The sequence below is a fragment of the Cnephaeus nilssonii genome (assembly GCF_951640355.1).
Source record: "Cnephaeus nilssonii genome assembly, chromosome: 9".
NCBI lineage: Eukaryota > Metazoa > Chordata > Mammalia > Chiroptera > Vespertilionidae > Cnephaeus > Cnephaeus nilssonii.
The window spans coordinates 86269429-86338539 of record NC_137080.1 but is presented as its reverse complement, the minus strand read 5'-3'; the positions used below and the strand labels follow the sequence as shown (position 1 = coordinate 86338539).

At 57.8% G+C, this 69111-nt stretch overlaps 1 protein-coding gene across 6 annotated transcripts; it reads left to right on the top strand.

Annotated features, from left to right (window-relative positions):
• Positions 1-12082: 12082 nt before the first annotated feature.
• On the top strand, positions 12083-65946 carry FOXP4 (forkhead box P4). Of its 6 annotated transcripts, none has more exons than XM_079780589.1 (17): positions 12083-12547; positions 30380-30602; positions 45645-45740; positions 51745-51867; positions 52354-52440; positions 53923-54070; positions 54229-54424; positions 54651-54755; positions 55482-55569; positions 56597-56680; positions 56792-56999; positions 57080-57156; positions 57923-58024; positions 61464-61585; positions 63018-63084; positions 63627-63796; positions 64119-65946. In XM_079780589.1, exons 2-17 carry the CDS (start codon positions 30396-30398, stop codon positions 64264-64266), a joined length of 2028 nt encoding a protein of 675 aa, XP_079636715.1. In that variant the 5' UTR covers positions 12083-12547; positions 30380-30395; the 3' UTR covers positions 64267-65946. The 6 variants fall into 6 exon arrangements, with proteins under 6 accessions (XP_079636715.1, XP_079636714.1, XP_079636718.1 ...); XM_079780588.1 differs by having other exon boundaries at positions 54214-54424; XM_079780592.1 differs by having other exon boundaries at positions 12084-12547; positions 56828-56999.
• Positions 65947-69111: the final 3165 nt, after the last annotated feature.

The window sequence follows — 69111 nt, the reverse complement described above, 5'->3', positions numbered from 1 at the left end:
GGGTTTTAAGGGCAACAGCTGTTTGGTATAAGGTGTAAGAAAGTGGTTCAATTTTTTAATGACGGGTTTGGCAGAATAGTGCACATGGCTGGCTATCAGTCCACATATAGGGATTATGTATTTTTTTGTCTGCCAAGAGCATCTGTTGAAAAAGGCTTCCCCTCCCACCCCCATTTAAGCAATCCTATCCTATATAATCTATCTATACTACTAAAAGGGTAAATGCTAATTAGACCCGGTCGACCAGCCATCTTCCAGACGTCCAACTTCCTTCTGAACAAAGCCATGGTGGTGAGGGCCAAGGCAGAAGCAGTTAGGGGCAGTTAGGGGCGATCAGGCAGGCAGGCAGAGAGGTTAGGGGCAATCAGGCAGGCAGGCAGAGGCAGTTAGGGGCAGTCAGGCAGGCAGGCAGGTGAGCAGTTAGGAGCCAGCGGTCCCAGTTGCAAGAGGGATGTCCGATTGGAGAGGGTGCAGGCTGGCCTGAGGGAGCACCCCACCCCCCATGCACAAATTTTGTGCACCAGGCCACTAGTGTACTTTATAAGAATGGTGTCAGGATTAAGGGATCTGATGTGCATGAACTTGTCTTATAAAGAATTGCCTTACAAAATACCCCACAGCCCAACTCTGAATGGTGCATCACTAAGGTAGCCCTACACGGGAAGACCTAGGTATGACATCTCCACCATGGGAGTGGTCTGCTGTCTCCTTTTCCAGCTTCCCACAGTTTCTTCCCTTAGCTCTGTAACCGTTTGATTTCATCAGGGGTCTGAAAACTGTGGCCCCTGAGCCATGTCCGGCTGTTCTTGTATGCTCTGTGAGCTAAGAATGATTTTATAGATGAGCATATGCCATCAAGTTGATGAAGGGAGCATGAACTTTGGACCACAATTAAAAAATATATCCCCCCCACCCCACCCCCATCCAATTCTTCTCATTAGTAGACCAGTATTACAAACTGGACTCAGTTATTATTGTAACTGTAATGCCATCAATAAAAATTGGGGGGAATCTGTTTCCTCCCTTGTTATATAAGTCCCCACATAACATCCTCAATTTGGCCTTGGCTTACAGAGCCTAAAATGTTTACTTTTTGTCCCATTACAGGAAAAGCTGGCTGGTGTCTGCCTCCTTTGCAGTGCTGCCACTACAGAAACAAGCTGGCCATAGTTTGCCAACCCCAGAAGTAGAACACTCTAAGCCCTTGGCCATTTTGGTTGGTTTGGGGAAGGGCAAGTAAATCTCTCCTCAGGTCCCAACAAGCCAGCATTTGCTTGATCAGTTCAATGGACTGAACTAGGCAGAATGTGAGTGTGAAGCCGATGGGACTCCCTCCAAGGACTCCGAGAATGAGTCAAAGTGAGCAACGTGAGAGCCCAGCAGCAGCGAGGTAAGCCCCTGGATCACACAGCACCTGCAGCAAGCGCTGCCCCTGACTATTCAGTTACACAAGCCAGTCAAGTGCCTTTGTTGTTTAAGCCGCTGGAAGTGAATGTTCTAATACTTGCACAGAAAACAAAAGCATAAAACATGAGTGCCTAATCCAAATCTGGGCATCCCAGGAAAACTTCCAAGAGGAAGTGTCATCTAAGCTGAGTCTTGGAGTCAGCCCTGAAAGCAAGCAGAAGGGAAGGTATTCCAAGCAGATGATGGGAGAGGAGAGATCGCAGCACCCACCACTGGTTTAAAGAGGCAGAGCTGGCAATAGCCAGGGAAGGGATCAGAGGTTAACAAAGGACGCCTGGCCCTGCACGGGTGGCTCAGTTGGTTGGAGCATCATCCCATACAACAAAAGGTTTCAGGTTGGATTCCTACTCAGGGTTCATAAGGGAGGCAACCAATCTCTCTCTCTCTCTCTCTCTCTCTCTCTCTCTCTGGATGTTTCTCTCTCTCCCTTCCTCTCTCTCTAAAAATCAATAAAAACATATCCTCAGGTGAGGATTTAAAAAAAAAAAATCTATGAAGAAAGGACACCTTGTGCCTAAACACCAGGCCAAGGTACTTGAATTTGGCCCTGGGGGAACAGATCTTGAGCAAGGCATGACAAGTTCAGGTTGGCAATTTTTTTTTTAATTAAATAACATTTTTTGTCAATTATAGTTGACATTCAATATTATATTAGTTCCAGGTGTATGGCCTAGTAGTTATACATAAACTTACAGAGTGGTCCTCCCGATAAGTCTAGGACCCACCGAGCACCACACACAGTTATTACAGTATAATTGGCTATATTCCCTATGCTGTACTTCACATCCCTGTGACTGCTTTGTAATTGCCAATTTATACTTCTTAATCTCTTCACCTTTCCTCACCCAGGGCTCCATTCCTCTGCCATCTGGCAACCATCAGTTTGTTTTCTGTACCTATGAGTCTGTTTTGTTTGTTCATTTATATTATTTTTCAGATTCCACAGATAAGTGAAATCATCTGGCATTTGTTTGTCTTCCTCTGTCTGACTTATTTCACTTAGCATAATATCCTCTAGGTTCATCCATGCTGTCGCAAATGCTAAGATTTTATTTATTTTTTATAGCCAAGTAATATTCCACTGCGTATAAGTACAACCGCTTTTTTTATCCACTCATCTATTGATGGGTACTTGGGTTGCTTCCATATCTTGGTTATTGTAAATAACACTTCAATGACCATAGGGATGCATATATTCTTTTGAATTAGTGTTTTGGATTTCTTCACACAAATATACCGAAGTGGAATTGCTGGGTCATAAGGTAGTCCGACCTTTAATGTTTTGAGAAATCGCCACACTCTTTTCAGTAGTGGCTGCACCAATTCACAATCCCAACGTTGGCACTTTAGATAGCACTATTTGATCTCTGTGGAGGATGGGCTGGAGAAAGGTGTTAGGAGGGAGGTGTTAGGAGTAGATCAAGTTGGAAGAGGGCCAGCAGCTAAGGAGGCTACGGCAGTGGTCGGCAAACTGCGGCTCGCGAGCCACATGCGGCTCTTTGGCCCCTTGAGTTTTTAGCAAAGGCCAGCTTAGGAGTACCCTAATTAAGTTAATAACAATGTGCCTACCTATATTGTTTAAGTTTAAAACATTTTGGCTCTCAAAAGAAATTTCAACCGTTGTACTGTTGATATTTGGCTCTGTTGACTAATGAGTTTGCCGACCACTGGGCTAGGGGAATACCCGGGTAGAGATCAAGAGGGTCTAGAGTGGGAGTTGGGGTGGAGAGGAGGAAATGACTCTGAGAACTAGTTTGGAAACCACATCCACAGAGCTTGGTGACTGGATGTGAAGAGAAGGAATTGGGGGAACCAAAGGGTGAGTCCTAGTTTCTAAAGTGACCGGCTGGATCATGTACCAGGCCCACCTCCACACTCTTAAGAGACGCCACCCCTGGGGAGGAAATGCAGAGGTAGGGCCTGGGTGTGGATGCAGACGATGATGGGTCTGGGGTATGTTGATTAGGCCATCATTGGAGGTTCACAGACATGGGGGTGGGAGCAAGATCCAAGTCAGGGACAGGGCTTGGAGTCACCTACTCACAGATGATAGTTAAAACCACGAGAGTAGATGGAATTGTCCAAGAGCACATGTCGCTTTTGGGAGCAATGGGTCCAGGCTGAAGCCGTGGGAACACCAGGCATTTAAGAGGGGACATTGGGAAATGAGGCGAACCCGCAAAGGCGCATGGAAAGGGAAAGTCAAGGAGAAGAAGGGAAGGCCGAGGGTGGCAGGTGCTGGCGCCCTGCCCGTATCTCAGCACTTACCCCTAGAGGAGAAGGTTGCTTACTGCCAACACCTGCTCTTTGCCTGAGGGTTTTTTTCCTGGCCGCGACACACTCTTGTACCAGCTCCGGGCGAGCCGGAAGTGCTGGAGAGTTAACGTGCCTGGAAGCAGCCCTCTGCGTGTCTCGCACGTCTTCCGGAGCCCCGGCCGGACTGTGTCCCTCTTGCTCACGTGGTAGCATAACCTGCAAGAAGACACTCCCTGTGCTGGCTTCCTGCCCTTCCCTCGCACTTTCCCACTCCCCTACTGGTATTTCCTGGGACTGTTTCCCAAATAAACTACTTGCACTGGAATCCTCGTCTCCGAGTCTGCGTCTGGGAGAACCTGAACTAAGAAGCAGGTGTCAGGAAAACCAAACAAGTAGAAAACTGCGAGATCTTCTCTCCATGTAACTTTCGCCTTCGGGGCATCACGTCCACCCTGCCCCGTGCCCCATGCCCACCTCCACCGTCTTAAAGGAGGCAGGCCAATTCCTCCCCCACCTGGAGATTCTCAGCAGGGACTTTCCACATTCCCGGGCTGAGCACACCTCACTATCAATCCCTTCCTGCCCTGGCTGGTGTGGCTCCGTTGCTTGAGCGTCATCTGAGCATCATCGGGGCACTGTAAGGTCACCGGACTGTGCAGGAGGTAACTGATTGATGGATGTTTCTCTCTCTCTCCCTTTCTCTAAAAAAATTTTACAAAAACATACTTTTTAAAAAAGAAAGAAAGAAATCAGAGCATTGGCCTGCAGACTGAAAGGTCCCGGGTTCAATTACGGGCAAGGGCACGTACCTCGGTTGCAGACTCCTCCCCTGCCCAGGCCCTGGTCAGGGCACGTGCAGGAGGCAACCAATTGATGTGTTTCTCACACATGGATGTTTCTGTCTTTCCCTCTCTCTTCCACTCTCTCTAAAAATCAATGGGAAAATATCCTCGGGTGAGGAAATCCTTTCCTATTTGTCACCTTGGTTCCTCCTGCTTTTATAGGGGCTGCCGTGTCCCGGGAAGTCTGATCACGGTCCCTTGAATAACACAAAGTGTTGGAAAGATTGCTCAGCTCCGAGCCCGCCCACCCCTTGTACCCTGGCGTAGTCCTCTCCTTTGCCAGCACTCCAAATGGCTCCCACTTCTTTCCACTTGTTATATGCCCAGCCCTGGAGGTGTCCATCGCTCTCTTTCTGTCTGTGACCCAAGAGCTGGCTCTGTCTGCAGGCTGGTGACTCACAGGGGGGCAGGGAGGGCCTGGAGACACTCCCCTCTCCCAGTGAGTGATGCTGACCCACCCTGCTCCTCACCCCCAGCCTCTCAAGGCGACAAACCAGAGAGTGGGCCTGAGCCAGGCCTGGGGGGGGGGGGGGGAGCAGGGGCAGGGCCCGGGGGAAGCCACCTGGTAGAGCCATGTAGGGGAGTGGAGTGGCCCCTGGAGCACAGGCTCTGCCCTTCCCCTCTGTAATGGGACTGCGTGAGTTTCAACCTCTCGGAGCTGAGGACTTGTCATTTGTAAAATGAAGATAGTAACAGCCCCCACCTGACTTAGGCTGGGTTCCCCCAGAAGCAGCTCAGACCACAGGGTTGATGTAGGAAACCCCAGGAGAGAAGGGAGGGACTGAGACAAGGAGGGGAGGGAAGGCAATGGTGTGTTAGCCAGCCAGCTCCCTGAGTGGCTCAGTCTGGCGGGGGGGGGGGGGGGGGGACCCTAGGAGAGCCGGAGAATACACACCTGAGTTATGCCCGCAGAGGGCCCAGGGAGTGGGGTAGTTGTACGCCAGTTCCCAGCGTCCTGGGTGGGGGGCCTTCTGAAAGGCATTAATTCCCTGACACTTCTGGCCTCCCACGCAGGGGCAGAGTGGGCTCCAGAGCCCAGAGGCCGCCCTCGGGCAAGGCCAGGCAGGCACCGGGGAGCGGAAGCCTCAGAGGTGTAAGCGGCCAGGGTGAGGGCATATCAGCTCAGAGGGCAGCTGGAGGTGAAATGAGGTCACGCGTGAAGCGTGGCTAGCACAGTGCCTGGTGCACGGGGTTCTCTCTAATCAAGACCCAGCCTCTCGCCAGCCCTGAGGGGCGGGCTTAGGCACTTCCTGCCCTAAGGACCATGAAGGAGGTCTTGGGAGCTGGAGGGGTCAAGAGCAGAGCGAACTAGAGGAGAGAGGCCAGAAAGAAGAGAGGGTGCAGGAGAACCGGGAAGGAGGTGGGCCCGGGGCCCAGGCCAGGCAAGGAATGTGACTCGGATCCGTGTTTGGGCACCCCAGCAAAGAGTCTGAGCCCCACTCCACGGGCCCAGCCAGACGTCACGTGCCATCAGGAACTTAGACACACTCTTATCTCTCCGCACAGCCACACTACATCCATTGCCTCTGCCACCCGGGGCACTGCCTCCTCCCCAAACCATCACGGCAGCATCACCACATTGGGACCACCGTGGGAATCAGGGACACACACAGGAGTGTCTGGCATGTGCTCAGTTCGCGGGGGCTCTGTCCGGCGTGAGGCTTCCTCCGCTTTGACCTTCCTCCTTCACGCTGCACCTCACCCTGAGCGCTGGTTGGGGCTGTGAACCCCCGGCCTCAGGCGTCCATGCGGAAGGAACACTCCTCCGGCTAAAAGCTCTAAAGCATCCCCACAACAGGCGGCAAGGGAACAGGGAGGCGTGGGAAGAGTGGGGAGCATGGCCCTCTGGGAGGAGGAGAGGGCCCTAGGGAGGAAGGGTGCTGCCTTGTTCCATGTTCTATCCACATCCCCCCACTTTGACCTCCAACTCTTTCCCTCCAACCACTGAAGACACGGGCATTACATAAGGAAGTTTAAGACCCCCAGCTGATCCCTGCAGGACACCAACTTGTCCTGAGGTGTCACGATTTTTTTTCTTTTTTTTTAAATGTTGCTCTAGATGATCAAATCATAAAACAAACTCAGCATGCATTTACTGTGCACCTACTATGCAAACCACACGATGCTGGGTGCCACAGAAAGCCCCGAAGTGCATCAACCTGTGGGGCCCTGTCTCCGTTCATTATCTGGTCGGAGGGGTTAACAGTTAAACAATACAATGTATATAAAGTTAGGAGGTGCTTATTAAATAAAAGTCAGCTAACCAAACATTGTAGCGTCAATCTGTGTGCTAAAGGGGAGACGGAAAGAGGTGGGAGTGGGGGGAGGTCACCAAGAAAGAATGACAGCCGCTCTGACCTACCCAGCGCCTCTGCTGAGAACCCGCATGCGCCTTCCTCTTCCTCGCGGCCCCTGCCAGACCCTCATCTTTCTCCCCCTTCTGTAGTTGAAGAAACTGAGATTAAGCCCCTTGCTTCAGGATTGCAGGCTTGAGAGTGGCAGAATGGGGACTTAAATCCAAGCATCTTCACAAGGGAGGAAGGCGTGGGGTAACTCGCCAAGGAGGAAGACCTCTGGGAGGGCAGGAGGGTTCTTCCCTCTGAGCCTGCTCCATCCTTGGCCTCTCCCTGCCCCAGGCCGCCCCTTCCTCAGTGCACGGCTGGGCGCTGGGTCTGCTGTGTGTATCCTGCTCTCTCCCTGCACGGAAATCCCTCCACAGAGGGGGTCCTGTTTGACCCAAAGTGTTCTAATTAATGGAAAATTGTCCGCTGCTTGTCAGGTTATTGTTCATTTCCTGATCCTTAATGACTGATTTTCCACCAATCAGCCCTGAGTCCCGTGCCTACAGCCCTGAGGACAAGGTCTGGGCCCCTAAAAGTGACTCCAGAGGGGCGTGCAACCAGGGCTGGGGCACCGGGAAGGGCAGCTGGCCCATCCCCCAGTCCTGGTGCCCTCCCCTCCCCCGCCCCGTGGGACAGATCCCCCCACTGCGTGGTCCTCTACTCAGGGCAATGTGGTAAGCTGATAAGCCTTCCCCCCCACCAGGAGTATGAGCCCCCCTTAAAAAGGGGGAGTCTGGAGAGTGCCTTGAAGGTTCCTGGCACAGTTCATTAAGATATCAGCCCTTAATGAAATATTTCTTTGTCTAAGTCGTCATTTATCTTGGGGAACAGGGGCCTTGGTGGCAAAGGGAAAGGCTGCCCCTTTCTACCCCTCCCCCACCTCCCCCAGCACGGACCCTGGGTCTTTCTGAGTCAGAGAGATTGGGAAGCAGGGTGGGAGGAGCAGCTGGGAAATACGGGGAGGGGAGGAGATTCCAGAATGGGGGAACCACAGGAGAAAGGGGGGACAAGGACGGAGCAGGAGGCAGCAGAAAGCCCTGGAGCCCTCCCCTCAGGGAAACCCGCTGCAGTGTGGCCATAACGGACACACATCGGAAGCAACGCAACTGTCCATCACGGGAGGCCTGGCCAGGAGACCGGGCACACGGTGACCCGCGGAAGGCTCCAGAAGCCTTTTCAATGAACGCCCTGGGGATTCATGCAGCACCCCCGACTTCATCTCAGCAACCTGAAGCTGAGTACGAAACAACAAAAAGTAAAAGCAAGGAGCAGAGGGCCACCTTTCACTTCACGTTTCAAGATGCCCACGCAGTGCTCAAGGAGTATGCACCTTGGTTGGGAAGGCGAACTACCAACTTCAGGAAACAGGCTACCTTGGGCGGGGGAGGATGGAGAACGAGAGGGAGGGATGGGAAAGGACCTCAACCAGACCAGCAACCGTGCTTAAGCTTTTTATTTTTAGGCATAAAGGAAGATGTAGAAATCATAAGTGTACATACAGCCCAATTGATTTCCACAAAGTGTGCACACCCACGTAACCAAATTAAAAAGACACACAAGAACATTTCCAGACACCCAGGAAACCCCCCCCCCGTGCCCCTCCCCCACCCAGAGTAGCCACTCTCCTGAGTTGTAACACCATCAATTAGTCTGACTGATTTTTGCATTTCAGATAAATGGCATCATGCTGTGCATTTTCTCAGGCGTCTGGCTTTCACGCTCAGTGTACTGGTTGTGAGATTTCTCCATGTTGCTGCGTGTGGCCATCGCTTGCTCACTCTCATTGCCAAGCACTAGCTCATGTATGCGAATTCCAAGATTTATTCACTTCATTCCACTGTGGATGGCCACCGGTAAGAGTGCTGCTAAGCACATGCGAGTGGATGTCTTTCGGTGAGCACACACATGTGTGCGTTTCTGTTGCTGTGTACTTAGGAGTGGAGCTGCTATGCTATGCTGATAAAGTTTTATTCCTTAACAACTGAAAAAAGGCTTTGGCGGGGGAGAAAGGTAAGAGTCAAACAGTCAGATGGATGGAAACAAAATATCTGGGTGCAGATGTGTAGGGACTGTGGGAATGAGGAGATAAATGTTTCCGAATATGCACAGCCCTGAGTGCCAGGCCTGGTACGCTGAACGAGCTCACCCACTAGCCCACTTCCCCTGGCAAAGGGCATCTGCTTCAGAGAAGGAAGACCTGGGAACAAGAGGTGGTCTGCACCACCTCTTAGCTGTGTGACCCCGGGTGAGTTGCTTGACCTCTCTGAGCCTTAAGTTCCTCACCTATAAAATGAGCAGAACCACCATGCTGAGCAGCACATGAAGTGCCCGGCACACAGCAGGCATGTAATAAGTATAAACTCGCTATACGCATAATTTGAAGCTTTGTGAGGTCTACATTCCTCATTTAAGGTGAGGAAACGGGGCTCACAAAAGGGAGAATGAGCGTCTGGGGAGAGCACTTTGAGGTTACGGAGCTGGACCTTGCCCACACTTGTTCATGCGATCTTCCCGCCACTCTGGGCAGCACCCTCCCCATTTTTGTAGATGAGGAAACTGAGGCTCCGATGTCATGTAACTGGTCCAAGTCACACAGCTGGGAAGTGACAGAGGCGGAAGTCCAACCCCAGGCCGCCTCACTCTACCCTGTGCTCTTAACCCCGGCCTCCTAGCCGGGCCCCGGTTCCTGCCACAGCCCAAGCCCCTGGCCCTGGCCCCTCTGAAGGAACAAGGACAGAAAGGGACCCCTCCCCCCACCCCGCCTGTTCCCAGTCCCTCCGCCTGGGGAGCCAGGGGCTACGCTTTTGAACCCTCATACAGAGCTCCTGCACCAGAAGGAAGACCTTTGGACTGGCTGCTTTGATTTTGGGGTGTTTGTTCTGTACCTTTCTTTAGTGAGGCCTTGTTTTCTCACTAAAATGCCCTTTAGGTGAAGACAAGACAGGGTCTTTTGCCTCCCTTGGGCTCCCCCACCCCCACCCACTGTGACTCACTGGGTGCTGGGAAGTGAGCTGGCCTGGAGATGAGGGGTAGACGGAAATGAGAGCCAAAGAATTCCCAGGAAATCTCTTTGGGCAAGTAGGCCTACGTGTGAGGTAAGGGCGCTGCCGCAGGAAGAGGGTGGGAAAGGACTGGCCAGGAGAGCCAGCCAGAAAAGAGGTGGAGAAGCCCCGTGGAGGTCACCTACTTCCTCCCCCCCTGCAGAAACCCACCTCAAGCCTCTGCAGGAAGGATGGGGAGGGGGTCACACAAGGACCTGCCAACTCCAGGCCTGCCCTGCCCCCCCCCGCCCCCCCCACCCCAGTCCACACAAGCTGACTCCCATGGGAGCTGGCTCTCCATAGGAGATAAATCAGATCACATGACCAAGGACTTCCTTTCCCCCAAACTGTACTCCGAGGTAACCCCCAAGCAGGCTGTACTGCTTTAAAGACCAGGAGCTCTTTCCTGTCCTCACTGAAGTGGCTCTGGTGGGAGTCCTGCCTCGTCACTTACCAGCTGTGTAAGCCTGGGAACGTGGCTTCATCTTCTGTGCCTCAGTTTCTGCCTTTGTAAGTGGAGAGAATAGTCCTATCCACCTCGTAGAGTTATTGTGGGAATGAAATGAGTCCTATGCCTGTGCTATGACTCCAAAGTAAGATGTGTTATTTTGTTCTTATTGCGGCTGCTATTGCTACATGGGAAAGGACACTTTCCAATAACAGTATCCAAATAAATGGCCCTTAGAGTCCTCCCCACAACAATTTCACAGCGAGATACCTGAGAGGTTCCAGCAGGACCCTAGTGGGCTTGTGACATCCACCCAAGAGGACAAACACACAGGATCTGGGCCTGGACAGGTCTCACTAACATTGACAACTACTATCTGCACTCACAGAAAAGAAATGGAGTAAGTGATACAGAACAACCCACGAGGGAGGGAGCCTCCTCTCTGAAGACCCTTTTCTCCCAAGCCCCACCGGAAAGCCTTCTAGAACAAGAAATCTTCTCCCCGGGCCACAGCCCTGACACACGCTGAGCACCAATCCCTGAAGCACCCCCAGCTCACGGTCCCCAGAAGCAACAAGTGTCTGCCCATCCTCACCTGCCTCAGGTGATCAGGGCCAGGAGAGCCTTCGGGAGCCACTGCCTTCTGGCCTCCACCCACAGCAGGGTCCTCCCTTGGTCCTGGGCACTCCCCCACCATCCCTCACCTCTCCCCACCCCAACACACAGGGCCAGATGGGAAATGTTGGGGCGGTGGAGGGTGGGAGGGAGGACTTCAGACTGGCACGGGTCTCTGAGTGGGGCATCTGTTACCAGCGCAGCCCTCCCCCTGGGATCTTGGGCCTTTCCTCACCCGGACTTCCCCCTCCCAACCCAAACACACACCACTGCCACCACCTCGATCCCCTCAGCTCTCCGGGGCAAAACATTGAGTTTTGTTTACAGTCTAATATCTCCGAAGAATTGAGTCTACTTTGCATTTCTCTAGGCCGCGTGGATCCGGCGTGGGGCCCCTTCTTCCCCGGTTCGCAGAGCACTGTAAGGGAAATTCCCCTTCCGAAGAGGGAGGCAGCGATCGCGCAGGGTGGCCGTGCACAAAGCCCAGAAGAAGCCTCCCCACACCCCCGCCCGGGCTCAAAAACCCACCCCGACCCCCGCACAGTGGGGAACGGGAGCGAGGCGAGGAGGGGCGCAGACCGGACGCCGGCTCCGGCCCCGGCCACTCCCCGCGTCGAGCGCAGCCCGCCGGGAACCGGTGAACCGTGTGGGAGCAGGGCTTGCCGTACCTCCAGGCTCCAGAGAAGGGCTGGGGTTTGCAAAGCACGTCATACAATTCAAGAGGCCAGGTGAATTCCTGGGGTCTCTCCACCTCCCCCCCCCCGCCCTTTTCAGGTCCACAGTCCCACGTCTCATCCCGGTGTCCCCACTTTTCTTCCCCTAAAGTTTGGTCCACGTGGTCTTCTCTCGCTCCCGGCCGGCAGCCTGGCCTGGAGAAAGTTGCTGCACCTGCTTTAGGCGAATTATGGTAGCGCTAGAAGTTGGTCTCCCCTCCCTCCCTCCGCCGCCTGCTCGCTCGCTCCCTCCCTCCGCCCAGGCTCTCGGCGCGCTCCCTCCTTCCCCCTCCGCCCGCCTCCCCGCCTCCGCCCGCCCCGCCTGCGCACCGCCCGCTCGCAGCCACTCGCAGCCGGGCTCAGTCGCAGCCCCTCGGAGTCCGGAGCCGGTCGCCCCTGCGGACCGGACAGTGCGCCCGGCGGCCGGGACGGAGCCCCCATCCAGCGAGGAGGGCGCGGCGCAGGCGGCGGCGGCGCGGCGGGGAGGAGCCCGGGCCGGAACCAGGGCTGGGCCGGGGGCGGGGACGCCGGGGTCCCGGAGCCGCGGAGCCGGAGCAGCGAACCAGCGTCGCGGGAGGACCGGGAAGGAGGAGCGCCGCCGGAGCCAGCCGAGCTGCCCGCAAAGTGCGATGCCCCGGCGGGGCTAGGGCGCGCGGCGGCAGGCGCGGCGCGGAGGGAGGACGCTCCGGAGCTGCGCGGCGCTGGGCGGCGCGGAGGGGCAGCCCCAGCGGGCGGCGGCGGGCCCGGGCTGCGACCCGAGCGAGCCCCATGCCCCGCGCGGGCTGACGGGCCGGAGCCCGCACGGAGCGGCCGGGCCGGACAGGTAGGTGGCGGGCCGAGCCCGGGGACGAGGAGTGGGGGCTGGGCCGGCGACCAGACCAACTCCCGAGCTCGCGCACTCTCTCGCCCGCTCCCTGGCTCACTTTGTGTTTGCAAACTGCCCGCCGGAGCCGCGCCGGGAGGAGCCGGGCCCAGGCCGGCACACTTTGTTCCAGCCAGGGCCGGCTGCTGCGCCCTGACCCCGCGCGGCCGCGACACCCGCCCCGGGCCGGGCCCTCGCGGCCCCAAGCTGCGTGGGGAACAGGTGGGGGCTCCGGCGCGGCGGCGGCGGAGATGGGGGGGGGGCAGCCGGAGTCGGCCGGAGGGGGGGCTGGAAAGGCTACCGAGGCCCGCCCTTCCCCAAGAATCCGGGCTCCGCCCCCTCCCGGCCTGACCGCTGGGAATGGGGTGTAAGGGGGCGCGACACCCCCGCCCGCCCGGAGTCAGACAAAGAATACGTCCCGGCCCCGACTTTCCTGAGCTGGGGAGGGAAGTGGGGAAGTGAGTTCCCCCAACCTCATTCTGCCCAGGACTCCCCACGACTGGCCGAGGCAGATGGGGGGCCGCGGTCCCCCCCCCCTCCGCGTCGCCTCGGGTCTGGAGGGGGACTCGTGTTGCCGGGGTCGCACCTGGGAGGTTCCGGGGCCAGTCCGTCTCTCCCCACCCCCCGGTCAGCTCGGAGGTGGAGCGGAAAACTTCTGGGGACTTGAGTGCGCTTGGAGCGGGTCCTGTGATTTTGTGCGCTCGTGTGGAGCGGGAGCTGACCTGGCCCCATACCTTCATTCACCCCGTTCGAGGAGAGCTCTTGCCTGTGCGTGTGCGTGTGTGTGTGTCGGGGGGGGGGGGGCAGGGTTCGGAGGCCACCCGGAAATTGCCCCGATGCCAGCGGGACCCTCCCTCAGACTGGGGGGACCAGTGCCTCCTTTGGACGGCCCCCCACGGTCACCCCCGCTCCAGCCTTCCGCCCCCCATCAACGTCAAACAAACTTAACCCCCGGCAGAGCCTGTGACGCTGGGGCGCCCTGAGCGACACGGGGTCCCGGCCTCCCCTGCAAGGGACCGTGTGATTTCGTGGGACGCGGATTCTGAGGCCGCGGCCGTGAGGGCGGCACATTCCTTCCCTCCAACTGGGGGGCCCTCGTGAACACACCGGCACCCGCTCGGACTCTCTAGGTTGGGAGAAGAGGATGTGGGATCGCGGAAAACCCGAGCTCCTAGAGCACCTGGCTCGTCCCTCTGCACCCGGTCCCTCTGCACCCCATCCCTCTTCCAACCCCGCTTGGCCGACTTCCGCCCTCGCTGGGCGCCTGGGGTTTAAGGCGGCTGGAGATCGCCGTGTGCCTGGCACCCCAGCTCCCCGCAGCCCTGCAGGTTGACCTCGGAGCCTGGAGCTGGAGTTGGGGCGAGTGTGGAGGAGTGAGCCCGGGTCTGAAGCTGCCCTCCCCACGGTTCCCACAAAAGCCCAGGAGCGCTTTGGCCAATGCGGGTTTTTACTTGCACGTCAGCATCTTCATACCGCCGTTCAAAGCCCCACCTGGGTCGTCCCACAGTGAACTGTGTGGGGTCTGGGATTGAGGGCCATGGCCGTGAAGCTGGAGGGGCACGTAAGGTTGGAGCCTTTGGTTGGGCCCGCTGCCCGCCCCCACACAGAAAGAGACGCGGGGTGCTCTCTAAGGCCTGTAGCCTCGGGAGGGTCTAACCAACCCCACAGAACTCGGTAATGGAGACCACCACCCTGAGAATTTGAACCCAGAAACGCACTTTCTTTGGAGACTGGGGACTGAACCCTGTGGATGTTGGGCATTGCAAGCCCCTGACGTTCCTCTGGAGCCATCCAGTGGGATTAGGGGCCCCAAAGGGCAGAAAGCTGGGCTGTGTCGGCCCAGCTGGGGAAGGAGAGTCACTTGCCTCAGGCAATCCCTGCCCAACTCCTTCCCTGGGAAGGGGAAGTCTGCAGGCTGCTTGTTGTTTTTTGTTTGTTTGTTTTAAACTTGAGAAACTTTGTCTCGGCCTGGGTTCCGGGGCTCTTTGTCACCTGGCGGGCTGGAGGGAGAGCTGAGAACTGCTGTGAGCACCTGGCACCAGTAGATCTGAGCCTTCCAAAACCAGGCCTGTGCCTTGGGGGTAGGGGAGCCCCCATCTGGTGTGACTCCCGCTCTTGCCAGTGGGGCAGGGTGGCATGGGGAGGAAGTGGCACTGTGGGTGCCCCCCCCCACACACACACACACACTCAGGACCCCACCAAGATCTGACTCACTGCTTCTGGACCCTTCAATCACTACCTTACTCTGGCCCCAGCCTTGGCACTGAGTTGTGGGAGACCATGGGAACCTTCTGGCACTGAGTGCTGGGCCCCTGGGTGGGGTTTTCTGTCCTCCCGGTCCTGGGCAGGTTTCCCAGGAGTTATAGAGTTGGGGAACCCCTGAGCCCTGGGGAGAGAAAGGCCTGACAGCAATGCTGGGGAATGCCAGGGCAGGGCAGGCTGGGCCCAGCTTGCAAAAGGACCTGCCCCTGTTTTGTTTTGTTTTTCTGTGTAGGTGCCTTTCTTACACCTAGACACCCCCACCACCCCCTTCCCTCCGCCTCTGGCCAGAAACTTCCTTTCTGGCTGCTGGCAGGTAGGTCCCTTCTTGCCAGGAATGTGCATATCCTGCTGGGCCCCTACTCCAAACACACCTCTTCCTTAGGGGGGGAGGAAAGCAGGGAGACTTGGGGGGCTTCCTTTGATCCAGTAATTCCCCAAATGTTTGCTGAGCCCCTACTCTGTCTGGGCAGGTACCAGGCTGGGCACTGGAGTGCCCAAGCAGTGAAGGCTGGGGTTTGCTCTCTGACCTCACATTGCAGGGTGGGAGAGACAGATAAGATATCACCCAGGGAGAGGGGGGTGGGAGCCGGGTGTCTGCTTTAGAAGAGAGGTGTGAGGTGCGAGGGGAGGGGAGGTCTTCTCCCCAAGGCTTCCCTGCTCTGCCTCACCTGGAGCTGGACTTGCCTTACCTGCATCCTAACCCATCGCTGCCCCCACTGCCTTGGTGGCTTTTCTGTCTGTCCAGCCGGAATGCAAGCCCCTCCACTCTGTCCCCAAGCAGGCGCCATGTCTGCTCTTCTAATAGCCCAAACTGCAGAACAGGCATTTCTCCCATCCAAGGAGCTGGGCAGTTTCCCGTCACGATCTTACAACTCTCCCGGCTTCCCAGACCAAGGCAGGGCGGGTACCGTTTGTGACAGGGTTCCGGGGCTCCTTTGGCTGGAATGCTTTCCTGCCACTGGGTTCCAGAACTCAGTCAGGAACCCAGGGCAAGGAACTCGGCCTCCCAGGGCAGATCGTGGGTCGGAGTGAGAAAGGCTTGGGGACTTGCCGGTAGTGATGGGACTCGGGGGCGGGGGGGGGGGGGGGGAGACTTAATTAAGCTCTCGGAGCCTCAGTTTTCTTACGTCTAAAGTAGGTCAGTAATACCCATTTAGAGCCCTTTTGGGAGTTGAACGGGAGAGCAGATGTAAAGTACCTAGCACAGTGCCTGGCACATGGTAGCACTGACCAAGAGGTGGCTTTTCTTACTAGAGCCCCAGCAGTGCCAGGCCACACGATGGACCGAATACTGGAAATGCTCGCGTGCCACCCTCCATTTTATGGAGTGGGAAGAAGTAGTCCCGAGAGAAGCAGCAACCTGACCGAGGGTGCACAGCTAGTTAGCGTTAGGGCAGGGACTAAAATTTGGCACCTCTAACTCCCAGTGTAAGAGTGGGGGCTTGAGCCTCTGCTGTTGGGGGGAGGTGGGGGGGGGAGGAGAAGGGTATGGGAGCTAATTTCCCCCTCCCTCCTTCACAAGCTCAGGTGTGGGCCACCCCTCTGCCCTTGACCTTGGAATGTGCCGTTTTCTCCTTTCCCTGGCCTCCTAAGATGCTGGTGGAGACAAACAGGAATGGGAGGGAGAGTTCCCCAGAACACAGAGGAGGAAAAACAGCTGGTAGCATCACCTCTCCAAAAAGAGAGCCTTCGATGGTTTGAAACCCTAGCTTCATAGCCTCGCGGAATACACGTCTGGCAGCCAGTCTCAGATCCATTCGGTACCTACCCTTGGATGGATCATCTCGAAAAAGCAAAAAGAAACGTCCCTGGAGCCTGAAGTTGCTGGCTCTTTCAGCGTTGCCTTCCTGGATTCTCTGCAGAAAGGAAAATGCTCAGCTTCCCTACTGCCCGCCCCGTGCTGGGATCAGAGCAGGAAGCGTCTGTACTCCAAACCTGTGGCTTGCCGTGCGGTGGTGATGCAGTGGCTGGCGCTGAGCGGGCCCCGCCTGGAGCCTGGACTCAGGGCACACCTGAGCTGGAAATCCAGAGCTCTTAGCACAAAAGGTGCGCGTTTGGAAAGGGCCGCAGGGGCACGACCATGGAGTCAAAGCTTCGGTGCCTCCAGGGAGCCATCCCCGCCTGGGCCTGGCCGTGCCCTCCCGCCCCTTGCTCCGTATCCCAGGACTCCCACTGACCCTCTGTGGGGTTTTTGCCTTTGCTGGACTTCCCTCTCTCCAGTGCAGCCTTGCATCTTCCCTTCCCTAGCCCTGGCCATAGCCATTGCCACGTGACCTGTGCCCCCAATCCCAGCAGCTCTGCCCACCTTCCCAGGCCCCTTTGGAGCCTGCCACGCTGGGCCTGAGGGCGCGTGGGACCGTGGGTCATGCAGGACAGGCTGAGTGGTATTTCCTCTCCCACTTGGAGTTTCTCGTGGCACCTGGGCTGTCATGCAAAGGCAGGATGGAGGGGGGAGGGGGCGAGATGGTGTGTTTTCCTCAGACAGTAACCAAGTGGAGTGTGTAGAATAGTGGCCCTCTGGCATTTGTTCAAGGTAGGCAGGGTCACCCAGAATTCCCACCAGAGTGCGGGAGGGACAGGTGATGAGACTTGATGGCAGGGTGGCTCAGGGAATGGAGACGAGGACTCGGCTTCATCCCACAAACATTGTGGAGCTGAGTGTGTGCCGCGGCCCTGTGAGGGTGGCTGGCTTGAGCTTGGGGAGTTAGTTGGAAATGGATCGAGTGCCCCGGCACGCATCTTTCGGAGACGAGGCAGGCTCTGGTCCTGACACCCCACCCCACCCCACCCGGACAGGATGCCTGTGATGGCCCCTGGAGAGCCCTCCGGAGGGCTGGGCCGCGGGAAGGGACACTGGAGGAGGGGTGGGCGAGGGGGCTTCTGTTCTTGTTTCCTTCCCTGGCAGGTTCCCCAGCCAAGCCCACATTTCCAGGACACCCAGGCTGGAGAAGTTGGTCCAAAAGAGGGTAGCAGTGTACTTCCTTCAAGGGTTCCTGGGGCAGATGTTTATCTGCACCCTGGAAGGAAAGGGCGCTTTTGGCTAGGGCTGGGGGTGGGGGGGGGGTTGGGAGATGGGGATGTCGGCCTTCGCAGATTTGCAGGACGGGAGGGAGGGGCAGGTGGCGGCTGCTGTGAGCGCTTGGGGAGGGGCGTGGAGACCTCCCTAGCTTCCAGAGGCTGGCGCCTCTCTAGTTGGGAATCGCCGCAGGGTGGGAGTCGGAAGGTCGCGGAGGTGATGAGGACGCAGTCGGCCCACACGGGAGAATCCCTCCTTTCTGAAGCCTCTGGATTCCCGGACCTGTCCTCTCCAGCTGCGGGCACTGGCTCTGGGCTGCCAGCGGGCCAGCGTCTCCCTGCGCATCAGGGCGATTGGCAGGAGCTCCTGGATCTCTGACACCTGAGCCCCCGGCTGCCAGGAGGACGTGTCCTCGCAGGCAGACTCCGCCCAGTGCGGGGTCCAGGGCCGCTGGAAGAGGGGCGGCTGGGTGGGCCTGGCCTCTGCCTTGTAGCCACATGGAGGGTGCCCACCCGCGTGCTGCCCTCCGCGCTGCGGGGTAACTTCTCGGGGGTGTGGGTTTCGGGTCTGGGACTCACCGGTGAGGACCAGAGCGCTGGGTCCCAACTTCCTCATTCCCTCTGTGACCGGGGGGCATGACCGTCTTCTCTCGGGGCCTCGCTTTTCCTAGCTGTACAATCGGCGAGGGAGCCGCCGCTCACCCCGCCCTGGCCTCCCCTCCCGCAGCGAAGGTGGGGCTTCGGGCGAGGAGAGACCCGAAGTCTCGGCGCACTTCCCCTTTGTCTCACCGCGGCCGGAGCCCTCCCTCTGTCCCCAGAGGGCGCGGGTGCGTGACCCCAGGCCCACGCAAGTCTCCTCCTTCCCAATTAGGCAGCGCGGCCTGATTAAAGGGGCGCTACCCGACCCCTCCCTCCCGATCCCCATCGAAGAGATTTCCCTTCATCAGAATCTCACATCCTCCAGAAATTAATTTGATGCCTCTTGTTATCAATTAATTGAATCTCGTTGGGAGAGAGAGCTCAGCCAGGCGGCTTCGGCTCGGCCCTGGTGTGCCGCTGTTCGCCCTCCCCCTTGCAACCAGGACAGCCTAGCTTCGCCCCCTCCCCATTTCTCATTTTCTGCCTTGCTTTTAATTTTACATATTTCCTAATATAAGAGCCACTGCTGTGGGCCCCTTTTCCCGGTCGGCTTGGATGAAGACCTATGGACTGGGCACTGCCTTCCCTTCACCCTCTTCTGAGCGTGGGGGGCCCCTCCTGTCCCCTGGGCCTGTTCGATCCTTCCTTAAATCAACAAAGCCTCACCCTTTGGGAATGTGGCCCTGACCCTGACCCTGTGTGCTGCAGGGGGTGCTGGTGAGAAACCTGGAGAGCAGGATTGGGGGAGGCAAGTCTGGGGACAGACTCCAGAGCCTCCCCCCCCCCCCTTCACATAATACACCCCGGGACGGGGCACTGGAGGACAGGCTAGGGACCTGTCAGCCACCAGGATTTTTGTGAAAGTTCTGTCTTTTCTAAAGGAGACATTTAGGAGCTGTTGCCCCTACCAGGGCTGATCCGTTCAGTGTGTGGCGGGGGGGAGGGCGCAGGTGTGTGGTGCCTCCTAGCTACCTAGCAGCCAGCTCAGGCGTCTGCCGAAACAAGCCCTCAGCATTTCCAAGGCCTCTTGGGAACCTAGACTCTGCCTCCCGCATGGAAGATGGAGGAGGAAGGTTCTAGAAGACATTCCAATCTGGGAAGAGATGGTGGCAGGTACAGAGTAGATCTAGGTGGTCACCAGACCCTGAGTGAGGAACCGTGTCTTGCCAGTTCACATAGCTCCCAGTTCCAGTAGTGACACTGACTCTCATTTGACAGGTGAAGGAGCCAGGCCCAAAGAGGTGACCTGCCTTGTCCAGGGTCCCCCAGCCAACGGGAGCCCGTCCCTCTGGAATGCTGGCCATAAGGGCTGAGGTCACAGATTGACTGAGTTCACCCCTTGTGCGTTTACAACGGTGAATTTCACACAGATATCCCCGCTTGGCTCTCTTTTAAAAACCCAAACACTGCCAACACCGAGCCTACATTTCTGGGTGGTTAAGGGTAGACTGGGATGAGTGCCCCCACTTCTCCCGAGGCCTCCTAGATGACCAGCCTCGCCCCGTGGGCATTATGGCTAGCAACTCCGCCATGGAGATGTCGCCCGTCGAATGTGGGGTCTGTACAAGAGCTCGGAGGAGACCTTTAAGGATGTCCCTGGCCCAGTCTGTTTCTCACACAGCTTCTTAAGAACTGATGGCGTTCTACAGTTGTTTTTCCTGCTTTTTACCACGGAAAGAATTATAGGGCCTTGTGTCTCGAGGGGCCTTTCCAAGCTGAAACCAGCCCATCCCTGCCCAAGTGAACTCCTCTAGTCTGCCCCCAAACTTATGTACTTCTTGTTGGGGGCGAGGGAGACTTTGTTCTAAGGATAGAATCACAGGTTGGGACTGGGGAAGAACCGGGCAGAAGTCACCCTTCCAGAACTCAGCTTGGAACAGAGAGAGATGGGGAAGGATGCTGCCGCTTGCACATTCAGATGTGGATGCGTTTTGCATTCCCCTAAGTTGGTGCCCAGGATCCCTGTGAAAGCCACACCTAGGTATGTCATTTCGGAGACAAAGGGTTGGGCCCGAGCACCTCCTTTGGGCTGAGCAGAGCAGCCAGGGCCCCAGGGAGGGCCAGGCGGTGTGATCTGGCCCAGGCTGGCTGGAGCCCCTCCCGTGTCCACAGGAGCCCCCTGGTGCCAAGGGCACTATCAGAACCAGGCTCCAGATGGCCACTCAAGCCATGGGTGAGTAACCCCCGTCCCTTAACCAGCAGGCCCCCCACAAAAGACGTCACTATTTAATTAGCCATCTCTGATTAACCAAACTTGGCATTCGCCTCCTCTTGCCCTCATCTTTCCCAGCTCCGAATCAATGGCTTTGATATGCTAATTAGGGAGTAATTTAATTTCAAAAGGCCGCAATTAACAAGGGTGTTGTGGACATGCTGTAGTTAAGCGGAGTAATCTAATTTGCATTAGTAACAAGCAGGGACTAATTAGAAGCTTAATTAGACACTTAGATGGCTCTTATGTTTACTTTCTTAATGAGATGGAGTGGGATCTTTGGTTCTTTTTTTTTTTTTTCTTCTTATTGTTAATTTTCCCTTTTGGTCATTGTACTGGGAAGGAGTGTGAGGAAGGCCACCTTGCTAGGGCCTGGTAGGAGCGTTTTGGGGCTGGGGCCAGTGAAAAGTGAGCTGAGTGCCAGAGGTGGTGAGGAAAGGTTCAGATTCCAGGGAAATTCCAGAGTGACCCCCCTCGGGGCTTTGCCACCTCTGAGGGGTGAGGAGAGCACTGGTCTGGGAGTTGGAAGAGCGCAGGTTTCAGTTTGGCTCAGCCTCCTAGCAGCCAGGTGGCCTTGTCAAGACATCTTCAAGGTGTGGTTCCTTCTTCATCTGGGATGTGAGTTCCAGGATGTGTGGAGAGGCGAGGAGGGAAGGGACAGGGTATGGGAAAGGACTATCTAGGACTCTGAGTGGAATGATTATTATTAGGAATAACATATATTCACAAATTGTGTGCTCAGGCTTCACTTCCTAATGACAGCTCAGACGTCACCTCCTACAGGAAGCCTTCCCAGAGTATTCCCATTCCCTCTAGGCACCCATAGACCCCCAGTGTCTATTTAACGTAATATTTATGAAGTTTGTATGTTGTGTAGGGCAGGGGTTCTCAACCCTAGCTGCGCTTGAAGTTTAGGATTCTTGGAAAGCTTTTTAAATTGTCCACTCCTCGGTCCCAATCTCCAAACAGTCCAATTTAATTGACCCAGGTTGGAGCACAGGTATGGGTGTTTTTGTTAATGCTTTGTTTGCCTGTGTATCTCGCCCCTCCACCAAATTGTAAAGCCCCCCAAAGTAAGGGCTGGATTTTATTCACCTTTCTGTGCCCCAGGCCCCAGTACTCAGTATCAGTTGCAGGCAAAGCGCCCCCCCCACCCCCGCCACCCAGCTGTGTGCCTTGTAAACGCATCTAGATTTGACAGGGTTTGTAGTGTTAGCCTTTGAGTGCCTTACGCAGGATCTGAGAATCTTCTGAAGGAGATGAGAATGGAATTAAATCTCTAAAAAGCCGAGTGGCTCGTGAGTCTTCTGGGATGTGGCATATTGCTGAAGGGAGGGCAAAATTGGTACAAATTTTATGACATCAATTAGGGAATAACTGTATCAAGAGCCTTAACAATATGCAATTCTGCCTTTCAAACATATGCTAAGTAAATAGAAATGTAGTGTATTCTGTTCGCATAAGGGTGTTTATTGTAGAGTCATAGCAAAAACATAGGTAACGGTCTGGAGGTCCCACTCCAGGGGGGGGGGGGTGGCTAAGTAAGTTCTGGAACATGCGGCCCATTCGAGCAACTATGTGGCCACTAAAAACTGTTGCTTAAAATATTTGATGTCATGTGGAAATGGTTATGATAGTAAGTGGTGAGTGGAAAAATAGGAAAATTCAAACCACGTACCGATTCTGACCCCGGTTTCACTTTTTCAGTGTTTATATGCCAAGAGAGTGAGAGTGGACTGACTGGAAGGGGCGGGGCCACCGGGCTGGCTCCCTGGGTGGTGGAATTATGGGCACTAATTGTTTTTTTCTTTTATGCTTTTCTTCAAAAATTTCTAACAAGAGGCTTTTTACTTTTATGATTTAAAAACTAGTTGTTTGGAACTTGGGAGAGGACCCGGAACAGACCTCGCAGGATGTGGCCCACCTCCCATCGCCGCTTGTTGTAGCCTCTTGGAGAGGCTGCCCTCGCCCTGCCGCCCTGCCGCTCGCACTGAGCTCCGGGGCCCTGAGGTTTTGTGCTGAGAAGAGGCCTTAGATGGTCCCTAGGTCTGGGGCAGGTGGCTCCTAGGGGGTCATGTAGGGAGAATGACAGGCAGCAGTGGGAGTACAGAGGAAGCTTAGGGTGTGAGCCTCTGACCCGCCCCCACCCAAGGGAGCGTCCCAAAGTACCAAGGAGGGCAGGGGTTGGAGAGGGATGAAGCTTCTTGGGAACTCAGGGAGCCCCCTCTGTCTGGGGAGAGATGCCGCTGGCCTGGTCAGAGAGCGAGTAGTCCTGTGACTCATGACCCTGCTCTGGTTTGGGGTCCCATTTTGGAGCTGTAGAGACATTTTAACCTTTGGGGTCCTGCTTCATTTCCCTCGAGTGCTGAGCCAAGGGCTGGGGTCAGTTTTTACACCATAGCCCACTCAGAATTGGGTTGAACAGGATCTCCTGGGCCCCCGTAATTAGAGTGACTACCCTTCTCTGGACACCTTCACACGGTGTGTTTTATTGGACACCGCAGCGCCCCTGAAAGGAAGGTTTATTGGTATCAGCCCCATAATCCAACCGGTGACCTCACTGCTCAGCGCGCTCATCACAAAGGGAGTAAGAGACCAGAGAAGGGTCAGCAGGTAGGATGGCAAAGGAGTGGCTGGCTACGGAAGGCCACGGCCAAGAGGCTCCTGCCTGAGCCCTCCCCTCATCTGGCAGCCTGAAGCCAGTGGGCCTTTGGGCCTGAGCTGAGGAGCCGGGGGGGTGTGGGGGGGGGCGTGGAGAGAAGGGGTGTCTCTGGGCCTTTAGATGACTGATTGGGAGGCATCCTTCATTATTGGTCTGAAAAGCCCTCCGCTGTATGTCCCCTGACACAAGTAAGATCTGATCGCAGGCTAGTGAGAAAGAAAGGAAAAGAGAAAGAAAATGTATGGCAAATTCATGCTCTGTTCTCTGTGGTACCCACATGTGTGCCCTGAAAAAGTCTTGAAACTGGTGACCTCGTGTGAAAAAGAAGGGCGTTTGCATATGCTGTTTCCCCTGCGTTCAGTGGACTCTCTGCCTGGCCAATTCCTTCTTACCCTTTATTTCTAAGCGTAAATGCTATTTCCTCAAAAGAAGGCCTGTCCTGCTCCCCTCCCCCATTTAAATTAGAACCCTCTGTTTATTCTCTGTACTCATATTTGATACAATTTATTTTATTTGAGCTTATCTACTTACTGGTGTCCTTATTTGTCACCTGCCTCCTCCCCCCCCCCCCCCCCGCAACCCCCCGCATGGAAACGTAAGCTCCAGGACAGCAGGGCCTAGGTCCTGTTCTGTTCAGGTCTCTATACACACAGTGCCCGGCACACTGTAGGCGCTTGAAGATTTGTTGAACCAGTGAATGGACGAAGGGTCATTGCTGGTGAAATATGCTCCTGGCCAGCCATTGGAGAAGAGAGAGGAATGAGTTTGTTCACAGCCCAAACTCTATTAGTGGCTAAACTTTCAAAAAGACAAATGCTAGATTTACTCAGACAAAAAAAAAAAAAAAAGGGAGAGGGAATAAGACCTCATGATTACCACTTGCCCTCAGAGCATTTAGGACACTACTGCACTGGCTTAAAAAAATAAATAAATAAAAACTGATTTGAGCCGAAACCGGTTTGGCTCAGTGGATAGAGCGTCGGCCTGCGGACTCAAGGGTCCCAGGTTCGATTCCGGTCAAGGGCATGTACCTTGGTTGCGGGCACATCCCCAGTAGGGGGTGTGCAAGAGGCAGCTGATTGATGTTTCTCTCTCATCGATGTTTCTAACTCTCTATCCCTCTCTCTTCCTCTCTGTAAAAAATCAATAAAATATATTTAAAAAAAAAACTGATTTGAGAGAGAGAGAGAAGAAGGGAGGGGGAGGGGAGAGAGAGAGAGAAACATTGATTTGTTGTCCCACTTACTTATGCAGTCATTGGTTGATTCTTGTATGTGCCCCCTGACCAGGGATCGAACCTGCAACCTTGGCATATCAGGACCACACTCTGACCCACTGAGCTACCTGGCCAGGGCTGCCCTGGCTTCTTTGAGGTTTGTAAGCCTGTGTAGGGCAGGGGTCCCGTTTCAGTTTCCTGTAGACAGATCTTCAGGGCTTGGCTTACTTAGGCACTCAGTCCACGTTGAATGAATGAGTGGCCTTGGAGATGAGATGGCTCATCTGGTTTCCGCCACCAGGAGGCTCATAACTAGTCAGTACTCCTCCTCGGAGCCCTATTGCCTTGGGAACTCTTTTTAAAAAATGACTGTTCTCAGGCTCACTGAGACCTATGGAGTCAGAAACTCCAGGCCTGGGCCCCAGCCGCCTGTGTTTGAACAAGCTCTCCAAGGCGATTCTGATTTGCTCAAGTTTGACGTTCTCAGCCTTAAGGTTTTAATCCATCTATTCTCCCTTCCTACCACCCCATGATAATATATTTTAAGAATCTTTATCTGTCTTTCGTGGCAGGCTGCTGCCCAGTCTTTTTGGAGAAGTTGATAGGGGTATACATTATAAATAGCTACATCTAGTCGAGTTTTCCCCAATATCCAGAGGAGAAAAGCGGGCAGTTAACTTGGCCCAAGTCACTCAGCAAGTAGGAGACAGAGTTGGGACCCGGGTTTCCAACTCCTAGTCTCACCCAGGCTTTCAGGGAGCTTCACAGAGATCCTAGGCTCTGAGGGCTGGACACAGTGTCTCCTTACTTCAACTCAAACCAGCATCCCTGCTCCCCGGACAGGTACCCTGTAGTCACACCCTCACCCTCCATGCTTCCCAAAGAACTGGGGGTGCACGCATGCACGTGCGCCCTGCTAGGCTCAGCCCCCAGGGCAGCGCTGGCGGCTGCCCCGCCCCCTCCTCCCCTCCCTCCTTTGCGGTAAACTCCGGGCATCCATCAGTCTGTTAATTGCACTAATTAGAGATCGCGGAGGTGTTAATTGGAAAACCCTGGTATTGTGCCTGTTTGGGGAAGAAACCGTCAATAAAAATTAATTGATGAGTTGGCTGGGCCGGCAGCGCGGGTTCGCAGCGAGGCGCCGGGTGTCGTGGCAAATGTTAGGGCTCCGACTAAGCGATTGTTAATTAAAAAGCTAAGGTAATTAATACTCTCTTACACCATATGGGCCCGCGGAAAAGGCACAATGATTTCTCTACGTGTAGGACTCCACATCCTTTTTCCCCTCCCCCCAAAGCACCCTGGCCCTTGGGTCTTCCTTTGGTCCCAAGGTAGGTGGAGCTCGTCACTTCCGCCAGGGAGGGGACTGGGCGACCGGAGGAGTTCCCAGGCATCCCCCACTGTGCACCTTACGGGGTTCTTAGAAGGGCCAGTAGCCTCTGGGGAAATGGGAGCCCCTAGCGGCCCGCAGACTCCCCCAGAGCGGAAGAGGCGGCTGCGGCTTTGACCCAGCTTCCTTCCTTCTGAAGGCCGGGCCCAAGGCCCTGGGGTACCCTGGCTCCCGAAGGGGAACCCCGAGAGATGGGAGACTAGGACCTGCCTAAGGGCAGGATCAGAGCCCCAGACAGAAATCCTAAATCACCTGAAATAACTCCCCTGCGGCCGCTCTTCTCTGCCCCAAGCGTGGTTGCAAGGGGGGTCTGGGAAGGCTGGGGTGGGGAGTGAGGGCTTCAGTGTATTGAGTCCTAGAAAGACCTCCTGATCCCCCATATACGCGTTGTGTAAAGGAAGAAAGAACAGCCGTTAACTTGGGAAAGGCAGTGACTTGCCCAGAGTCCTACCACAGGCCCCTGAAACCAGGTGGTCTGATTCCCAGGGCTTCTCTCCTTTCTGTGGGTGTTCAGCTAATGTTTGCTGGGGAGATGGGGGACTGGACCGAGGTGGAAGAGCGGAGTGAAGGGAGGAGGGGACTCCTGGAGGGTGCCCCCCTTACCGGAGCAGGAAGCTCTAGCCTTTTGGGAAAGAGACCACAGCTGTGACTCAGATGAACCCTCACAGGCTCCTTCTAGCCACTGCAACAGTCTGGTTTCGTGTCCACCTGTTGGGCCAGGGAGTTTTACTCCTGGAGCTTCCAAGTCAGAAGAGACCTTCAAGACCACCTCTCCCTGTGGAGCTGGGGAAGTTGAGGCCCAGGGAAGGAGGAAGGCGGAGTGTTCACAGCTGGCTGTGGCTGAGCTCAGTCGGCCCCTGCCTTCTCCTCTAGCCAGGGTCCAGGTCCTCAAGGACACGCCTCCTCCGCTACACCCCACATTCTTGTAGTTACAGGGCATGGATATCAAGTCTCACCTCCAGCACCCCACCCTACCCCATCCCAACCCTAGCAGGCTGGGCCCCAGGCACCCAGAGCCTGCTCACCCACAGTGCAGGGAACACCCCAGTGCTATTGCAACACCCCGTGGAGAGGTGAACTGGAGGCATGAGGCCGATGGTGTGCTCATTCTCAGAGGGCGGGCGTCCCAGGGCAGAGGTGAGGGTTCCGGCGCCTGGGAGCACCCGCCTTGCAGGTTTCCGTGGGTGTAGGTGGGCCGGCTGGAGCGTGGAAAGAGGTGACGTTCCCAGGAGGGGGCAGAGTGTGCCCCGTGGGAGTTAATGCCATTCATATACCCTGCGGAAATGACTTTTCAAATGCATATAATCTCAAGCATGCAAATGAGAGGCTTGCTTCACCCTGTTTAATATGAATGATTGGCCCTTGAATAGCTATTATTACACGCCACATTGCTGCAATTATGTTGTTCACTGGGTGTCGCTATCCCCCCCCCCCCCAATTAAAAAAAAAAAAGGAGAAAAGAAAGGGACACCTCTGTTTGTATCCTCTTTACTTTTTCTCCCTTTCTCCAAACTTGCTGTCTGGTCTACAACTTGATGGTGTGTGTGTGTATTAAAAGGGGGGCACTCATTCTTACCCCAGGAAAGTACCTGCTGGGTTCTCTTTCCTTTCTCCTGTGCACACACACCCCTGAGGCTCTGGTCTTTGTCCCCTGGGGCCCAGGAGTTCTCAGATCTCAGAGAAGCTAAGCTTGGAATCGGGGCAGGCAGCTGCTCTCCACCTCCAGCAGGGCCAGTGTTGGGGGAGAGGGAGACGAGTAGGCCCCTGCTCTCTCCCCACCCCCCTCTTGTAGCTGGGGCCCAGGCCCGAGTGGGGGAAGGTGCTCTGTAGGCTGCTGGGAGGGATCAGGGTGGGTGGTTGGGGGAAGGGGGGGCTGGAGCCCTGTGCTCTGGCGGGTGGAGGATGGCGCCCACCCCATCCATCATTTGGCAGCCACTGGCCCTCTGGCTGACACGGCCATTAAGGCCTGAGACCGAGTGCTCAATCTCTTCCGAACCATCGCCCCCAACCTCGCCCTCTCCCTCGCCCCTGGCCCAGCTCCTCTGGACCCAAGAGTGGGAGCAGCAGCTGGGGTGGGGGAATACACAGGAGAAATGTTCCTTGGGAACACACAGAGAAACGCAGACACAGGACACTCCAGCAGCACAGGTTCCCATAGGAAGCCACACGGAGACACCTAGAGTCACAGAGGGAGAGGGGCCTTAAGAGCAGTGATGTGGCACATGTAAACTGGTGGGCTCCCCGTGGACCCTTACAGCTCTCTGTCCTGCCCCCCAGGACCCTCACTTCCATTGGTTTTGCTTCCAGCAGGGATAAAACGGAGCACGTGGCCCAGTAGAGTGAGGGGCGCAAGGAGAGAATTTGGGGGCAGGAGAGACATGCTCCTGGGAGCTGCCATCTTGAGGAGGAATTAGGGAAATAATCCAATCTTTTCCAGTAGTTTCTCTAATTTGCTACCTGCAAGGCCTCTTGGGTTAGGGAAACCATGTGGTTGTGGGGTCTGCTTAGGCCAAAAGGGAACCAAGAAGGGAGGGAAGAACACTGCTGACCTTCACAGACCCCACTCGCTGCTCCTGTGGCTTCTGCGTGACCTGGGCCAAGCCTGTGACCTCTCAGCCTCAGGGTCTTCACCCTCACAAATAGGGCAGGCGAAGAAGGGGTTGATTGGAGCTTACTCTGCTAGGTGGTTTGTATGTGCTGTTTTATTTACTCCTGGCAGGACTCTAGGGAACAGAGTTTTAGGGAGTTTAAGGCATGTGTGGAAGCCCTGGTTGGTGTGGCTCCGTTGGTTGAGTGTCGTCCTGTGCACCGTAAGATCACCAGTTCCATTTCTGGTCAGGGCACATGCCCACATTGTGGGTTCAGTCCCCCGATCAGGGTTCATGCAGGAGGCAGTTGATTAGTGCTCCTCTCTCACATTGATGTTTCTCTCTTTCTCCTTTTCCCTTCCTTTCTCTCTCCTCCCTTCCTCTCTCTCTGAAATCAATAAAAACATCTTAAAAAAAAAAAAAAAGACGTGTTGAAGCCCTAGCCAGTTTGGCTCAGTGGATAGAGCATTGGCCTGTGGACCCAAGGGTCCCATGTTCGATTCTGGTCAAGGGCACATGCCTGGGGTTGTGGGCTCCATCCCCAGTAGGGGGCCTGCAGGAGGCAGCCAATCAATGATTCTCTCTCATCACTGATGTTTTTATCTCTCCTTCTTCCTTCCTCTCTGAAATCAATAATAATAATTATATATATATATATATATATGTGTGTGTGTGTGTGTGTGTGTGTGTGTGTATATATATATATATATATATATATATATATATATAAAAGGACATGTTGAAAATCAGTCGTGGATACCAGCCATCTCCTGTTTCACTAAAATCCATGTGCCTCTCAAGCGACTTTGGGGGGTAGTTGGATACATCCCAGAATTTGAGAACAGCTTTGCACGTTCAGGTTCCCCCATCACAGTGTGGGTACAAGCCCCCGAGGTAGTGGGACCTCCACAAGTTGTAGAAGGAAGTCCAGGCCCCCTCCTCCTCACTGCCCTTGTCCCTCTCTCTTTCTGGGAGGCAATTGGAGTGGGGAAAAGAGGGTATGGAATTCAGGCCTTGACCCTTTGCCTCTGTAAATCCCCAAACTCTGGTCCCTCCGCTTTCCCATCTGTCGGGTCAGGATGATAAACACGCTCAGTCTTGTGATTAGGCATCACGGTGCCTGTGGAGACAACGTTATTGAGTGTCTACCTTTGGCCAGACCCTCGCCTGCCAGCCTTAGAAGGGAAGGTGGAGAAGTGGCCACGGCTGCCTCCACTGCACAGCTCCAAGCGGAGTCTGGCTCCCAGTAGGTGCTGGGCAAATGGAGCCTTCTTGCTGTGGAGCAAATCTTGATTAGACCCGCAGTGCCCTCAGGAAAAGACTAGGGAGGCCCCTGACCTGGGGAGCTCCCTATCTACAAGCACAATGGCCATTCCAGGTGTTTGTGCCACCGGAGGAAGGAGCATAGTGAGTCCCCGTGAATAGCTCATCTGCTTTTAAGTTCTTGCAGAGCCCTCGCCCCTCCCCTCCCATCCCCCCATGCCCTGGCCTGGAGGGAGAGGCCAGAACAGGTATGGGGCGGGCAGCATCTCCCCCTGCCATGTAGAGGTCTTCTGGAGGTCACGTTGAGGAAAAGTTCGGAGAGGGGGCAGCTGCAGTCTGGAGCTGCCCCTTATCGGGGCCTAGGGGAAAGGTGACATTGGGAGAGGTTGGGGTCCCAGGAGCAGCCCCCAGAAGGTTGAGGAGGAGATGGCCCAGGCCCGGGGTGGGGTGTAAGGTGGGGGTGTTGAGGGACATGATTGAACCCAGGGTGGAACGCGCACCTGCCCTGCCCACTCAGCCCCTCCCCCGCCTCTTCTCCCCCTCCAGGTCCCGCTAGAGCGACATGATGGTGGAATCTGCCTCGGAGACAATCAGGTCAGCTCCCTCTGGTCAGAACGGCGTGGGCAGCCTCTCCGGGCAGGCCGATGGCGGCGGCGGTGCCGGGGCTGCGGGCGCTGCTGGAGGCGGTGCGGGCAGGGACACAGCTGCGGGCGCGGACAGCAACGGCGAGATGAGCCCTGCGGATCTGCTGCACTTCCAGCAGCAACAGGTAGGAGCTGGCGCCCCTCCTCGCCACGGGGACAGGGCGGGGGCGCGCCAGGCCTCTTCCCACTCCGGGCCAGGCAGCTTCCCTTTAACCATCTTGGAAAGGTCCAGCTCCCAGGGACCCCCGCTGTGCCCTCCGTGCTAGTGGCCACCTTAACCAAGGGAGAGCTGAGCTTTCCAGAGGAAGAAGTGGGACTCGGGGCCCTGAGATCATGGCGCTTCGGACAGTCTCAGAAATGCCCGCCGGGACAGACAGACCAGGGCAGCAGGCCCGAGGGGTACATCCCGGGGGCGGGCGCCTGGGCTCCTGCACACTGGCTAGCTAACAGGGTGGGGGAGAAGACCCTCCCTTTAGACGTGTGTCCACTGGGGAAGGGGGCTGGACACACAGGGTATCTCCACTTTATTTGTGTTGTAAAATAAGGCCCGCACCCCCCCCCCCCACCCCGCTCCATGTCTGCTTGGGCCCCTGACTCAAGCTGTGAAGAGATCAGACTTCCAGACACCAGAGGCCAAAGCAGCTGGGAAAAGGCCAAGAGCCAGAGGCAAAGGCACGCCTCCATTTTTAGGGCTCAGACTGGGCACCCCTGTCTGTATCCACTTGCCCTCTTGCCCTCCATCATTCCCGCTCTGAACTGCAGAGTTCAGGAGTTCAAGACCAGGCTTTCTGTGGATAGAGAGGCCCTAGGGTGGGGAGCCTGGTTGGGTGATGACAGAACAGGGGCCCAGGTTCCAGCCCCACCCGGGAAACAGGGAGAATCTGCTGGACAAGTTCAGGAGAACCGGCCCAGCCAGCCCGGCTGGAGAGTCTCCTCTTGTTTGACTCGATGCTGCTTCTCGAATCGCTGCTGGTGGCACTGGCCCTTAGGGGCTCTGCTGGGAATAAGGAAAATTCAGGTCCTGCCTGCCCCTCCCCACCGGGATCCCACCCTGCCTTATGGCCTTAGGTGCGTGCCTGCCCGGATGTGTGTACATTGCCCTCCTGCTGTCTCCCAGGTTCACCCCGGGGCTCCTCCTCCCACTCCACAGCCCCTAGGGAGTGGGAGAGGTCAAAGGGCAAAATCCTACCCTCCCACCACATGCCTGGGAGCCGGAGGTCAGCCTGGAGCAGCATGGTCAGGAGCTGGGCACCCTGCACTGAGCTAGCTGGTCAGCCAGCACTGACACACGCACGGAACAAACCCGGGTTAAGGCCGAGCCTGCCCCTTCGTGCGACCTTTGCCAAATCCTGGGCCTCCCGAGCCTTGGCTTCCTTGGGTGGTTAGGATCCGATACAGTTGAGGTGTGAAACCCCTGTCCCCAGGGGCTGCGTGGATGGGAACAGAACTAAGGGCTTTAAAAATCACTTCCTCTTACAAGCAGTGGGGGCTGGAGTGGAAGGGCCGGGCTCCGTTCCCCGGGGAGGTGGGCCTTGGGAGTTTCCTGGCATCTCCCGAGCCTTCCTAAGCAGGATCTCCGGGGGAGAGACTCTGTGCCTGTGCCGTCTACTGGGGACAGAGGTCAAAGGGCAAAATCCTACCCTCTCCCAAAATAATGACAAGCACACCCCACCAGAAGGCTCCAGGCCACCCATTTTGGATGGCCAGCTTCCCCTCCCGCACTTCTACGCGGAATGGGGGGTGAGGCGTGGGCAGGAGAAATACCGAAACTGGGAATGTCTTTTAAAACGTGTTTAAAGTGAAGCGTGAACACAGAAACTGGGTGGCGGGGGAGATGCGTGGGGTGGGGAGGCACTGTGTGTGCTGATCAGGTTTCTCCGCTCTGCACACGCATGTTTTACCCTCTGTGTTCCATGTTCCAGCTATTCCTGTTTGTTTTGGGGAATATCCCAAAGTCCTGGAAAATCCTATATCTGTTTCACAAATAAACCGGGGTGGAGATCTGGAGGCAGGCGGAGGGCTGTTTTATCCATTTGGGCTCTATGGGCGTAGTGCCTGGGGCCAAGGAAAATATTTGAGACTTAAAAAGGTTCTGTTGGCTCCAAACTATGAAAAGAGACCTGCAAAATTAAAAATCCAAAATGTGCAATTAAATAAGATCCGTCTGTAGGCCCTGCTCCCACCCCCCAATATATGAGTGAGGTGTGGGGGAAGTTTCAGGGGTAACACTTTCGGGCCCCCCAACAACCAATGTTCCGATTTGTGGGCTAAACAAACCGTAGGAAAGAGAGCCTGGCCCAGTGGGCTCCTCCTCCCTCTCAGTCCCAACCAGGAAGTCCTTCAAGGACAAACAAATACCTGTGTCTCTCACATGGGTTGTGCCATTTAGTCATCTGGGGGGCAGGGAGGAGTGGATATTATTATTCCCGTATCACAGGTGAGAGGGCAGCAAGAGGGGTCTCCCAGTTCCTAGTTCAGGGGTCAGCACAGCCTCCTTTTTGCTCCTGCCACTCACACAGTCCCCTGTAGGAAATGGAGGGAGCAAGGCCTGCAACATAGTAGGTGCTAAATAAATGTCTATTGATGCATGATGGAGAGCACTCCATTCTCCACCTAAAAGGTCTCTTAAAACAAACAAACAGAAGCAACACTGTCCACTGGCCCTAAGTAGCCACTTCAGAAGAAGGAGGTTGGAGGGGGGTGGTGTCTGTGAGCATTGCACTGGTCTGTCCCCGCTCCCTCTGTCCTTCTGTCTGTTGGTCCCTGTCCCTCCGCTCTGGGTAAACAAACCCTGGAAATGCAAGCTTGGCCTTTGGGAATAATGAGTTGACAGAGGAGAGAGAGAGAGATAAACAGGGCGAGTCAGAAGTCAGACTGGTGACAGGACTTTAGGCTGAAACAAACAGTGCTGAGGAGGGCAGCCACGTCACTTTGGAATAAGAGCAGGCGCCTGTTTCCATGCAACAGCAGGCCGGAGCTTGTTTAAACAGAGGCCGGGGTGGAGGGGGGGACATAGCTTGGCTGCCAGGCCCCTCGGATGGAGAGAGGGTCCCTGGCTGGCTGCCCCATTGCAGCAGTCAGGCCCCAGCTTCCCCCTCCCCCTCCCCCTCCCTCTCCCCTCTCCCAACACCCTTATTGGTGAGTGACAGAGCCATGCCACGTCCACTCTGCCCTTAGTCTCCAACCTCCTCACTCTTGTGAGAAGAGGGTGTGGGGAGTGTCGTGGGCCTGGTGCACGCATTCCTTCAGCAGACATGCACTGCACCTGAGTTTGCACGGGGGACCCTGCTGGCCGCTGGAGTTGGTGATTCCCCATCTGCTGTTAAAGAATACTCTGGACCCAGCAGACGTGCCAGCTGCCCATCAGTCCTCTGCCTTCACCTAGGCAGAGTCCTTCCTCACCCCCACCCCCCCCCAGCCCCCGTGGTTCCCCACGCATGGCTTTTATCTTGCAGGTTGTCGTTGCATTTTATCCTAATCTGATTCACCTGCATGGACGTGTTAATAAATGTTCATATGGGGATTGCACAGATACCTCTGTTAGGGGCTTAGTAAGAGCTGGGAAAATGTGTGCCAGCTTTTGGGAGGTGGAGGGCCTGGGGAGGTCTTGGGGGCCCGACTGGGCACTCTGGCCCAGGCGAGCAGGACTTGGGGCAGGAGGGCTGAGCAGGCCCAGTGGGGGCCGGCGGAGCTGCTGGCCGCTGCACTGAAAGGCGTCCTGGGCCTCCAGAGCCGCACTCCTATTGTCCTCAGGTTGTGGGGGTGACAGGTCAGCGAGGGTCACAGGAGGGTTGCTTAGCGTCTGGGAACTCCCACTGCAGTTGCTGTGGCAACCGGGGCCAAATCCCACCCTGCGCACATCCTGTGGGGAGATTCAAAAGGGTTGGGGGGGAGCTGCACTTTAATGGGCTTTTAACTCACCCCCCTCCAAAGAAATGGGGGGTGTCAGGGAATTGGGCAGGGGGAAAACGAAGAATGGAAGAGATTTCTGTTTTCCTTCTCCATCTGGCTCTCCTCTGCCCAAGCTGCTTAGGGGGGTGGGGCGGGAAGGGGAGGCCTCAGAGGTGAATTAGCACTCCCCACCTCACACACACTGTCTACAGTTGTCTTTACTTTTAGGTCTGGGGCCCACTTTTTCAGTTTGTGGGACTCCCACCCTCATGCCAGGTGGTCCTACACCTCCTTTCCTTTCCGTAGAACGAGTCCCTTCCCCAGGAGGTGCTGGAGGGATTGTTGGGGCCCAGACTCCCCAGAGGGAGATTAGGAACTTCATGTCAGTGAAGTCCCCTACTCTCAGCAGCTGCAGGGTCATGCTTAGAAAGTGCTCCTCCTGCCCTGCCCTGGAATAGGGGGCAGGTGAGTGAGGGGCTGGGTTTCGAGGACCAGCAGGGGAGAGAGCTGTAACCCCCCCCCCCCTTCTTGTACCCATCCTGGGTTACTCAGCCAAAGACCACTGTTTCCTGTCTGCCTCCCCTCCAAGGAAAAGGGAGGTCCCCCAAGGGGAGGGAGCTCCAGTCAGGGGGCGGGCAGAAGAGAGGGCCCACGGCCGGGAAAGGGCTCCAGGCCCCTGCTCTTGTGGGACCAGAAAAGAGTCAACCCGCTCTAGCAGCCTCCCTTCCAGTCTGACTTTTCTCTCCTCCCTTACCCCCTTGGACGCCAACGTTTTTATCCTACTGGTCAGGAGTTGGGGGCGCGGAAGGGGGGTGGAATGTTCCCCTTCTGAGGGTGAAGGTGGGCCTGGGGAGGACCGCACTCAAAGCACCTCCCAGTGGGTAGCTAGTTTTCTCCCAGGGAAGCACCTCTGTTCTGAGGAGGGAATGGCGTGCGCCCACAGCCCCACTCCAAACCCCACCCCTGCAGAAGTGGCTAGTGTGAGGGCAGTAGCCGGGCTCATGGTGGCTCTGAACCCAGACTTCCTTACACCCCGCTTCCTGAACACTCCACAGACAGGACCACCATCGAGGGGTACAGGACTCCCTGCCACCACCGCCCACACTCAGGCCCTGCCTCTTCCAGCACCCACACCAGCTGGTCTGGGCCCAGAGGAGCCGCATGGGCCGCCCGGGGTCGCCCCGGGTCCTGAGGCCCCCACTGGGGGCGCGGGGCAGGGAGAGGGAAAAGGGGCCTCTTGGAGGAGCGCCCTTCCCCTTCAGTGCTGCGGGCCCAGGGTCTGCTCTCATCTGCTGGTGGCAGGGGCGCGGCCCTGCCCGGGGAGGCGTCCCCAAGGCCCTGAGAGCAGGCCGCGCCAGGCCTGCCTCTCCCACCCACGTGGGCCTGTCGGTATCGGTGCGTCGCTGGTTTTCATTTTAATGGTTCTAATTTGAGAATGCGCCAATGTCATTTTTACGAGGTTGGTGTAAAAAAAATTTACAGCCTTTTCCAAAAAGCTTTTTTTTTTTTTCCAAGGGAAAAAGGTGTAGAATCACTTCGGGGGTTTTATGGTCTGCACTGCCCCACTCTCTTTGCCCCCCTCCTCTGCAGTTTCATTTTTATGTCTCTGCTGGAGGACAAAGCCTGGCTGGTGGAGGACCTGGGTCTCCCCATGGTCAGCACCCTTCCTGGTTGGGACTGCTGACCTCTGACCTTTCTCTCTGCACCCCTTTCCTCTACTCTGGTTCCCTCCACTCTCTGTTTCAGTGAGTGAACGGAGAGATGTTTTTTGTTTAATTCAAATCAACAAGTACTTATTAGGCACCGACTGTTTACTAGCTGCAGGTTAGGAAATTCTATCACTTCTGTAATTCCTTATATTCACTTGCTTAAAGTCCTCCAGCAGTTTTTCCTCGCATGTAGAATTAAATAAAAAAACATTGTCCCTGCCTGGCCAGAGTAGCTCAGTCGAGCGTCGTCCTGTGCACCGAGAGGTTGCCAGTTCTATTCCTGGTCAGGGCTCGATCCCCAGTCAGTCGGGGCACTTGTGGAGGGCAGCCGATGTTTCTTTCTCTCTCTTCTTCCCTTCCTTCCTCTCTGTAGGCATGTCCTTGGGTGAGGGTTAAAAAAATCACACACCATTGTCCCTGTGTGATCTGGCCCCTGCTCATCTCTGGGACTCTCTCTCAGGCCGTCTGGCTCAGCCACACTGACCATGCATGAGGCACCTCCAGGCTCATTCCACCTCAGGCCTTGCACCGGCTCCTTCCTGCGCCGTGCACACTCTCCTGGGAGAGTTGCCTCCTCATTCTAAATGGCTCCTCAGAGAGGCCTTCCCTGGCCACACAACCCAGGTAGCCAGCCAGCCTCTGTAACGCTCACCACCATCTCATGGCTCGCTTGCTTCCGTGTTGGTGTCTGTCTCACCCCCTGAGAATGGAGCCCCGTTAAAGCAAACACCATGAGCCCACAGTGTCTAGGACCAGTGCCCCATGGGGCTTCATAAATATTTGCTGAATGACTGATAAGTGAATAGAATGTTATACTGTGGCCCTGGGGGGACAGGTTTGGGATGGGCCAGTACCCCAAACACCTTCCCGATGCCCCTCCCCTAAATCTAGCCAGACCCCAGTTGAAATTATCAAGATAATTTAGGTCCCAATTTTGCCAAAGTTAGCTGGGTGCAGACAAAAGAAGTGTTTGGAGTTTGTTTATTTTGGCTACCCCTCACCACAATCCAAATTAAACCAGAATTTGTTAGGGGGTCCTCCATCCTGTCTGGCCAGCTCCTGGCTGCAGGGCCCCACGTCGGACCCGGGGGATCCAGGGTCTGTTTCTGCCACCGTGTGACTCCGGTCCGGGCCTGTCACTGCCCTGGCTACCCATTTCCTCGTCTGTAACGGGAGCTAGATCAGCGCTTCGTAGACCTTTTTGCTTGAGATCTACAGTGAGAGCTACATTTTACTCGGACGCCCAGCACACACGTTGTCACGAAACAATGTTTATGCTCACCCAGTAACTCTAATGTTTAAAAAGTATATGTGTATGTGTATTTTTTCCTCATTTTTTGACCCACTAAATTGATATAATGACCCACCAATCAATCATGACCAGCCTTTTGGGCAACACTGGCCCGGATCCCCTCTAACGCTTCCAGCTCTCCAGCTGCGGTTTGTGCTTCTGCCTCTCCAATCTCAGAGCTCAGCCCTTCAGGCTGTCTCCGTGAGCACCAGCGCATCCCACCCTCCTAAACACACGCGTGGTGGGACTGGGACCCGGCACAGAAGCACAGAGCCGGAATCCTTCAGCCTCGAGAACAGCCCTGCACCTGGCTTCCGCAGAGAGCTGCCTCCCCCCCTCCTCCCCCCGCTCGAATTCTCAGAGGCAGAAATGAGGGGGTGGTCTCCTACTGGAGATGACAGACCCTCCTGTCTCAAGACTTGTTTTTCTTTTCATAGCAGCTCCCTGTGGCCCTCAAAGCTCTAGCTTCACTCCCTTCCATCCCAGCCGCCCTCCCTGGATGCCATCCGTTATAAGCCATTTGTTCCTAATTGTGGAGATCCTGCTAATGACTTCTGAATGGGTGATGGGGGGAGGAGAGTTCAGCTTCATTAGTGAGACGGAGTTCTTAGCTTGAGGGGAAATGGGGGTGGCGAAGGCTGGAAGAGGGTTTGGTTAGCTAGTCCTTCTGGGTGGCAGAGGACAAATGACCAGGAGCTGCCTGGGAAGGCAAAAGATAAATTAAGTGACAATAGTTAATGTCCGTTCAGGACCCGCTGGGTGCCAGGCACTGTGCTAAGTACTCCATGTACATTGTCTCATATACTCTTCACAGCAACCCTGTGAGCTAAGTACAGGGTTATCCCTATGTTGCAGAGCAAGAATGGGGGCTCAGAGAGGACAAGTGACTTACCCAAGGTCACTTAGTATATGGTGGAGCCAGGATCTGGATACAGATCTCTGACCAGGGTCCATGCACCCGATAGACCATCCTGCCTCCCTAGGGGAACACTAGACCTTACTCCCCAAACCACAGAACTGGGCATTTAGTTTTCAGTCCAGCGGGTGGAGGGAGGAAAAAAATGAGGTTTAAGAAGCCAAATGGCTCCCAGTTTCTTTTTTATATTTTTTAAATAAGTCTTTATTGTTTAGATTATTACAATTATTCCTCTTTTTCCCCCCATAGCTCCCCTCCACCCGGTTCCCACCCCACCCTCTGCCCTTACCCCCCCACTGTCCTCATCCATAGGTGTACGATTTTTGTCCAGTCTCTTCCTGCCTCCCCCCACACCCCTTGCCCCCCAAGAATTGTCAGTCCACTCCCTTTCTATGCCCTTGATTCTATTATATTCACCAGTTTATTCTGTTCATCAGATTTTTTATTCACTTGATTTTTAGATTCACTTGTTGATAGATATGTATTTGTTGTTCATAATTTTTATCTTTACCTTTTTCTTCTTCTTCCTCTTCTTACAGAATACCTTTCCGCATTTCATATAATACTGGTTTGGCGGTGATGAACTCCTTTAGCTTTTTCTTATCTGTGAAGCTCTTTATCTGACCTTCAAATCTGAATGATAGCTTTGCTGGATAGAGTAATCTTGGTTGTAGGTTCTTGCTATTCATCACTTTGAATATTTCTTGCCACTCCCGTCTGGCCTGCATAGTTTCTGTTGAGAAATCAGCTGACAATCGTATGGGTGCTCCCTTGTAGGTAACTGTTTTTCTCTTGCTGCTTTTAATATTCTCTCTTTGTCTTTTGCTCTTGGCATTTTAATTATGATGTGTCTTGGTGTGGTCCTCTTTGGATTCCTTTTGTTTGGGGTTCTCTGCGCTTCTTGGACTTGTAAGTCTATTTCTTTCACCAGGTGGGGGAAGTTTTCGGTCATTATTTCTTCAAATAGGTTTTCAGTATCTTGTTCTCTCTCTTCTTCTGGCACCCCCATAATCCGGGTGTTGGTACACTTGAAGTTGTCCCAGAGACTCCTTACACTATCTTCATATTTTTGGATTCTTTTTTCTTTTTGCGTTTCTGGTTGGGTGTTTTTTGCTTCTTTGTATTTCAAATCTTTGACTTGATTCTTGCGTTCCTCTAGTCTGCTGTTGGATCTCTGTATATTGTTTTTTATTTCAGTCAGTGTATGCTTAATTTCTAGTTGGTCCTTTTTCATATCCTTGAGGGTCTCGCTAAATTTATCGGCCTTTTCTAGAAAATTCTTGAAAAACCTTATAACCGTGGTTTTGAACTCTATATCCAGTCATTTGCTTTCCTCCATTTCTTTCATTTGTGACCTGTTTCTTTGTCTCCGCATTTTGGCTGCTTCCCTGAGTTGATAGAGTGGCTTTGTGTGCTAGGTGTCCTATAGGACCCAGTGGCTCAGCCTCCCCAGTTACCTGAGGTGGACACTATTGGTGCACCCCTTTGTGGGCTGTGTGCCCAGTCTTGTTGTAGTTAAGCCTTGATTGTTGTTGGTATCACTGGGGGGAATTAACCTCCAGGCCAATTGGCTGTGAGGATCAGCTATGTCTACGATGGGAGAACTTCTGTGCTGGAGACACCCTTATGAGACAAGAATTGCTTCAATGGGGCTTTGGTGCTCACTGAGTCTGCCCCCTGAGTGTGTCCATTGTGGATCTGAGGAGTTGTAATCTGGATGGTCCCACTCTGACCCCTGGGTACACTGGCTCTTGGATCTCCAAGGAGGTGCCAATTTAGCCTCTGCCTGAGGCCACCCAGCAGGAGCTACGGAGAGATCTGCAGATTCTTCTTTGTTTGGGTTTTGGAGGTGTCCAGATGAGGCCCAGCTGTGAAGCAATGCAAGCTGCTGTGGGGCCTTGGGCCTTCTTTTGGATGTTCTGGGTCTCACTGGCTCAGCTGCAGTTTGTTAGGTAAGTTTAGAATTCAAAGGACCAGGCCATTCATATGCAAAAGCCTCTGTGCTCAGCTTGGATGGGGCTGAGTCTCAGGGCGGAGCAAACAGCGATGGCTTCCCGTCAGCCCTGCCCTAAGAGGCCCCTGGTTCTCAGTGTCCCGCAGTAATCGCTGCAAGCACCTCTGAGAGAAAGCCGCCCTCGAGTTTCACCCACTGCCAGACAGTCCAATTTCTCTCCGTATGAATCTGGGTCCCCATAGTCTCGCCCAGAACTGGAGTTCAGAGCAATTGGGAGCTTTTTTCTCCCTCCCGATTGAGAAAGCCAGCCATGTACTCAGTTGCCAGCCCTTTCCACGCACGCCTCCGTACCTCTGCCTTTACTTCCGCAGCTCCTGTGAGTCTCAGTGTGCTTTTCTCTTTCCTTCTAGTTGTAGAATTTCCACTCAGCCAGCCTTCCTGTGGTTCTGGATGATGTCCGTTTTGTCTTTTAGTTGTAGTTTTGAAGTGGTTGTGCAAGGCAGCAGTTTAGGTGTTTACCTATGCCGCCATCTTGATTTCTCCCCTCCCAGTTTCTTTTCTTTTTCTTTTTTATTTATTGACTTTAGAGAGAGAAACATAAATTTGTTGCTCCACTTATTTATGCATTCATTGGTTGATGCCTGTATGTGCCCTGACCAGGAATTGAACCCATAACCTTGACATATGGGGATAATGCTCTAACCAACTGAACTACTTTGCCAGGGCCATGGCTCCCAGTTTCTGCCCTGAGCCCCCTCTTCCTCCTTTTCCCCAGATTTTCCATAATGGCTTCTCCCTCGTGTGGCATTCTAAATGCCTTTTCCCGCCCAAGGCCGTGTTTGGGTATCCATGGCCCCAGGGGAGGGAAACTGAGCCCCCCCCCTTCTCCTAGAGATTCTTTTCTTGGTCTTCCCTCGCCACCTCAACCAGCTTCTCCTCCCCGTCACACGCAGGCAGACCGCTGAAACACTAGACGGCTGGGGGAGGGGAGGCAGAGTCTTAGGCCTCACCCGACTGCATGAGATCCCAGGGCCCCTCTGGGTGGGGGGCTGGGCAGGCAGAGGTGTTTGGACTCTGCTTCCTGGCGGTGGGACCTTGGGTTTCAGTTTCCTTGTCTGCAGGGGAGACAGTGACACCTGCCCTGCCCAGCTAAAGGTTGTGAAGCTTCAGCTAAATGTTCGCACAAGGGCTTTGAAAACCACCAGGCACTGTCCAAATGCCAGCTCCTCAGCTCCGTGTCAGCCTGTGCCTGCCTCCCACGTTCAGCCTGGACTGAAGTGACTTTCACCAGCGTTTCTGCCGTGTGCTGGAGGCTGGGGCTCAGATACAGCTGACACCTGTGCTTCAAGGAGGCTGCAACCTGGTTGGCATCATCAGAGAAAGTGGGGGCTGGCCCTAGCTGGTTTGACCCCGTGGATAGAGTGTTGGCCTGCAGACCGAAGGGTCCCAGGTTTGGTTACAGTCAAGGGCACGTACCTTGGTTGCAGGCTCCTCCCCGACCCAGCCCTGGCCTTGGTCAGGGAACGTGCTGGAAGCAACCAATTGATGTGTTTCATCAATGTTTCTCTCTGTCTTTCCCTCTCTTTTCCGCTCTCTCTAAAATCAATGGAAAAATATCGAGTGAGGATTTTTTAAAAAGGTAGAGAAAGTGGAGCTGGATCTGTTGCGGGGGGCGGGGGGTTCATTTCCCACATCCCGAGGAAGTGGGCAGGCCAGTGACGAATCAGACCCCAGTGCCAGCAGCCAGTGTGGACGCCGACGCCTGTGTATCAGGGTGCGTGTGACTCGGGTGGGGTTCTACAGAATCTCAGTCCTACTGATCCCCGGGTGGCTCCCTGGAGGAGGGCTTCCTGGTGGAGGTCTGGGCGTGCGCTGAGGACAGTGCAGGAGTGGAGCAGCAGTGCGGTGCCCTGAGGCGGCGATGTCATGCCCAGGCCACCCAGGGAGGGCAGCTTGGACCCATGCCCAGGGTCTGCCCATTACCCCCACCACGCCTGCCTGGGTGCCTGCAGGTGATGTTTAGGTGGTATCCACACACCCTAAACTGGGTCAGGGCAAATTACACACATGACCTTGTGTAGGTCACCATCGCCTCGCCACCTCCAATTGCAGGGCGGCCATGAACATGAGTGAAGGAAGGAGAGAATGAATGAGTGAAGTGTCTGGAGGAGTTCCTACCCTGATGATCTGAGGGCCTCTCCTACTACTGCCCCCAACACAACTCGACATTCTGCCCCTGGGAATGGCTAGGTCCCCCGACTCGCAGGGTCGTTTCACTCTGCGGAGTGCGGGTCACTGTGCTCGGAACACCCTCCAGGACCCTGGCTTCCCCAGGCAGAGAGAGGCCTGCTCTGGGCTCTGGTCCCGGGGCCACCTCCACCTCACTCCCTGACAGGCAGCTGTCGTCACGGCACCCAGCGGGGAGCCCTGGGCTGGGCCATGTGCAGTGTCTCCAGCGTCTAGCATGGTCCCTGGCTCACAGCAGGCGCTCCGTAAACGGGAAGGAAGAGGGAGAAGTCAGGAGGGACCGCCTTGGCCAGGCCTAGGTCTTACCTGGCTCTTGGATCTGGTCTAAATGGGAGGCCCCGGGGAAGAAAGGCCCAGGGTGCGAGGGGCCGGAGGGGGGGTGCAGGGCCTGTCACAGGGCTGGCTCCAGGAATGAGATCATAAGCCCATGTCATTTTTCCCTGTAAATCTTGTAATTTCATGCTCCAGGGGACCACAGAGTAAGAGAGTCAGGGGGGAGTAAATCCAACGCCCTGGCCACTTCCCCTACCAGGAGACTGCGTGAGTCTCCCCGCCAACTTCCCCTGGAATCCCCCCCACCCCTCTGGACCAGGGTGCCCGGGCTTGCCTGGGAGCTCCTCTGAGCCATCCTCTTCCCCCACCTTGTCCCTGGACCCCTCGACCCTCCACCTTTGGAGGACAAAGAGCATTTGTCCAACCTATGTCATTAGGGCTGGAGGCGTCTAACAGCAAGGCCGGCAGGGGCAGGGGCTCCTTCCTGACGATCCTTGGCCTCTCCCTTCCTCTCCCCACCCTGCCCGCACCCCCTGTCCACAGCCTCATGGGGCCGATGCCTCGGGAAGGTCAGACTTTAAGAAGTGACTCTTGAGGAGAAGAAACCCCAGGCCACAAGCCCTGGTGTGAGGTCCAGGGAAGAGACAGGTGCGGGAGGCCGGGTCTGGGGGGCTGTTGAGGAGCACGCCTGTCTGAACCCCAGGTTTGCTGGGGGACACGTTCCCATAGATACACCAGTGTGTTTAGATGCCATCCTAAGGTAAACTGGGTTCAGCCTCGGGGGAGACTCCGTGCTGGCTGCTGCTGGCTGCGGGATGAAAGGGCTGCGAGGGGGGGGGGGGGGGTACATGTGCTTGGTACACAGCGGCCGCTAGGGCAGTGTCTGCGGAGGGACCAGTGCGTACGCCTGTGTCCCTGTCCCCCTCAGGGTCTTATCTACTGGTGCTGGTGCTGGGGTAGGAGAGTGAGGACAGATCGGTGTGTGTGTGTGTGTGTGTGTGTGTGTGTGTGTGTGTGTGTGGACAGTGAGCCACAGGTGGGCACGAGTCAGTGAAGAGGTGCGACGGGCACGAGCCTGTGTGGGAGAGGCTGAAGGAGGTGAGGGAGGGAACTGAGAGATTCAGGAGAAGGGAAGGGGCAGACGCTTCGCGAATGCCAACAAAGGAAAGCAGTCCTTTAATTCCCCTCGTACTTCCGAGCTGGGCAGTGTCCCAGTTTTGCAGAGCAGGAGACTGAAACGCAGAAATGGAACAACTTGTCCAAGGTCACACCACTGCTAATCACACTGGGATTCTAACCCAGGTCTGCCTGATGCCGGAGGCCACACAGCCCCCCCCCCACCCCCCCCAGTCAGGGGCCTGGACACAGCGGCTCTGGCTCCCCAGGAGGCCTCTGAGAAACCGGGAGCAGACAGGCTTTGTGCTCCTGGAATGTGGATTTGGGGCAGGTCCCCACATCCCTTGCCTCTGAGACCCCACTGACCCGAGAGTGGGGGGGTGCAGGGCCTCGCTGACCTTATGAAGAACTTCTGCCTGACCCCTCGCTGTGCCTCCCGACTTCTCAGAGCCCATCTGCCCACGTCCCAGGCCCACTGCTGGCCGAGCTGCTCCTCCTGTAAGTGCCACGCACTTCCCACGCCCGTGACTCTGCTGGCTCAGAGTCCACAAGCCACCATGGCCTCCAAGAGCTGAGCACCATCAGTGTACCTCACTGGCACGTCACACCCACTGCAGGCCTTGAATTCCCTCAGTGCCACGTGGCCCTGCACCTAGACCCCCTGGACTCAGAAAGCCACCAAATGCAGACCCTGCGCCTCCACCCTCACCCCCCAGCTGGGGGTTCTGACCCAAGTGGATGCTACCCCCTGGACCCCTGAATTTAGCACACAGGAAGGCGGTTGGCCTGGGAGCCAGGCCTCCTGGCCCCCAGTCCTGTCGGACACCTCCTAGCTGTGTGAACTTGGGCAGGTCACTTAACCTCCTGGAGACTGTTGCCTCATCTGCAAAATAGGGCCGATCATCCCTACCTCACAGCCTTGCAGGAGAGCGTTAAATGCAAGCTTGCCTGTGAAGGGGAGCAGAGTGCGCCGCCCCAGAATGTGCCACTTTGGCATATTGATTATTGAGGCTGGTTCGTTTTAAGAAGCAGCAGCAGCCCCGGGAGAAGCTCTGAAAACCAAGTCCCGTGTGTAGGGACGCGTGCGCCTGAGGGAGACCTCCCCTTGCGAGGATGCTTCCCCCGTTGCACCAGGCCTGCCCTCGCTGTCAGTGGAGAAGGCCTGGGCTTCCGTCTGCGCAGCCACAGCCACCTTCCCCGTTCACCGTGCTTTTCCTGGTACTCCTAACTGACTCCACCCCCAACGTCATCTTTTGTCCTTAGCCAAAGGAGGTGTGGAAGGTGATGGCGGTGTTTCTGGGTCTCTCCCCTGTATACAGGAAGCATACGTGTTATTAGACTGTAATGTTTTTCTCCTGCTAATCTGCCTGGTGTTAATTTGGTTATTAGTCCAGCCAGAAGAACCTGAAGGGAATGGTCTTACCTCCCAGACACCTGTGAAGTGCCTGACGCATAGTAGATGCTTAACAAATAGTTCCTATGATGCAGGCCCTGACTCTGCCCCCGTGTTTGACCATGAGGGCAGCAAACCTCACCAGCATTCAGAGTGAGTCCCTGCAGGCTCTGACCCCTCGGTGACTCCTGTCTGTATACTTACCCCCAAGCCCAAGTGGACCCCTCGTTCCTCTCTTTCACCCCCAAGACCCTGACCTCACCCTGACCTCCTCCCCTTTACTACCCCGCACTCTCCCTGAATCCTGGGTCCCACAGACCGCACGGACCTGCAGCCCGCAGTGCAGCTCAGGCACACTGCCTCGCCCTGTCTTGCAGGCTCTCCAGGTAGCCCGGCAGTTCCTGCTGCAGCAAGCCTCGGGCCTGAGCTCCCCCGCGAACAATGACAGCAAGCAGTCAGCCTCTGCCGTGCAGGTGAGGAGGAGGGCGTCCTTCTGGGCTGGGCTGGGCTGGGCTGGGCTGGGCTGGGGCCAGGTCAGAGGGTGGGTTTGGCAAACAAGGCCAGCAAGTGGCAGCTGCCCGGAGGGAACTGCTGGGCAGCGTGAAGAAACTTGCACTTTCTGTCTCACCTCCACCTGATCCCAGGCCTGCCTCCGCTTGGCCTCTGTCTGCGAGTGAGTCTGCGCCCAGATCTGTCTCTGTCGCTCTGTGAGGCTTCCTCTTCCTTGGCCTCAGGGTCACTGCTCAGGTTTCTGTTTTCTCCATCTCGGTGTGGTCACCCGGCCTGTCCCTTGCTACTCCCTTCCCAGGCTCTCAGTTGCTGAGGTCACCACATCTCCCCCCTAATCTCTCACCCACCAGTTCTCTCGGTCGCCCCGTGTTTCCTGTCTCTTGATGACTCTCTGTCTCTTTTGTTTTCCTTTGCACAATCTGCCCTTTTTCCCTCTCTCCCTTCCCCCAACCTGCTGGCCCATCTGGCTGGGTGGGGGAGGGGAGGTCTGTCGGGGGTGGGCGGGGGTTAGCCGGGCCTTCTGTTTACCTTTTGTGTCACAAAGAACTTGGGAGAATCGCCCGTCCGATTCCGGGGTGGGTCACTGCTCCGGCAGCCCCGACTCTACCCCCCCCCCACCCCTACCCCACCTCCCAGCAACCAAGCTTTTTCGCTCCCCCCACCCCTCCCCACAGCAGCGGGGGAGGCTTGGAATTGGGGAGAGGATTAAGCGGGGCTTTGAAAGGAAGTTTATCTAAGGGAGGAAGGCTGAACTCCATCCTAAGCACGCAGCTCTGGAGTCTGGGGGGTGGGGTGCTGAGGGAAGGAGGGAAGCGAGGGGGGCAGGGTGGAGGATGGGGTGCAGGGTGCGGGGCGAAGGACCCAGGACTGGGTTTTATGTAAAACAAGTTAATGTTCAGAAAGTGCTTTGAAGAAGTTCAGTGTGCCTGACAGTTGTGGGGCCTTAGCTGGGCCCTGTTTTAAAAGTCTGGAACCTGATGAGACTGCCCTCAAGGGGGAGGAGTTGGGCGGAGAGGGGTTCTGGCCTGGGTTGCTGGGGCCACAACCTGGAAAGCCAGTATTGGGAAGAAAAGCTCTCAGGCCTGGGTGGTGTCAGGACTAGGTCTCTGAATCAGGGATTCCCCTCCCCAACTGCCAGGGTCTGAAGTGGTTGTTCTTAATCCGCCCCACCTTGGGCCCAGCTAGTACCCCTTCTAAGAACAAGGAAAGGTAGGCTGGAGAAAAGGAACTCTCCCCCAACCCGGAAGGGCCGGCTGAGAAAGGAGGAGCTTCCTGGGAGTGGGCGGGACTGAGGTCGGGCACAGGGAGGACTCTGCGGTGTGAGGAGTAGGAGAGCTGAAATAGTGAGAAAGGGAGGCTATGGGGTTTTCCTTGGGAGACCCCCTTCCCTAAAACGAGAGAGGTCCCTGGATGCCCTAGAATGAGAAGCGGAGGTTTTGGTCAGAGGGACAGGAAAAATGATTCTTGGGCCTCCTCTCTTGCCTCCTTACTCCCAGTGATCGATCAATTCACTCATTCAGCAAGTACGTAGTACTTCCTACACTAGCAACTGATATTTACAGAGGCTTACCCGGGGGCAGACACAACGTGCTTTATAAGTATCATCTCATTTATCCTCACACTCCCATGAGGTCGATGTTGCATTAGCCTCATCTTGCAGATGAGGAAGCCGGGGCCCAGAGAAGTTAAGTAACTTGTCCAAAGTCACACAGCTAATAAGGGGCAGAGCCAGGGCTTGAACCCAAATAACTAGCTCCAGAACTCACACTTCAGTGCCTACGCGGTGGCACTGTCATGTGCTTAGCACAGTAGTGACACGAACAGTCCACAGGGACAAAGCCCTTGCCCGAGGGTTCCCTGGGCTCAGGGCGGCGGCAGTTCTTGGGCCATGTCTGAACTTCCCCAGGAGCCTCCAGCCCTGGCTGTTGATCCTCCTTCTCCACCAACCCTTATGCCTTCCTTGCCTTTCAGGTTTACAATCTCTAAGGAGGTGCGGCTTCTGTTCCCCGTGGGGTCCAGGGCCTCGAAATAGCTTTTCTGTGGGGGTTTAGGGGAGAGTGAGTAGAAACATGCCTTTTGCTGATTTGGAGCTTGACTGAAATGAAGGGGAATGAAGGGAAGTCCATGGCAGCCCCACCCGACACTGTCCTGCTCCCCAACTCACGGTGGGGCTCCTGTGCACCTCCCTTCCCAGCCACGTCCACCAGCCCTCTCCCAGGCCAGCTTCAGACAAGTTTCCAAAACCATCTTAGTTCTCCAGCTCCAGCGTGTGCCCAGGCCTGGGCGCCAGGCAGGGAGAGGTCAGTCTCGGGGGGCAGCACAGGTAGCTGGGAGTTTGGGCAGACGGGCGGCCAAGGCCAGGTCCCCTAGCTCTGCCAGCCTTGGCTCACCAGCCCCCCTAAGGCTCGCCCTCCTGCCATTTCTAGAAGTTCCCCTGCCCCACCCTGATCTTTTTTGTTGCAATTCAGCCCAGAGCTAGTCTGAGGGCTTCCTTCTGGTCATACGCAGGGGAATTTAACCTAGACCCGTGGTCGGCAAACTGCGGCTCGCGAGCCACATGTGGCTCTTTGGCCCCTTGAGTGTGGCTCTTCCACAAAATACCACGGCCTGGGCGAGTCTATTTTGAAGAAGTGGCGTTAGAAGAAGTTAACGTTTAAAAAATGTGGCTCTCAAAAGAAATTTCAATCCTTGTACTGTTGATATTTGGCTCTGTTGACTAATGAGTTTGCCGACCACTGGCCTAGACTAAGCTCTGGCCTAGTCTCCGAAATCACCCAGGGACCCCAGAGCCCATACTTCAAAGGTTGAGTTTGGGTCCTTGATTGGTACCAAACTGCATCCATCCCAACCCCCAGCCCCCAAAGGCACATCCCTGTGTCTCCATCCTGCGTCCAGCCCAGCACACTAATCATGGCGGGAGCAGGGCCCTGGGGGCGGGGCTGGAGGCAGCTGTCCGCAGTCAGCCCAGCCCGGAGTCCCACTGCCAGGCTTTAGTGAGCATGCAGCCACCCTGGCCACTCTCCAGCCTGTGACTCACGGCTTTGCTGAGCTGACTAGCCCACAGTGGCCATCTGACACATCCTCGCCTGGTGAGTGGTCCGTGGGGACCCAGGGGAGCTCCAACTCAGTGCTCAGAGCCCCAAGGGGCGTGACGGGAGGTGGATGGGTCAGCCAGTTCAGGAGGCCCGTATGTGGCAGCCGCCTTGCTGACCTTTCTTGGCCCTCTCGGGTCACCTTAGAGACAAGTACGCAGAAGGTAATCCATCCTGATCTATCTCTGCAGCCACCTCTCCAGCTGCAGCTCAGCCACGTGGCAGGACGGCAGGGGCTGGGGAGGCCTTCCAAGGTCTCTCTTCCCCTCCCCTGCCTCCGTGTAGGAAAGCCCCGAGGAGGGAAAGGCCACATCCCTTCTTGTGTGCTGCTCGCCGTGACTCACTCCTGGTGCCCGGAGAGGTCCGGGTGTCTGCTCTCAGTCTCCCCTGCTGCGGTGCAGCTCTCGCCGCGATGAGAATGGGAGGCTCACTGCTTTGGTCCTAAGTGACCCCGGCCACCCAGTGCCCTCTGGGGCCCCTTGAGTGCCTAAGGTGCAATAGTGGAGGAGGGAGAGGGAAAGGAGACCAGAAAGGAGGGGAAAGGACAATTCAGAATGTTTTCTTTAAGTAGTTGTTTTTGCAGTTGTATAGAGTTTAATGACATACAAACCCCTTTTACCCACCCCTTCTGCCCTTGTCCCTGGCGGCAGGGCGGGTGGTTTAACTTCCCCAGGCCCCAGCTTTCTCATCTGTAAAATGGTAATGACAGTGACACCCTCCTCCCAGGCAGGGTTGCTGTGAAGATTCAGGGAGATCACACTCATTAAGGGCTTAGCCAAGTGCCTGGCCCCTAATCCACAGTCAACCACAGCCTCCTGTGCAGTCCTGTGAGGCCGGGCAGGCAGGTGTTCCCAATCCCAGGGAGAGGACGGAGCAGGCGGCGAGGCTTGGCGATTTCAAAGAGCAGTCAGTGTCAGACAAGAACCTGCCGAGGTCACCTGACGCACAGCTCTCGGGCTCTGAGCCCAATACCGCCGTGTCCCAGGGGAGGAGGGAAGACAGGCCAGGTGAGCAGCCGGCTGCCGCGGGGTTACACGGGGCCTGGCTCTGCAGGGGGTGGGCCTGGGCCACCGTCCGCCCCTCCCCAGGCCCCTCCGAGAGTGAGGACCAGGACACCCCCGCAGCCTGGCGGTGGCGTCTCCTGTGATACAGTGTGAAGAGGGAGGCAGGCCTCGGGGATCTCAGCCCCGTCCGCCTTCAGCTCCTGGACGCTCGGTTTCCACGCCGGTTTCCACGCCGTCTCTGCAGTGCCGATCAAGCCCTGCTCCGGGGCGGGGCAGGCAGTGTGGATGTGGAGGGCCCGGGAGCCATGGAGTGCACGGACCTGGGCTTGCATCCCGTCCTGCCCCTTAAGGCTCCTTTGTAGAGGCCCCATGGAGCCTTCCTTCCCACAGGATGGCCCTGGCCAAAGAGCCAGGTGGTGCCTCTCTGGGGATGTCTGCAGAGATGGCTGGGGGAAGGGGGAAAGCCCGGGGCCGGGCTCAGCCACTCGAGCTGGGGGCAGTGGGACTTCCCGTGTCCCCTGATGCTCTGCACCCCCTGGTTGCTCCCCTGCTGGGGGATTCCCTAATAGGTGGCGTAGGCTGAGTCCTACCCCTGCCCCAGGGATCCCAAAAGGAGCCGACTCCTCCTCCCCTGACGGCCCCCCCCCCCCATGGGACTAGGGGGAGGTGACAGGGGCCAAGACAGATCCCTGAAGGACTCTCCCTGACGGGGCCACCCTGTACCCCTCCCCTCCCGCTACAGGGCTGGCAGAGGGGCCCCAGTCTGCCAGGAAAGGTATTTCAGCTCAGGGAGCAGACCCCTAGGGAGGACCTGCTGTGTGCTGGGCCCTCTGCTAGGGCCTGGGGGTGGGAGATAGAGAAGTCTTTGCACTTTCAGAGGGAGGGGGTGGCAGGTCGCCCGGCGGGCACCTGTCCTGCTGAAAGGCTTGAAGGCGCTGCTACACCTTGGGCCTCTGTGGCTGTGACTCCGCCAGCCTGGGGGGCGCAGGGCAGGTAGGGCTGGGAAGAGAATGTCGTTACTGCTTTTCCCTGCACCTTCCTCTGTGGCTAGATCCTAACCCAGGCCGGGGACAGGAAGCTGCTCCACTCTGAGAATCCGACACGTTCCGGTGGGAGGGAGCCACCTGTTAGAATCCAGTCCCTGTTTGACATTTGAGGAAACTGACACGCCAGAGAGGGCCGGTGGCTTGCTGGGGGTCACACAGCAAGTTCAGTGCAGAACTGGGAGGAGGAGGCTGCCTCCTGACCGCTGCCTGGGGTTCTTCCACCCGCTGAAGACAAAACTGCTCCTACACACCAAGGGTGGCACCCTCGGCACCCTCTGGGCCTCTGTGTGTGCCCTCTGCACATGTGTGCTGGAGGATGTGATGCGTATGTGCCAGAGCCCGAGCCCAGGGCTCCTGCCACGCGGGCCACCTTTTGAATCCTCCCCATGGCTGCAGCTGCCCTCCTGGCCAGGCCCACCTCATAGCGTCCCAGGAGAGAGAGCAGAGTCGGGCGTGGCGAGCTGGGCCTTCCGCACGTGGGTTCTACCCACCATGTCACGGGTGGCACCTTCCTGCGCCGGAGTGAGCGCACTTAACCGGCAGCCTTGGTCAGCACGTCTGGGCGCCAGGCTTTCCTCTGAGTGTTAACGCGTTAGGCCGGCGACAACCTTAAGGGGCCGGCACTGCTGCCGCCTCCGTCGCACAAATGAGGAAATGGAGCCAGTCCCTTGTCCGAAGATGCCCAGCTAGTAGGTGGCAGAGGCAGAGTCTGAACCCAGGCCATCTCCCCCTGGAGCCACTCTGCCGGGCTGTGGGTGGGCCTTGGGTGCCTGCCCTCCCTGGATGGGGTGGAGGTGAGCAGGCTGACGGGGCCGAATCCCGCAGGTGCCCGTGTCGGTGGCCATGATGTCGCCGCAGATGCTCACCCCCCAACAGATGCAGCAGATCCTGTCGCCCCCACAGCTGCAGGCCTTGCTCCAGCAGCAGCAGGCGCTCATGCTCCAGCAGGTGAGTGTAGCCCCCGGGCAGCTGAGAAGTGGAAGCCATGCCTCCCCCCAGGTCTGTTTACTACCAACATCACAGAGAGGCAGAAACCAGAGAGACTGCTCGGGCCGGACTGATCAGCATTCCTCCGGGGCAGTGGGGGGAGGTCAGAGGTCAGGCCTCTCAGCGAGCAGCGCCTTGGCCCACCTGCCCCCAGAACCCCTGGGAAGGGCCAGCTGCTGGCACATCCTGGCTCCTAGCACCCTGACCTCTTCAGGGGACCCACCCAGAGGCAGGGCGGGCTGGGCGGTGCGGGATGAAGCTCCCCCTCTCCCTTCTCCACTCACGGAGCCTCTCTCAGCAGAAGTCTCCCTGCCAGGCCCCGTGTCCCACGGCCCCACACAGGCTCCCCACTCCTGCCTGCAGGAGCCGGGTCACCACCGGGCTGGGGTTGCTCTGGGGTCAGCAGCCCGCTGCCCCGGCTAACGCACTCTGCCCCCCCACCCCCAGCTGCAGGAATATTACAAGAAGCAGCAAGAGCAGCTTCACCTGCAGCTCCTCACCCAACAGCAGGCTGGGAAGCAGCAACCCAAAGAGGTAAGGGGCTCGGGCAGGGCCTGCCCATCACCTGCAGCCCCGCCTCTCCTGGCCGGAGGCCGGGAGTCCCCAGGTGGTCCGAGAGAAGTGTCTGGTGGGCTCAGTGGAAAAGTCTGGAAAAGCCTGGGGGAGACAAGGAAGGGGGCTCACATTTCTCCATCGCCCCTCATCCCCACTCGGTCCTCTCCTTGCCTTGTGTTGTTGGTTAATCAGAGCAGGAAGTCAGAGCCCTGGGTCATCTCTGCACATGCATGTAGACCCGTGTAAGAGTGTCACATGGTCCACACGCATGACCAGTTGCCTGGCTGTCATGCCCTCTTCCTGCCCACTTGTCTCTTCTTGACCCAGCACCTGAGTCCTCCTCTCTGGTCCTGAGAATATTTTAGTTGCTCAACAAACCACTTGCCCCTGCCCCCAAACCCCACCCCAACCTCTGTTCCTTGTAATATCTGGCTCTGCTCTCTCCTTAGAGCTCTCCACCCTACACCCCTGCCCCGTCTGGGCCCCAGTGCCTTCTGAGCCTCCATACCGGGCCCTGCTGCCCTGTCCTCCCTGTCCCAGACATGTGCCTCCCTCTTGCTGGCCACACCCCAATCAGGTTCTGAGCTGCCTCTTCCTGGAAGGCTGCCCTGCTGACTCCAGTCATTCCCCCAGGCTTCGGTTCCCCCTCAGGAGTCTTGTCATTGCTGCATCCTCTGCATTATCTCCAGGCTGGTTTATTGCCCCGCCAGCCCCCACCCCAGGGCAGGCGGGCAGGCAAGCGGAGAGGTCCCTGCCTCCCAAGCACCCAGGATGGGCTTGGAACACTTGCTGGCAGCCTGGCTTGTCAGTGCCTGTGTGAAAACTGAATCTGAGGGGGAAGAGAGTGAGAGAGCACTTGCGTGCGCCCCCAGCAGCAGGGATATGACTGGTCCCTGAGCCTGGGTCCTACTGACCAGCTGATGCCGATCTTTCCAAGTCCCGTCAGACTCTGTGATTCCCTGTATCTAAGAAGCAAGAGAGGAGGTGGAGGGGAGAAGGCCCCTCCTCGTGATCAGAAGGGGGGCACCCCGGGCATGTGGGAAGGGTGCCTGCCAGGCAGGAGTGGCCCCTGGAGTCTGACAGGCTCATCGATCATTGTGATGAGAGCGCCCCCCGCCCCCCCCCCCCCAGGCGCGCACAGCTGCGGTGCGGGAGCTAGAGCAGGCGCTAAGCAGCAAGAGGAGGGAGGCGGGAGCAGGGAGGCGTCGTGCTGCGCGTCTGAGTCTGGCTGTGTTTGCGCGCCTGCGTGCGTGCGTGCGTGCATGCGTGTGTTTACTGCGAGCAGGCATGCAGCCCTATGGAAGCTGGGCCGGGAGCAGAGACGCCGCGGCCTCGGACACTGCACCCACAGCCCCAGGGGCTGAGAGGCCCTGGGAGGGGGTGACCGCAGGGTGGGGGCCAGACGGTGCGCCAGAGGCTGATGGCACCCCTCTCTGCACACCCCCTCGGGCCCCCCACCAGGCGCTGGGGAACAAGCAGCTGGCCTTCCAGCAGCAGCTCCTGCAAATGCAACAGCTGCAGCAGCAGCACCTGCTCAACCTGCAGAGACAGGGGCTGGTCAGCCTGCAGCCCAGCCAAGCCTCGGGGCCCCTCCAGACCCTTCCACAAGGTGAGTGGCCACCCCCCTCCCCCAGCCGTGCCCACAGCCCTCAGTGCACCCGAGGGCTGGCGTCACCTGCTCCCCTGGGGGTGAGATGGGAAGGCTCCTGTGTCCCTGAGGCCCTGCCCCCTCCCCACTCTCCCCCACAGCAGCCGTGTGCCCCACAGACCTGCCGCAGCTGTGGAAGGGTGAGGGTGCCCCCGGGCAGCCCGCTGAGGACAGTGTCAAGCAGGAGGGGCTGGACCTCACTGGCACGGCCACCACCGCTACCTCGTTTGCCGCCCCCCCCAAAGTCTCACCCCCGCTCTCCCACCACACCTTGCCCAATGGACAGCCCACTGTGCTCACACCTCGGAGAGACAGGTATTGGGACGTTAGGGAGGGGTGCTGCAGACTGGGACACACCCGGGCCCCCGGGGATGGCATACGTTGTGGGGGCCGGGAGGGAGGGGGCGCTCAGGGACCTGGGAGTGTATCTAGGTTTCTGGGGAATCTGTGTTAAGGATAGACACGCCACCAGCAGGGGAGCTGGGGCTGGGCTGCTGGGGTCTTCAGGGTCCCTGACTGCCACCTTTGTCCCCACCCCTAGCTCCTCCCATGAGGAGACCCCTGGTTCCCACCCTCTGTATGGACACGGAGAGTGCAAGTGGCCTGGCTGTGAGACCCTGTGTGAAGACCTGGGCCAGTTTATCAAGTAGGTGTTGTCACCCTGCTCTCCTTCCCCCAGCCCTCCCCCTCCCAAGGAGCCTTTCCACAGGGTCCCTGCCCCCAGCCTTCAGCCACCAGCTGTCCTGTGTGCTCCCCCCGGGGGACCTAGTTCCTCTGCCCTCATCACGTATCTTTCCTTCTCTCCTGCCTGCCTGCCCGCCCAGCCTGAATTCCCCAGCCTCCCCACCTTGTCCCAGGCTGCACAGCCCAGCAGGGGGGCGGGGGGAGAAGGAGAGGACTCCCCCCACTACCTCCCCCAGCTTCAGCCCCCAAGAGTGATGGCCCAGTGACAGGCCTGGCCGGTGGACAGGCAGGGCAGGAGGCAGACAGGCGGCTGGCAGCAGGCGGCCAGCTGCCACAGCCGTGCCAGGCTCTGTCACTGACTGATTAACTCCACTGTCTCCCAGACCCTTGCAGCATCAGGGTCAAACAAATTGTTTTCACGCTTCGTCAGAGGTTTACTTAATTAGTTCATTTGCAATTAGATCTCTCTGTAGCTGGGATTTTAGCAAAGACATCAAAGGAGGGTGATGAGAAGGCGGCTTCCTCCTCTGCCCCGTTTCCCCCCACCCCTTTCCCTTCTTTGTATCTCTGGGTCTGTCTGCTTTCCAGGCTGTGGGCGGGCTTAGAGGATGGGATGGGATGGGAGGGTGGTGATAGCCGGAAGCCCAGGGCCAACGCTCTCTTCTCCGCCCCCCTCCTCCCCCTGAAGACACCTCAACACGGAGCACGCCCTGGACGACCGGAGCACGGCCCAGTGCCGGGTGCAGATGCAGGTGGTGCAGCAGCTGGAGATCCAGGTGTGGCCGAGGCCGCGAGGGACGCGGACGCGGGGCTCCTGCCCCGCCCCCCCCCCCCCCAGCACTGGCTTTCCACAAGGGGTGTGGGGAGTCTTAGGGAAGGGTCACGTGGTCCAAGTCAGCATCTTTTGTTTTCTAGGTCCTAGTTACCATGGTTCTGAGGTGAGGGCAGCTGGATTCTGAGGGGTAAACCAGGGTCAGGCGGGGACCTCTCTGCTGGGAGGTCCAGAAAAGAGACTCATGCTAGTAAAAACGGAAATCACATTCCTGGCTAGCACACTGCGCACGTACGTTGTGCGGTCCTAAGTGTGTTGCCTGTGTAACTCAGGGAGTCCCCTAAACAACCTTGTGTGGTGGGGACCATTGCTTTCCCCCACTGTACAGGGAGCAGGCGCAGAGAGGGGAAGCAGCTTGCCCCTGGTCACGCAGCAGCAGGCGGCACAGCCGGGATCGGCAGCGCGGCAGGCAGCCTGGCTCCCGAGCCTAAGCTCCGTAGTAGGGGATGCTCCTCCGGCCCGGCCGTCAGGCAGCCGATCAATAGTTACCGTCTCCCTCGGGCCCAGAGCAGAGGGCCCTGCCGTGAGATGCGGTTGCGAAAGATCTATTGAACTTATGAATGGGGGTGAATGAATCATTCATCCACCCCTGTGCCTCCATTCAGTGCACGAGGACCCTCTCACACACAAGTGCCGCACGCAGGACTTGGGTGTTGTTCAGCCACAGCCTCTGCCCTTGCTGGGGAGAAAAGGCGTGTGCTGTTAGGCAGGCGGCCCCTGCCTGGTGGTGAGCCGGAGCCCGGGACACGCGCTCTGGAGGAGACGCGAGGAGGGCTTCGTGGAGCGAGCAGGCGGTCCCTGTCCTGGCCTCGAGGGTGTGAGGGGCCAGAGAGGCAGGGGCCAGAGGGAGCTGGGGTGCGGAGGCTGGGAGGCGAGTGGAGGTGGGAATAGGGGCTTCCTGGGAAGTCCGGTGGAATATGGAGGCGGAAAAGGGCCTGGCTGCTCACCCCCGGCCTCTGCACCCTCCACAGCTTGCCAAGGAGAGCGAGCGGCTGCAGGCCATGATGGCCCACCTGCACATGCGGCCCTCCGAGCCCAAGCCCTTCAGTCAGCCAGTGAGTGGCCCCCCCTTCCCGCGCCCCCCTGGAGCCCTCCAGCCCTCCCCCCCTGGCCCTCCGGACCCCCACCCTCCAAGCCGGTCTCAGCACCTGCCCCATTGCTCACAGCTGAACCCAGTGTCCGGCTCCTCCTCATTCTCCAAGGTGACCGTTTCTGCAGCAGACTCGTTCCCAGATGGCCTCGTGCACCCCCCCACCTCAGCTGCTGCCCCTGTCACCCCCCTGAGGCCTCCAGGCCTGGGTTCTGCCTCCCTGCACAGCGGGGGCCCCGCCCGCCGGAGGAGCAGCGACAAGTTCTGCTCCCCCATCTCCTCAGGTAAGGGCTGTGGGAGTAGCATTCTCCTCCAAGCTGGGCCCCCCCAAATGGCTACCTCATCCTCTGCCTGTCTCCCCCAGAGCTGGCCCAGAATCATGAGTTCTACAAGAACGCAGACGTCCGGCCCCCCTTCACCTACGCCTCCCTCATCCGCCAGGTGAGCAGGGAAGGTGGCCAGAGGGGGTGGGGAATGGCTCACAGGCAGCACCCGGGCCTCGGGTCCCAGCCTCCAGGAGGATCCTGGGCCAGGGACGTAACTCTCCCTCGGGGCTTTCCCCTCCTGCTCGCCCACGTTTCCCTTCTCAGCTGCAGGTCTCACATATCTGCTGGTCACGTGACCGTCTCTCTGGGAGCACACACATGTGGTTTTTTTTTGCTGCTGATGCTCACGGTGTTCATTCTCTCATTTCCATGTACACACACTCCATGAGACTGTTTCCTCATAGACTATGGTCACTCTTAGTCGGCTTCCTGTCTTCTCTCTCTCTCTCTCTCTCTCTCTCTCACACACACACACACACACACACACACACACACGCCATCTCAGAGAGTGCCCTTTGCCCAAATTCGGATAAATCCCAAACAGCCCCCACCCCTAGATGTCTCTCCCGAGAATACTGCTCTCGTTCCCCCGCCAGCAGGGGGGTGCCTAGCAGCCATTTCCCTGCAGAGAAACCCACGTGCCCCTCGGACCAGGGCACACATAGCTCTTGAGGCTTGTGCCCCTTTGTGGCCGGGCTGTAACCAGCCAGCCCTGCTCAGGCCCCAGGAGCATCACCGTCCCACCCGCAGGCTTCGCAGCGAGTCTCCCCTCTCGGTGAGTCAGCGGCCAGACAGAGAGAGAGATCCTGGGGGCGGAGAACACAAGCCGGGGACCCTTAGCGGCCCAGACTGAGGGTCCCTTTGCTCCTTCCTTGCCACAGGCCATCCTGGAGACCCCCGACAGGCAGCTGACCCTGAACGAGATCTATAACTGGTTCACCAGGATGTTCGCCTATTTCCGAAGAAACACTGCCACCTGGAAGGTGAGCCATGCCCCTCACTGGCCCGGGGCCCCAGTCACCCTGGACATCACACCCTTTGGGACTAAGGCTGCCTGTCAGTCCCCTCGGAGGGGGGCTCCGCGGGGCCATGTGCCCCTCCACCCGCCCCTTCAGGGCCATGGATGCTCTTTAACTGCCTCCTAATGACGCCTCCCTTCTAGCCTTGTGCCGCCTTCTTTCTGGGGAGAAACCCTCCTCTTTAGAGTGCTTCCCCATGGCCCATGCTGTGGGGCCCCCAGGAGTCGGTAGTGCCTGAGCCTCGTAGGGAGGCCTGGGTTACATTCACGGGAGACCCTAAGGGTCCGGATACCTTGGCTAAAGGCACATGCTCTGAAGCTCAGGATGGAGTGGGGGTGAGAGGGGTGCCAGCCTGGCCCGGACACGTGGGTGGAGTGAGACCCGTGGACTATATACACTGGGGCACAAACACAGGCAGTCACACACTCTCCCCAGCTCTGCCATCAGCTGCAGGGAGATAATTGTCTCCATCCAATTAGTCATTTCAACACCTTCACCTCATAAGAGTTTTCCTGAGGGACCAGAGGCAGGCAAGGGAGGGACCCTAGGAAAATAGGACACTGGGATGTGTGCTGAGCTGCTAAGCTATTTGTTTCTCTATAGCCAAGGTGGTCTGTGTGTCTGTGAGCCCGTGTGTGTGTGTGTGTGTGTGTGTGTGTGTGTGTGTGTGTGTGTGTGTGTCTGATGGGTGAGAAGATTCGGGTCTTTGTAGCAGAGAGGTGGGAGGGGTGGGGGGAAGGAGAGGGAAGTGTTGGGTCCTATGGGGAAGTTGAGACACCTGAGGAGTCCCTCTCATAACCTTACTTGGATCCCTGGCTCTTGGGTCCCCCTGCTGGCCAGAGCAGAAAATGCAGTTAAACAGGTTACCTCCCCCTATCCCACCGGGTTTCAACAAGTGCCACTGAGCCCCCTCCCGCCCAGTGCCCAGGACTGGGTGGGGTCTGCACTGGGCCCAGCCTTCTCTGCTCTGGGAGTGTGCTAAGTGCCACAGGAGATACTGATCTTCCGTGTCCCCATGCCCAGTTCCCAAAGCCTGGGTGAGACGCTATGAGGCTGTGATTGGCTGCGAGTGATGTCATTTCCTGCCAACCACAGTCCTGCCCTCTCTCTCGGCCAGCAGGGCCTTCCTGGGGCCCTCCCAGGGCAGTCTCCAGCCTCCAGGCCGGTTGGATATTGGGTTTTGTCCGTGATAGAGTCCTATACGGTTCATTACAATCATCACTAGTGCTTACTTTAATACTGAGTATTGACCTCATGCCTTTAGGGGTGACGCATGTAGGGCCTCGCTTCCATGGGACAGTCTCTTCCTTGGGGACAGACTGCCACTCACCCCGCCCCTCCTTTTCCTGTTCTCTCTTAACTGAACCTCCTCACTGCAGTTTTTACGCTCCTTTCTGGAGCTCGGGAGGAACTGGTTTAGGTGACTTCCTTAAACCACTTGATGATTGTCGTGCAGCCACCTTCCCCCACGCCCCAGCTCCCTTGGCCTTTCATGCCACCTTCCACCCGTTACCCGGCCTTGGCCGCCTCAGTGGCGTGTCTCTCGCCAGGGTCTTCATCGCCTTCTCCCCTCACCCAGCCCAGGTCCCAGTAGAGAGCTGGCTGGCTGGGTGACCCTCCCAGTTAGCCGGGCTCTGCGGCTGCTCCTGCCGCCTGGGCACTACCGGTGCCCTCCTCGTGGCGCAGCGGACTTCATCTCAGCGTGAGGTCCACTTCGACCTTCCGCTTCATTCGTGTTACTTGGGAAACGCACCCTGTCTACACCCAGCTCTTTCCCTCCCACCTCCACCGTCCACCCATTTCTCTCCCCTGGAGGTCCCTCCTCTTCTCAACTATTTCAGCCTCCTTTCCTCCTTCCTCCTTCCCCCCGCCGGCCCCCTCCTGAGATGCCGTCCACTTCAGACCAGGGCAGGAGGGTCGGGAGCCGGCGTTGGCCAGGCCAGCTGCCGTCCATCGGGGACAGAGCTGCCATCTGCCGAGCTGAGGGTCCCCTCCAGCCCTCCCCCCGTGTCCGTCCCCTTCCAGGGCCCGTGTTGTGGACTGGTCCTTTTGTTTACGCAGCCCCCGCCAGACCCCTTAAATTGCCGTTAATGTTTCAGCGTAACGAATTAGTCTCTCATCACGAATCAGGCTTCGAAATGAGGGAAAAAAGCCCCGGTGAGGCCATCCTCGGAAATTGGGGTCATTCTCATTTGCAAAGCGGAGGATCGGAGCCCCGTAATGCGGGCAAATTTATTCCAAGGCAGGAGCCCCGGCGTGATTAGGCCCTTTGTAATTATCGCTCCAAGAGATTCCACTCCAGCCGCCCGCCTCCCTCGTGGATTAGCAAGCGAGTCGGAAAAATACACAGGATTTAATTAGAGGCAAATTAAAATTGGTAATGAAATCGGGCCAGTTGCAAGTGGCAAGAGTTGGAAGGGAGAGAGGGAGCGGGGCTCTCCAGGGGCACGGCTGCCCGGCCTGCCTGTGCTCTTCCCCGTTTAGAAATGTAAAGAGGAGACAGGATGGGGACAGGGGGGAGGACAGGTAACGGGCTGGGACGGCTGGGGGGGGGGTGGGGTGTGAAGCTGAGACGGAAGAGTGCAGGGACAGGACTGAGGGATGTGGGTCGGGGAGGGGGAGGATGAGGGCCCTAGCCCAGGCTCCCAGGCCGGGGGGGGGGGAGGAGACAGGGAATTGGGCCAAGCACCCCCACCTTCACCCAAATGCCCTACAAACCAGATGACCTCAATTCCAGAAGTTATTCCTGCAGGAGGAGGTGGGAGTGACAAGGTGACTCTTCCTCTTTTCTCTCCTCCTCCTGCCTCCCGGCAGCTAAGCCCACACTCGCCTTTCTCCCTGTTTGTGTCAGCGAGCGTGGACTAGGCCTGTGCGGTGTGCCTCGTGCGTACAGCCCCACGCCTTGGCTCCCACCTGCCCAGAGGCGGGGAGCCGCTGCAGCGACAGTTCCCGGGTTGTTCCCAAAACTTGTAACAGCGTAACGGGAATTCTGCGGGCACCTGAGGAGAGGTGTCCAGGCTCTCTGAGGAGCCGAGGCCAGAGCACATCCTCTGGGCAGTCAGAGCCCCCAGTAATAGCCACGCGTCGGGTTCCGGATGATGGGAGAACAAAGTGTTACTGACTACCTCGCCTGCAGTCGGTAGACAGAGTTTTCCAGAACTTGGCGGGAAGAAGGGCGGCGGATAATGAAAGGGGCTGTGGGCAGGGAAGACACTGGGAGCCCCTGGCTCGGAGGAGAGGGGCCTTCCCTCCCCTGTGGCCAGGTCTCCTCTCGCCGGCCCCTCCCCTGCTGGTCCCTGGGCCAGGGCAGGTGGGACAAGGACTTGCCTATGTGTGCTCGCCGGAGCAGAGGCGGGGCCCGGCAGGCCGCCTGAGCACCTGCCCCTTGTCGCTGCACCCCCAGAACGCCGTGCGGCACAACCTCAGCCTGCACAAGTGCTTCGTGCGTGTGGAGAACGTCAAGGGCGCCGTGTGGACCGTGGACGAGCGGGAATACCAGAAGCGGAGACCGCCAAAGATGACGGGGTATGTGGGCCGGGCCTGTGCAGGGGGCACCCACCAGGGTGTGATCACCCCCCTTGCCTCCCCAGGGCACCAGATCCTTCCCACCTAGGGAGTGAGGGGGAGAAAAGGGGTGCAGGAGCTCAGGGGAGACCGGAATCTGGAAATGACTGATGAGTAGAAAGAGGACTTTTGTCTTACTCTACCCTTACTTCTGACGGAGAGAGGGACCCGAGGGGCACCTGGCACTAGAAGGAGACAGAGACGCCCAGGAGGCATGGCCAGAGCTGGGACATGGGCAGATGCCAGTCAATGTGGCCATTGGTGCAGCGGCTGCGTCCCCAGAGCCACTCTCCCCCATCTTATGACAGGAGGAGCCAACAGAGGTCCCCAGGCCCCTCCTCTTCATCTAACAGGAAAGGGGGCCCAGAGAGGGCCAGGGGCTGGGGGGAGGTCACACAGCAGATCCATGGCAGAGCCGAGTCTCTGACCGCCCGTCTCTGATCTTCTCCACTGCACAGCGTTTTCAGTGAAACAGGCACCTGGGAGGTGGGGGTCCACACTCCTCTTTGGGCTTCCCTTCCAGCACCGAGGCCTTCTCCCCACCCAATCACCCCCACAGGGGCCCCTTCTGCCTGTGCCTCTTGGCCCCACGACCAGGGTGGGGAGGGGGAGAAGTCTGAGGCAGTTAGATGGGTCTCTGCGGGGTCCTGTTCCCCTCAAAGAATCCTTCTCCCGGGACAAGAGCCTCTCCTCCCCCCCCCCCCCCCGCAGGAGTGGTGGGGGCTGGGGCAGGGTCGGGACCTGGAACAGGGAAGGGAAGCCAGACCCTCCGGAGTGCCCCACGTGCCAGCCACGCTTGGTATCTTCGTGTCTCAGTTCCCACTCGGAGTCAGGAGACCTGGGTTCGAATGACTTCTCACGGCTGTGACCCTGGGCCATGTCCCTAACCTCTCGGATGCGCTCTGTAAACGGGGTGGTCCTCGTGGAAGAGGCCCCGCGCCGAGGCGTTGCTTTCCCGCACCAACCCGAGCTCCGTGCTGGGCAGAGCGCCTTTGGTTTGGAGCGTGTGGCGCCTGGCTGAGCACATGCCGGACGAGATGTGCCGAGACTCGGGGTGGCAGGAGGGTGTGGATTTCACAAATACAGGCCCGTCGAGGCTACAGCTTGGATCTTGCCGGACACGGGAACATCTAGACCAGAGAGGAAAAGGGCTGGGGCGGCACGGTGTGAAGACGGGCACTGGGAGGGGTCCCTGTTCCCGCTCACCCGCCCCGGGGCGGGGGCTGCGGGCACCTGCCGGGCCAGGTCAGCGTGAGGACGACGACGTTGATGGGGCGCACACGGGCGGGCTCCGTAGACCGCGCTGCAGGATAGTGAACAGACCTCCGTCAGGGTCACGGTGTGAGGGCGGAGCCGGCGAATGAAGGAACCAAACATGCTTCTCCCTCCACAGGAGCCCCACCCTGGTGAAGAACATGATCTCCGGCCTCAGTTACGGAGCACTTAATGCCAGCTACCAGGTGACCCGGCCCTTCCCAGAGCCCACCTGCTGCTCCCCTGTACCCTCCTGCCCCCTCGGTTTCCCTCCCACACACACTGGCCTGGAGGGAGCCCTCCCTCCACCCTCCCTGCAGGGGCCTCTGTAGGAGGAGGGGAGGAGGAAGAGAGGGGGGAAGACCACCTGAGTGGCTAAAACCCAGACCCTCTGCCTACCCCCCTCAGCTGCATGGGGGCGGGGCTCTGCTTTTAGGACTGGGCCTGGGAGAGCAGGGGGGTTGGGGGCGTCGCCAGGGTCTCCCTCCGTAGCTTGTCAATCAGGAGGTCCTCTGTCTCCCTGAAAGGGGCCAAGCCAGGCCCAGGCCACAGGGAAGCTGGGAGGGAGGAGGGCAGGGTCAGGGCTCAGCCGTGGGCGGTATGTGGCATTCGGGAGGTTGGGGGGGAGGGCCGGGGTGCTGCCAGGGTAGATCTGCCAGCGGGGCCAGCTCTGACACGGAGGCTGAGGAGGCTCCGTAGGGGTGAGGAAGTGACAGAACCACTGACCGGGCCGCCCTGTGCCCTGCAGGCTGCCCTGGCCGAGAGCAGCTTCCCCCTCCTCAACAGCCCTGGCATGCTGAACCCCGGCTCCGCCAGCAGCCTCCTGCCCCTCAGCCATGACGACGTGGGTGCCCCCGGGGAGCCGCTCCCCAGCAATGGCAGCAGCACCCCACCTCGCCTCTCCCCACCCCAGTACAGGTGAGCACTCAGCCTGGACCCCACCCCAGTGCCCGTGGATGTCAGGGAGGGAGCCTTCTCCCTGCAGGTGGGATCAGGTCTTCTCCCCACTGGGCCTCTCCTTTCCCTCCTCTCTCCTCCTGCCCTTCCCCCCTTCCCCTGCATCCTCTCTCCCCCCTCCCTCTCCCCCTTACTCTCTTCCCTCCCTTTCCTTGACATCCACCCCCAGTGGCTCAAGGGTGGGGAAGAGCTGTGGACAGCCCGCTGTGCCCTGAAATTCCGGGTGCGTGTTCAGGGGGAGGAGGGGAGGCCACCACGTGCCCACACGGCCCCTCTGCCACAGCCACCAGGTGCAGGTGAAAGAGGAGCCTGCGGAGGCCGAGGAGGACAGAAGGCCCGGACCCCCGCTGGGGCCCCCCAACCCCAGCGCCGCAGGGCCTGCCGAAGACAGGGACCTGGAGGAGGAGCTGCCTGGAGAGGAACTCTCCTAAGGGCCTCGAGGGGCAGGCAGGACGGGGTGAGACCCCTCCTGGAACCCAGGCCCCTCTCACCCCCACTCCACAGCCCCCCCAAACCGCAAGGCACTTCCAGGACTCAGATGGGGGCTGGGCCAGCAACTCCCAATGCGGCCTGACTGACAGACGCAAAGGGCAGGGACGTCCCGCCCCCCCAAGGGGAAACAGAAGCCCTGGTCTGGGACCGCAGAGGACACGGAGGGCCCAGGCCCCTCCTCACACCCTCCCCGCCACCAGCAGCAGCAGCAGGGCCCTCCCCGCCCCCCACCAGCTCTCCTGACGGGGCCCGCAGCGCCACGGAGACCCGGAGACCCGCAGGCGGGGCGAGCCACCCCCAGACCCAGGGCCCCTCGCACCTGGCTCTGGCGGTGTTTTTCTAGCCAGAGGCCCCCACTTCCCTCATCTGTGCTCCCTCCCACCTTCTCCATACTGTGAAGAAAGCATTCTCCACCCCATGCCCACCCCGCCCCGGCCCGGGCCGAGGAACCGAAGTTGCCAACCGCCCCCAGGAGAAGCCGGCCCCTCGCGCACCCACCCAGAGCCCCAGCTGGGGCAGCACGGGCGGTGGGCCCTGCGGGGCCCTGGGAGCAGGGCCACTGGCCGTACCCCTCCCGACCTGAGCTGGGACCCCGGCTGACGGGGCCTCCGCCTGCCCGTTTGCTGGCCGCCCGCCCGCCCGCCCGCCCGCCTGCCACGCAGGGAGCACAGGAAGAGGCCCCGTGCCCGTGCCGCCTCCGGAGAGTCCGTGCCAGGCGGGCTTCTGGACGCGGGGCCCAGGAAGGGAGCCCAGCCATCCTGGAGGCCGGCGTCGGGGCCGAGGGGGGGCCGCCCGCCGGTCACGGGACTGACTGGTGGGGTTAGTTTGGCAGCTGCTGTGACCCAGCAGGTCACCCCGCCCCAGCCTCAGGGCCCCACTGCAGCCCTCCCTCACCGCCCTCCGCACCCCTCCCCTCCCCCCAGTTAAACGGATGACCAAAGACCTTTCTTATGCCAGAAGCAAAAACCAAAACTTTTTGTTGGCTTTTTCCTTTGTCGCCTCCTCCACCCCCTGCTCCTCTGCGCCCACCGGCCCCAGGCTGGAAGCCTCCCTCCACTTAAGTTATTGTTTTAAACCAAAGTTTACAGTGTCTGTTGGTGGCCAAGACCCTCTCCCTCCACCCCTTGCCCACCCCCCTGAGGACCCTGGGGCCCGGGAGGGGCTGGGGCCCTGCTCCCCTCCCCTCTGCTCGTGCCCAGCCTGGGAGAAGGAAAGGGCGGGAGGAGAGGGCCGCCCTCAGCCCCGCATCCCCTCGGGCAGCGGGCACAGCCCTGGTCCGCCCCTGGACTGCTTCCTGGGGCTCTCCAGACCCCTCTTTAGGACCAAGTCCCCGTCACGCTGGGAGTGGATTCCAGCCAAGGAGCTGGAAAAAGCGACACTCTCCACAGACCCCCTATGGGGGCCCCGACTGAGGCCCAGGACTGGGCGTGCTGGACGCTCGCAGCACCCAGGCCAGGCCCTTTGCTGAGAAGACTCCTTGGACTATTTCCCAAGAAACCCCCACATACACCCCTTCACAAGCACCCCTCCCGAGAGGCAGGGGCCCGCCGCCCCCGCCCCGTGTACTCCCCACCTGTGTTTCGTTTGACCAGCACAGAAATATTAAACGTCCTCTATACACCGGGCCCTTGTGTGTCGCCAGGTGAGGGGGGCATGGAAGTGGGAAGTGTCTCTGCTCCAGGGGGGAGGGGGGGCAGAGGGCACCAGCCGGCAACAGGGGCCTAGAGTGGGCGCAGGCGCGGGCACCAGCCAGCCACCTTACCGCAGGGCCTTCCCCTGTCCCTCCTGCCCCCTCCACGCACCATCGGCCGTCCCTAGTGTTTTCTTTCAAGCCAGATGCTCCCCTTCCTTCTCTCCCAAAGTCACGCTCGCCCCAGTGGCTTCCCAGGTTTGAAATCCGAGTTCCTGCCAGGTGTTCTCAGCAGGGAGTCCCGCTGCGGCACCCTTCCCTGGGCACCGCCCTGGACCCATCCTCCCGTGCCCTGGGCCCTTCAGCCATGTCTTCCAGGAGGCTGCCTGCATCGTGTGGGGGTGGCACTGAGCTGCGGGGTGGGGCTGTTGGGTGCATGCGTGCCCGTGTGTGCAGAGTCAGTGCTGGTGGGCGCAGGGTCAGAAAAGGGGTTATTCTGACCATGGAAAGGGGACCCTGGGCAGCTGGGTCCAAGTTGCTGAAACCAAAGGTGAGTACTGACACCCCAAGGTCGGGTCCCCGCACCTCTCTCCTTAAGCAGCGCCCAGGAAGGAGTGTGCAGCTGACCCTTGGGAAATGTGGGGGTTCGTGGCGCTGACCCCCACACCATTGAAAATCCATGTGTAACTTGACCCCCAAACCTCAGTCATCCCCAGGTGCCCACAGGTATTGGTTCAGGACCATCACGTGTGTGAAAGTCCATGGATGCTCATGTCCCGTGTGTAAGGTGACAGAACAGCACACAGTGCGGAGTCGGCCCTCTGCACCCGGGTTTGGCTGAGTCCACACGTGCACAGGAGGGCCTCCTGGGTGCTGAAACACGAATGAGTCCAGTTCAAACCCGTGTTCCTCCGGGGTCAGCTGTGCCTGGCGGGGTGGGGAGGTGGGGAGGGCAGAGGGAGGGTGTTGAGAAAGCAGAACTGGAATCACTCGCCCTTCCCCCAGATCACCAAACTGCTGGAACTTTCCAGAAGTCAAACTTGGGGGAGCAGTGGGGCAGGAAAGGGGAGGTAGGGCCTGGAGTGTGAGTCTGTGACCTCTGTCCCAGGCCTGTTGTGCCCTTCCCACCAGCTTCCGCTTCCTCCAGTCCCTGTCACTCCCCTCTTCTCTGCCTCACCCCCTCCACTCTGCCTCCACCCAGCCCTGACCCTCTGGACACTGGCTGGAGCCTGGGTGAATCCCCTGGCCCTCCCTGGAGAGGACATCTCCACCCCCCCCCCCCAAACACTAAGGCAGCACCGCTGTACAGTGCTCTGCCTCCGTGGAGGCTGCGGCCCTGTACATACCGCTGGCTGCGTGCAGTCTGGACAGGTCATCCTCCACAATGTAATACAGCAATTACCCCGATGTCACTTCGACTGCTGCTCCGCTCCGGACCCACCAGCCCCCTGGCAAGCCCCAGAGCATCCAGGCTCCCCGCTCCCATACTCCACCCCGGAGGAAAAAGGTCGCTCCACAGGCTGGCCACTGAGACTAAGGGATGAGGCTCCCCTCAGCCTCACTTGGGACAGTTCTCCCAGCAGTCTAACTGCAGTTTCTCCTGCTTCAACTAGAGTTTTTGTTTTGATTTTTTATTCCTCCCGAATGCCCGGTCAATGCATTTGGATATGGGTGGAGGTCTATGCTGGGCTTTGGCAGAAGAGAGGGTCTTGCAATATAAGAAACAGGAGCCTGCTGTGGACCACATTCTGAGCGTGGGGGCCTGCAGACAGTTTTCTTACTGATCTGACAGATTCTGTGAGGGGCACGGCCCCCATACTACCTTCTAAAGAAGAACTTCCCCCGCTCTCCACTCATGCCTTGCTGTCCGGAAGTTCTGCATGTTGTCTAGCCTCCCTCCTTCCTACTGTTATCCGCAGCTATTGGGATAGTCTGCACCGGGACACACCAGGGCGCACACAGGCTGTGGCTGGCAGCTTGTCCTGCCCTTATCATTTCTGCCCTGAGGGGGAGAGGGAAGCTATCTTAGGGACAAACTGTCCTCAGATTGGTGGGGGGGAAAGGGGGGGGGGAGTACTCCAAGCCGACATTCTGAGGGTGAGAAGGTAGCACACTGGGCTCTGTATTGGGCAGAAGTCCCCTTTCCCTCACTTTCAGAAAGCTCTTCCCTCCTAACTGGTGCCCACCCTTGCCCAAGGCCTGCCAACGGCCAGCAGAGGGCGCTCTAGACAAAGCCGACCTAGTGCTGCTCCTTTGGACGAACTTGCCCAAGGGGAGGACGGGGGTAGGGGTGGGGGAGGAGGGGCTCAACTTCCCTGGAGAACAGCAGTCCTTTGACCCCATGTCCTTTCACCCCCACGTCCCAGAAAGCAGCCTCTATCCCAGGGCAGAAATGGCTCCTGTCGCGGGGCTTCCCAGACCTCTCCACCTTGTGACCTGAGAAGCATCCTACACAGAAAGGGGAGGGGAGGGGGAGAGGAGGGCGGGGTCCCCTGAGGATCTGCGATGGTAGTAATGACACTTAACGAGCGTTTATGATGGACCAGACACTCGTCTGGAAGCGTCACAGTTCACCTGATCCTCACAACTCTGCGTTAGATCCTGTTATTATCCCCATTTTACAGAGGAGGAAGCAGGCCGGATCAAAGCGCTCACACATGAAGCCTTAAGGTTGAGAAGCTATGGGTGTCCGGTGGGAAGGAAGAGGGAGGCTCGGTGGCTTAGCCTCAGCGTCCTAGGGACACGGCTGTGGCCTTCCCCCATCTTTTTTGGAGACTCCCAATGGGGAAACGGAGGCACAGAGCGGCTCGGAGCCAGGAGTCGGGCCCTGGCTTCAGGTCCCCGGCTGCCTTCTTGTCCAGGCAGACGGAGGTAAGTTGGGGCTTAGGATAGTCACTGGGGGACAGGGAACTGGAGAAAAAAGGCTGAGACACCCTATAAAAATAATCAAACAGGGCCTGCTGTTGGCAAAGGGAGCTAGGGCAGGGAAGACAAAGAGGCCCTTGTGTGAGGGGGAACTCACAGCGACTGCACGCACACGCACTCACACACGCATGCACCTGAGCACCGGCAGACACACGGGCACACACAGGCTGCTACTCAGATATGTTTACGCCAAGAGGTCCACCAGGGCAGGGGCCCATACCACGTAGCC

Coding starts and splice junctions, on each gene's coding strand:
- FOXP4 (XM_079780587.1), top strand. CDS start 30,396: ATGATGGTGGAATCTGCCTCGGAGACAATCAGGTCAGCTCCCTCTGGT. Junction 55,570..56,596: donor TGCAGCAGCTGGAGATCCAG/GTGTGGCCGAGG, acceptor CACCCTCCACAG/CTTGCCAAGGAGAGCGAGCG. Junction 57,000..57,079: donor CTGCTCCCCCATCTCCTCAG/GTAAGGGCTGTG, acceptor TGTCTCCCCCAG/AGCTGGCCCAGAATCATGAG.